Below are 60,948 nucleotides of genomic sequence, written 5' to 3' on the forward strand. Positions count from 1 at the left end.
TGTATTCTCTACCCTTTTCAATTGCTCTGCTGGAGTTTTGCTACTTTGCAGACTAATCATTCTGCCTATCTAACTAAATTTATTTTCTCTTTTGTCTATCTGTGAGTGTGTGTGTGTGAGAGAGAGAGAGAGAGAAACTTTCCTTATTTGCTCCTCTCTCTCTCTTTCATTATTTAACAACCCTGGACTATAAACTATGCTAGGCACTGTGCTACCTCTTGAGAATATTTTATTTACATATACAACCTTAGTTTTCTGGGAAATATGAATCTTTTTCATATGAAAATACGTCTTCAGAAGACAGAGTCAAGTAAAATGTGATTTTGTTAGAACACAATTAATGCCAAAATAAAAGTTGACACATCACACATTCAATTCCGACAGTCAGGAAAGTCTTTCCAGAGGAAAAAAGCTTCTGAACTGAGACCTGAAGAATGAGAATGAATTTGAAGAATGAAGAGGGAGTTGTGAAAGGCCATCCCCTGTAGAGAGAAGCAAGTCCCTGAGAGTGAGAGAGTTCCTGACAGGTCAAGTACTTCACTGCTGTTGGACTTGAGAATTGGCAAGAGATATTCTGATGAGGAGGAGGGGGGGAAGTAGAGTACATGTTATAGAGGTAATAAGACATTTTAGTGAAGGAATATGGGGACACTAGGTGGCTTTAGGCAACAGGCATGTCCAGATTTAGGCTGTGGAAGGGTCGCTCAGGATACAGTGCGGCAAATGGATTAGTGTAGACTAGACTGGCTGTAGGGAGGCCGGCTTTTTATCTGGCTGTATTAACGGATGGAATGTATTAATGTATTAATGGGTGGAAGAGTGTAGGCATAGAGTGGCAGTAAGCCAGTAGTGCACCCAATAAAGTTAAGCACTATCTGTTGATTATACTGGGCATAAACTTCTGTGCCAGGAGGATGAGAGATTATATCCAAAGAGGGTAGCAAGATCTGGTTTGGACAACAGGGTGGTTGGCGGTGAGGATAAACACACTAGGTAAGGGTAGGAACAGATTTGGGTGTTGTCTTGGTGATTGACTGAAACACTTGAGAGACAGTGCACACTACTCTTTGGGAGACACTGTGCCTGGGTCTGATCACAGAGTGTTGAGGCAGAGGGTGGTGTGTGATGCTGACAGGGAACTCACTGGTATGTTGAGTTTTAGCATTTGTGACTCTGAGACGCATAGGAGGCATTGACTTGTGATTTAGGAATTGTGAGTTGAAAATGCAGGTTTGTAGTTTAGAAAGAGGTGTGGGAATACATGTAGATCTGGTTGATGTAGTTGGTAAATGAAAACGTGTTGGCCAGAGCTGGCATGTGTCTTGGGTGTTGGACAGAGGGCAGATAGAGCCAAAGCTCTTCAAGGTCAAGGGGATGGTTGTTTTCCTTGTTGAGCTCAAGTTTACGATTCAGCCTCCACCTAGCTTGGCTTCTCAGCAAGAGGAGCATGACTGCACGTCTGCAGCTCCTATCTTTCAGAAAGTCATAATGATTCCTAAGTCCCAACATGTGGGGGAGCCCCCCCCTCCAGGTTCCTTTCTTCAGTGTAAATTCCCCCAGGAAAAATTGGGAAAGAAATCTCTCCGTATTTCAATTTCATCAGAAGACCAATATGTTAATATTTCACCCATGGATACTTTTCTAAAAATAAGTCCCCTCCTTATGTAAGCAAGGCACCAAAGCCTATGCTTCATATGCATCTCAGAGTCACAAATGCTAAAACTCAGCACAACACCGAGTCCAATTTAGGAGATTAGATTCTCCCATATAATCAAACATTGATTGCAAACTTGATATTAATTACTCTTTTAATGATTATGGTATGTCACATATCCATCCAAATACTTTGAACACCTTAAAAAGTAGACACATATTATTGTTATAGTGGTTACAAGACTGACTCATTATTCGTGTACAAAAAAACAGTTACAAAGAACTAACTCCGTTAATCAATGTGTTTCTTCATTATCTCTATTTTGATTCTGGCTCTTTACTAATTCCAGTCTAATTCTGCTTCTGTTTCTTATTTCTTCCCTGGATTAGAATTTTAGACCCAACAATTCTACTCCTGGGTATATATCTGAAAGAAACAAAAACACTAATTTGAAAAGATACATGCAACCCAATGTTCGTAGTAGCATTATTTACAATTGCCAAGGTATGGAAGCAAACTAATTGTTCATCAACAGATAATAAAGTAGAGATATATAATACTACTCAACAAACTAGTGAATATAACAATAAAGAAGCAGACTCACAGATATAAAGAACAAACTACTGGTTACCAGTGAGGGGGGAAGGGCAACGTAGGGGTGAGGGTGTGGAAGGTTCAAACCGTTGGGTGTAAGATAGGCTCAAGGATGTACTGCACAAGCCGGAGAATATAACCAATATATTGGAAAGTAACCTTTAAAATTGTATATTTAAAAGTCTCAAAAATAAATTAAAATTTTTTAATAAAAAAAGAATTTTACTTGCCTAACCTAGCAAGTTAGATCATTTTCTCAGATTCTCTAAGGTAAAAATTTGAGGTTGACAGTTGAAGGTTTAGGGTCATAAACAAGGGATCTGGATGAATCTCCGATTATTTTCTGCAGGGTTCTGTTCTATGGTTCAAAGAATTTGGATGGATATGTGACATATCATAATCATTAAAAGAGTAATTAATATTAAGTTTGCAATCAATGTTTGATTATATGGGGGAATCTAATCTCCTAAATTGGACTCCACGTTGTGCTGAGTTTTAGCATTTGTGACTCTGAGATGCATATGAGGCATAGGCTTTGGTGCTTTGTTTACATAAGGAGCGGACTTATTTTTAGAAAAGTATCAATGGGTGAAATGATCAGAGTTGTGATGTGAGCTGACAAAACTGATATTTTGATATTTTCATTTGAATTGATATTTTGATATTTTCATTTGACTGTCCCCACTTCATGCTGTTGCCTGATTGCGAGTCTCTTTCGCAAGCCTTTGCTTCGGGTGCCTGTCAGTCTGTGAGCTCTGTCTTCCAAAGACAAAGGGGTAAGCCTATTTTGGAACTTTTTTGTTTCCCTGCCACCGGTTCTTCGGTCATTCTGGAGATGCTTTCTGGAGAGCTGTCAGAGACGTGGACAGAGAGAAGCATTGGTAGTTCACTGGTAGACCATTCGCTTCCCACGCGGGAGAGCCAGGCTTGATTCCCGGCCAATGCACAGTGCTTTTCTCTTTTTTTCCCTCCCTGACTTTTCACGCTTCCTCCTTGTTTGCGTGGTGCATAGTCAAGTCCGAAACTTCCGTGGTTCTGGCCACCAGGCGTAGGAAAATGAGAACTAAAATCCTCACGGCAGTTCTGAGCAGAAGACTATAAGGAGTCGAGCTAAACTGGGCCTTTGCAGAGCCCTGTGGCCCCCAGGCGTTCGGGTACACAGAGTAGCCTTCGGCTCGCAGTGCAGCAGCCACCTTACTTGCAGTTTTTCTCCTGGAAGATCCTAGGAACCCAAAGAGCCATCAGGTCACTGATTCGCTCTCTGGACCTTGGGCTGACGGCTGGGCCACGTCTCACCAGGGAGCGAGGATCAAGAGAGGAAGGTCCCAGAAGGAGAGCATCTGTGGGGCCGGGCAAACACCTCAGTGTCCAGGGAGGCGCTAGCAGCCCAAGGAAGAGGAAGGTGTGTGGGGAGGAATCCGCGTGGACAGGAGGGGAGATGAGAAAAGAAGGCCTTACACAGAGGTGGGGAGAGGCCTCTCAAGTCTGTGCACCGGACACTGTGCTAAATTTAACATCGTCAGCCACCTCGGCCTCTGCGTGTCCCAGGGGCCCGTCGGTGTTGCAGGAAGGATCCCGTGTACCTGGCAATGTGTGTCAACAGGTGTTAGCCTGAAAATTTATATATATATATATATATATATTATTTTTTTAAAGGGAAAATGAGCTACAGAATCTGGGATATGTTTATCCGGTTTTATTTTATAACTCTTGGAGGTTCCTCCTAAAGGATTCCGACTTGAGGGTACTAGGGGTGTGGCAACCTTAAGAGAGACTAGGAGTGATTAATTTTCCCCAAAATCTGTGGAGGATTCCCCTACCTAACAGTAGTTTAAAATCAAAGATCACTGACATTTTGGGTAAAATCAAAGATCAGTGACATTTTGGGAGTTACCCCCCCTTTCTGTTTTAAAGAAAAACATGATTTATTCATTTTCAAGAGTTTCCATATTCTGCAATGGTCTTTCCACATTTTTAGTATAAAACGATGGCAATTCCTCAATTCCTCCCACACTTTAACAGGTAATAACCTTCTACCTCATCCCCACTCCTATTTTCTTTTCCTTCTTCCTCTTCTTCTTCTCCTCCTCCTCTGCCCCTCCTCCACCCCCTTTCCTCTTCTTCCGTATTCACCTCCTCCTCTGCCTCCCCCTCTCCCATCCCTACCCCTCTCCTTTTCCTCCTTCTCCTCCTTCTTCTCTTCCTCCTCCTCCATCTTCTTCTTCACCAATCTGAATGTTATCTTATTTGGGTTCCCTTTTAATGTCCCTTATTGGTAATGAATTTGAGCACCAATACATGTTTGTTAGCTACTTGGATTTTCTCGTATAAGGGGTTCCCCCCCCAAGACCTTGTTGATTTCCCTGTAGGTCTGTCTGTCTGTTTCTTCTTGTTTTGTAAGAATTCATTAAATATCTTCAGTACCAGTTAATTATGCTGACTGCAGATATATTTGCCCAAGTTGTGACCTGTCTTTTTACTCTTTATTCTGTGTTTTGATGAACAGAGATGCTTGATGTATTCAAATTGATCAGTCTCTTCATTAAGAATTAGTCTTTTTGTCTTATTTTAAAAATCCTTGCTTACCTTTGAGATCATGGAAATACCTTGCTACATAATACCAACTAAAATCATTTTAAGTTTCATTTCATTTTAGGTACTTAATCCACACTGAAATGATTTTGGTTACGGTAGGTAACCTCTAACCTTTGGTTAGAGGTAGGTATCATATTTCATTCCCTCGTCCCCTCCCCAGTGCATGTGATTGAACTGTATGCTACAATTGTTGAATATTTATAACGTTTTTAATACCTTTGTTTCTTAAACCCTTAATTTAGCTCAGTTCCTCTGATTTTCAAATTTTATATATACCAGATAAACTCAATTCTCTTAATAATTCCAGTAATTTATCTTTCATATATGTAAATAGTTATAGTATTCATTTTCCATCTTTACTTTTTTTTTCAAGTGTATACATGTCGATCCCAAACTCCCAGTCTATCCCTCCCCCACCCCACCCTTCCCCCTGGTAACCATAAGTTCATTCTCTAAGTCTATGAGTCTGTTTCTGTTTTGTAAATAAATTCATTTGTATCTTTTTTTTAAGATTCCGCATATAAGCAATATCATATGATATTTGTCTGACTTACTTCATTTAGTATGATTATCTCCAGGTCCATCCATGTTGCTGCAAATGGCATTATTTCATTCCATTATTTCCATTGTACATATGTACCACATCTTTATCCATTCATCCGTTGATGGACACTTAGGTTGTTTCCATATTTTGGCAATTGTAAACAATGCTGCAATGAATATTGGGGTGCATGTATCCTTTCAAACCATGTTTTTCTCCAGATGTATGCCCAGGAGTGGGATTGCTAGATGATATGGTAGCTCTATTTTTAATTTTTTAAGGAACCTCCATACTGTTCTCCATAGTGGCTGTATCAATTTACATTCCCACCAACAGTGCAACAGGGTTCCCTTTTCTCCACACCCTCTCCAGCACTTATTGTTTGTAGATTTTTTGATGATGGTCATTCTGGCTGGTGTGAGGTGATATCTCATTGCAGTTTTGATTTGCATTTCTCTAATAATTAGCAATGTTGAGCATCTTTTCATGTGCCTCTTGGCCATCTGTATGTCTTCTTTGGAGTAATGTTTATTTAGGTCTTCTGCCCATATTTTGATTGGGTTATTTGTTTTTTGGTCATCTTCACATCTTATACCGTTTCTTTCTTTTTCTTGCCTTTCCTCACTAGCTAAGATTTCCATCGCATTGGTGAAAAGATGTGGTCAGAGTGAGGCCTATTTGTCTGATTCCTGATGGTTCCTGATTGGTAAGGGTTGGGGGAGGGGGGAAAGCCGGTATTTTATCAACAGCTATAATGTTTGCTGAAGGTTTTTTGTGTGCTTCTTTGTTTTTGTTTTGGAAACTACCCGTTAGCAGATTAGGTCTGTTCTCTTCTATACTGTTATGCTTAAGTTTTAAAAAATGGTAAATCGATGGTGAATTTTTTCAAACACCTGTTCTGTATTTTAGTGATTATTATTTTCCTCCCTTACATTGTTAATGTAGTAAATTAGATAAATTTATTTTCTAACAAGAATCAACTATTTTCCAGGATAAAACCAATTTTGTCACGATATATACTTTTTTAATACATTGCTTGATTTTTTTTTTTAAAATTACAGCTATATTCAGCAATAAGACCTATAATTTCTGTTTCTTACATTGCCTTTTTTTGGTTCCAGTCTAAACTCATAAAATAAGTTGGAGAAAATATGCCATCTTTTAATACTTTTGGAATTTATTTGCTTGGGAATCATTTCTTCTAATGAACATTTTTGGTTCTGGAGCTCTCTTTGCAGGAAGATTTTTAAATTCTGATTTTAAAAAATGTAATGCTTGTAGGACTAGCTCATTTTTCCCCCTAAAATCCTTATTGGAATATGTTCAGTTCCTCTCAAATTTTTAATTTGTTGGCATATATGTGTTTATGAGATTCATTTATTGTTCCCATATGTCTACAGGTTCAGCAGCAATGACTTCCTTCTTCTCTCTTAACAGTTTTATCAGTTTTAGTAGTCTTTTCAAAGAGCCAACCATTTATACTTTTTCTTCTGTATATTTATTTCTAATTTGAAAATTCCTGGTTTTATATATAATTTCTGCTCCTATCTGCTTTTGTTGTTGTCATTATTCTTTTTGTAACTTTATGAGATGGAGATTTAGCTCTTCAGAAATCAGCCTTAAATTTCATATACATTTAAATCTGTGTATTGTCCTCTAAAGACTGGCTTAGCTGCACCTTCTGCATATACGTAGTATTTTCAGTTTTGTTTGATACAGAATATTTTCTAATTTTCACATCTGCTTTGATACAAGGATTGGTAGAAGTGTTTCTAAAATTCCAAATACATGAGATTTTCTTCTTATATTTTATAACTGAATTCTAGATACTAGTTGATTCTCTTGAAATGTTATTTGTAGACACCTCTACAGCCCTAGAATGAATATATTTTCCTCTGAATATGTTCTCCTCTAATAGGCTCTTGGGGTTCGTCACCAGCTGGGAAACAACACACCAAGTTGCTGTCTTATGGTTTCTCAGACTACCCAGGCTGTGGGTACTCAAGGCTAAATCTGCTAGAGGTCAAGTCTGTGGCCACGATTTCTCATGAACTTTTAAAACTTTCTTATTCTTTATACTGTTTGTGGCACCAAGGCTGCCTTGTCCAAAGAGCCCTGGGATTTGAAAGGACAGGACTAGATCGGATGACCCTTACCCCTGAGGGCTTAAGACTTTGGGGTCCCAGCTTAATGCAGTGAGGACCTCCTATATGACTTCTCAAGTTAGTCTGGGACTAAAACTTGACTTCCATATTTCTTGTACTCAAGGCCCCCTGGAACAGAATATGAAATAAGCTATCTTGGCACTCCAACCTCAGAGTGTAAGCAGCTTTGATGCCTCTGTTTTTATTTTTTGCACTGGCACCTGCAAATGTTAGTGACAAGCTTGGCATCTACCTTGGGTCTATCTTTTTTAAAGCTACTGATCAAGTTTTTAAAAAAAAACTCAGTTGAAACTGAAATAGATTGTATTCTCTTACTCTGAAAACTATACATTTATAACCACCCGAATGTATAGGATTTTAGAATTCCTATACTTTTTGGAGTGACACACCAGAAAAAGGAAGCATGGTGAGAACATCCATCACCACTTGCCTACTGGCCTGCTGGAACCAGATTGTGTTCTGCAACTCCAACACATCCATGCTACATCCACTAGCTCTCCCTAAAAAGTGGTCTCTTGATGTCACATTGCCCACAAGCCCTAGGTTTGAGTGCAAACAAACAAAGGTACATTTTGCCCTCAGTTTGACAATGCGAGGAAGAAAGATCCACAGTCTCTATACATGAGCTAAAAGACACTTGGGCAAGGGACTCTGGGATTCGTTACACATTTGACAGCCCTATGGGGGAGGGAGGACATGGGCACCATGTGGGAATGTCCTTTTGGCTCCACATGATCCTTGCCTAATGGAAGAAGGCACAGCCAGAGGAGTGCCAGAGTGGGGCCCATGGCAGAGCTCTTCTTCCTTGGCTCCAAGCACAAATTGGGTAGACAAGCATATGAACAATGAAAGCACTAACATTCCCCAAGATACAGTGATATACTTGTGTTGTTGTTGCCAACCATTTTATTAGGATGTTATTACCTAAGAACTGAAGAAAGGAGACAAAACAGAAGAGAGTGAGAAAAAATTCTCCATTTGAGCTAATCCAGGGTATTGTGCCAATTACCTAGAGTCCTTGAACTGAGAAAGTAACAAGCTAAGGCAATTGGCCCCAAGCGTTTGATTGTTGGAAAATTTTTGTTAAAGGTATTTAACACTGACAAGTTGGCTACAGGGTGGAATAAAGGACAGTGGCTTTCCCACCACCCCCGCCATGTGACCTTTCTCTTGCTGATGCCTGCCGGCAAGCCTGCAGACGGGAGGCCTGAAGCAAGTGGCAGGGCCCCTCCATACACTTTGGTCCCGGAATAGGAAAGCCAGGAAGATGTGGGCTGGAGCCCTGGGTGTGGGGCGCCTCTCGCCCTGGGCCTGAGCCAGCGGAGTGCCGTGAGGCACCACAGAAGAGAACTCCCCTGCCATACACAGAGGGATAGCGTAGAGCGCAAATACATACCCCTACTAGCACAAATTCCGAGGTCAATTTTCCCACATTTGGGGAAATCCCTAAAGTCAGCACTTCCTGAGTGCAATGGACAAGCGTCGCGCTGGGAAAGCCACCATCGTGATCATGGCATCTTTCCTGCCAGGTAACTAGGGGCACATACCCCGCAGGCACAGTGAAGCCTTCCACCCCTCCAAGGTTCACTCAGGGTCGCCACCCTCCCTTCCACCCGCCCCACGCTGTTTTTCTAAACCTCTTTCCTCAAAGGAATTCAAGCGAAGACCTCCCCTCCCACATCTCCTCCCCAATCTCCCCCCAACACACACACACACACAGAGGAGAACTCACTGCACAGCCCACAACACCGACCACCTTTCAGCAGCAGCTCCAAACAGACCAACCTGCAGCCATTGCGCTGTCTCAACTGACAGTTCTCTGCCCTTGCTTAACTGAGGAGTGCGTGGAGATGGCAAAGGCCTGGGAGGCCGGAAGGGGGCGCTGATGCCGTGCCAGTCATTGATCTGCACAAGTCGCCGCTCCAAACACCCCGAGTCTGGGTCTCTGTCTCGGAGAGACACCTCGGGAGGATCCACCTGCACGGCGACTGACCACCCGACCCTGTTTCCTTTTCCTGGGAAGGCTAAGCCAAGGTCGTCCTGGATCACAAAGGAAGATATCTTAATGACCAAAAGTTACAAGAAAATATTCTTCACATTTTTATTCATTAGGGAAATGCACGTTAATACTATATGGAGATATCATTACACACCCTCCAGCATGGCTATATTTAAAAGAATTAGTGCACCAAATGCTGGCAAGAAGGCAGAGAAATTCCAACCATAGTTACTGGTTTGAAACCATTTCAGAGTACTATTTGTCAGTTTCTGATAAAGTTAATCTTGTTCCTACTCCATGACCCAGCAGTCGCAGTACTTCTATGAATGCACAAGTATACGAAAGGATTGGTAAAGAATATTCATCAAAACACCAAGAATATTCTACAAATAACAACAGATAACACCGAAATTACTTCAATAATACCAAAATTAAGAAGTGATATACACGATAATGTAGTTATGTTTAATGAACATATTGTTGTATTTAAAAAGCCAGATACAAAAAAATACATTCATTCATTTGAATTTCAATAGCAGGCAATAGTTATTTCAGCAATAGACCTCAAAATAGTAATCAACTAAGAGAGAGAAAGTAGGAATTGCCTGGAAAGAGGCTCAGGGGACATTTCTGGGATGATGGCAATATTCTATAACTTGATCTGGGTAATAGTTACATTTGCTAAAATTCAAAAAACTGTGTTATAAAGATTTGTGCTTTTAACTCTATGTGAACTGTAGCTCAATGATTTACTGTTCCCATAAAAATTAGTAGATGATGGATGGAGACAATCTGGTGTAGATGATGACAACTAGTTTGCATTTTATTGTAAACTCATTAAAACCTCGTTTTCGTTTAGAAAAAACCCAACACTGATACTTGAACTATCTTTACCAGAAAAATGGTAATGACGGCACTATTTAATTAGCGGAACGTACAGACAAGCCTCCTTGAGAGGCTGTATTTCACCCTTAGAAACATTATCTGGTCAGTAGTGAGACAAGGCCACCCGCAGGTTTGTGCACCGTAAGATTTACTCCTCTTCTGATCGCATCGCGCTGTGTGGCCGGCGGTATACTCCGATCTCTGACCGCTTCTTAAGGGGCGTAGCTGGTGCTGGCATTAAAAGCAAACCGAGCAGAAACTAACACACCATTGTAAAGCAATTATACTACAATAAAGATGTTAAAAAAAAAAAAAAGCAAACCGAGAGACCAGTCACAGACACCACCCTGCTATAGCTCGGATTTGAGCCGAGATTACTGCGGCCACCACATAGTATTAACCGCCATACGGTCATGATGCGCCACAGGCCGGCTGGCAGTCACTGCACTTCCCGTCATTTTTTGAAGGTAAATATATTCACACTGCTTTTGCTGTTTTATTCTTGGACACCTACAGATGTTCGTGCTTTTCTCTTTCATGCTCTTCTCCGATTCTCCCTCCCCATTCTGCTACTTAATAAAAGCAATTTTTATCTCTCCGGATCTGGCCCGAGCCTCCTCACAGGCTTCCTGGGAGGTGTCCTTGTCTCATCCATGCCTCTGCTTGCTTTCGCTCCTTTTCACGTTTCCTCTTTTGACCTGATCTTTTTCCCGACGCAGCCATACCGAGCACACCTACTAAACCTGCGGGGCAGATGGTCGGGTGAAGGCGGAGCAAACGGGGAGCCGTCACGGAGCCCACCCGGCATTCAGCTTCCCTTGGGCCCCACTCGGCTCAGGCTTGGGGGCTCGTGGCCCCGGTCGTCTCCGAGGCGCTGGCATCTGCGGCGGGTGTGGAGCAAGGCGCGGCGGGGACGCTCGGCTGCCCTTCTGCCTTCGGAATCGCCCGACGCACGGCTTTCCCACGGGCTTCTCCGGTTTTCCCGGGCTCTTTTGAGCAGGTACGACTGCACTGCTAAAGGCGAGTGCCTCGGCATAGAGTGGAAGGCGTGCTTGCTCTCGCTGGGGATGAGATGAGGGAGGAGAGAGAAAGACCAACTCATAGCTGTCTCTGTGGCGCAGCCGGTTAGTGCGTTCGGCTTTTAACCGACGGGGTGGTGGTTCAAACCCACTCAAAGACGCATCTTTCTGCCACCTGTAATACAGAGTTTTCGGGGTCCTCATTTTTTCTACACACCCTCTCCCTCAAAGGCCGAGACAGCCTCCTCCACTACTATGTTCCTGTACTCTGCATTTTGTGCACAACAGGAGGATCTAACTAAGGCCAGATCATCATCGATCCTCCGAGAGGAGCTCAGGAGGAAAACAGGTCACTGGGAATTGAGGAATCCTCAAGAGTAGACTCATCACTACCCTGTGAATTCCCATAATCAATGAAGTTTCTTCCATTGTCTGTATAGTATTTTTTTACCCCTTTGCATATACTTTGAAATTAATTTGGTTCTATGCATTTATTATTACAAGTAATGCTGCAGTCATCATTCTTGTACACATGTCCATAGGGTAGAAAGCCAGAAGAGCAATTTCTCATAGATTATACATAGTTTTGTATATGATTCCATTTTCTTGCCTTTGTTGACTTACTAGCTATAACTCTTGTTATTTCAGCAATTGCTTTAGGCTCTAGAGCAGACATCTGTAACTTACCACAGGCTGCCTTCAAGTAAAGTCATACCAGTTCACATTTCTCCCCTGCCTGCCTTTATGCTTTTGTTGCCATGCATTTTACTTTGCATATGTTATAAACCCAAGGTTTATAACCATCCAAATAATAACAATCCAAGGTTATTACTTTTCTTTAAACTGTCCCATGTGTTCACCAGCCCTGGGACTGGCTAGACCCTGGCCCCGCCCACTAGCAGCCCAACACAAGTATCAGGACACCCAGAACCCCCACAGTCAGCTGTGTCGGGAACCAGCCCCACCCACCAGCACTCTGACACCAGCTCTGGGACTCTTGGGCCTTGCAGCCAAACCCCAGGACCCCGCTCTGCCCACCAGTGGGCCAGCACTAGCACTAGCCCTAGCACCTGGCTTCACCCACCAGTGAGGCAGCACTAGCCCCCACCCCCAACCCCCATGGGGGTTCCACAGCCAGTTGCCTCTTGACCCGGCAGTGCCAACTAGCGGCTGCAGATTCCAAACGAGGCAGGGCCTGACAACCAAAGAGACGGGGACCAACTAATCCTACCAGACCATGCACTGCAGTCAGCCAGGCACAACAGAAGGACCCATGCAGCCCACATACAGGGCACCCCTAGAGCATATAGATCTGGTGATGAGAGGGTAGTGGGCTGCTGGTACCCACAGGAAGTCCCCTACAAATGGCTACTTCTCAAAGGTCAGGAAAAGTAACCAACGTACCACACACATGGAAATTTAAAACGTACATTAGGCAAAATGAGGTGACAGAAGAATATGTTCCAAATGAAGAAACAAGATAAAACCACAGAATAACTAAGTAAAGTGGAGATAGGCAGTCTACCCCAGTAAAAGTTAGATTTTAGAGATGCAGAGAGCAGAAAAAAGGCGATTCCCAGAGCCCAGGTCTGAACGCAGCTCATCACCCTTCACCACTCCCCGCCTGGGCGACGCTTTGGGCTCTGAGGCCAAGCTACAAGGTATCAGGCTGGGTTCCATCCTACTCTAGCTTTAGCGCTGTGTGCAGCAGAGCCAAAGTCATGCTCTCTTTCTGAACCTCACTTTCCTTATGACTCAGGGGCAGACTTGGTTCTCAGCAGGTGATGATGAGTGGATCCGTCTACTTCCTAATCTCTGACCTGGCTCCGGGGGCTCTCCTGATAACTGCATGTTACCGGCTCCTTTTCCTCCCGACCAGCTCAATTCGTGGAGCCTGAAATTCTTCATCTTCGTGTCTGGCTCGAGCCCCTGGTGCAGAGTTGAATTCATCCTCTTTTTTTCTGTCACGCAAATCAAATTGTTTCACAAGTGTGCTGGGGTGAGGGAAAGCCAGGGTTGCTTCACAGGGATGCATTTCTTGGATTTCAGAGACAATACGTGTCAGCGTGTAGAGGAGATTTAGGCGCCAGATGAGAAGGTGAAGGGATTTCCAGATTTAAAGATAACCTGAAGTCGGCCTTCTCCTGTGCCTTCCTTGGAATGTCTGTGGCCTGGTCTCCAAAGTGCCTCAGAGCAGAGAAAGGAGGGCTGGTTCCTAGTGCTGAGGAGGCTTCAGGTGGTAACGGAACTCCTCCTGGGTTTGGGGAGACAGAAACGCAGCTACACATTCTGCCACAACCCATCCCACTCGCCCCCTTTCTGGTTTTTAAACGTGAATGTAAGTTTCAGGGGAAAAAAACAAAGAGAAGTAACTCTTGTTTGTTTCCGCCCGGTTTCGAACCGAGGACCTCTCGCGTGTTAGGCGAATGTGATAACCACTACACTAGGGAAACCACGAGAGAAGGGCAGTCTAAAGAAACTTCCAAGAAATGTATTATGTCTTGCCACGACTGGCTCACCAAAAAATTTTAAAGGGAAAGGATCCTGAGAGCACCTGCGATCTCTCAGGCAAGTACACTGCAGCTCCCGAGAGGTGTTAGCTTAGGGTTCCTCACCTCCCGCGAAGCAAGGTCCCTGGGGCCCCCACAGTCTAGCTTCGGGCTCCCACATCCAACGCAGGGTCTCCAGTTCCTCAGCCTAGCGCCGGAGTTCAGGGATCCCCCCGGTGACTCCCCAGCTCCCTGAAGCCGCAGGAGCAGGGGGTTAGGTGCGTCTAGGCCTCAGGCGACCCGCCTCACAGCAGCGTGGACACCGCCCCTCTTGGCTGTAGACCCGAGCCTTGGTGGCCCTTTTCACGGAGCTGGCGGTCAGTGCGCTCGGCTCTCGGAAATGAGCGGTGATTCGAATCCACCCAGGACCCATAGGAGTCGCCCTCCCCTCCCCCTTCCTCCCTCACGCTGCCCCCTCCCTCCCCTTCCTCCCCACCTCCCCTCCCTCCCCTCTGCTCTGGTGCGCCTGACCCGCGCGCTCCTTCTTCGCAAGCCCTTTCGCAGCAGCGCTTCTCCAGCGTTGTCCCCGGGCAAAGGGGCTTCCTCAGGTTCCTGCCTGCCGCTGTGGCTTATTCTAGTCGTCTAGTTGAAGTCCAGTACTTTAATCACACTTTCACGTTTAGCAGGAACCGTAGCAAAGGCTGACGTCTCAGGTCATTTGGCTGTCAGAAAAACATCGAACATCAACTCAGGGGAGAGCCAAATAAAACACCACCTGAAGCTGCTCTACAGCCTGAAGAGAACAGATTCCAGGTTTCTGAAGTGGCAAGAGGGGCCTTCTCACGAAGACAAAGCTTCCTCCTGTCCTTGGAGGACAGGTCCCGCAGAAGCTGGTTTTGAAGGAGATGCCAAAGGAAAGGAGCAACAGTGGCCCAACCAGTGATCTTGAGTTGAGATGTCTGTAAGTTACTCTCAAATGGTGTAGCAAATCATGCATATGGAGAGAGAGTGAGAAAGCAAGCGTGGGAAAATGTTAACTGTGAGATTAGGTACAGAGTAGACAATGTTAGTGTTTCAAAATTTTTGTATATTTAAAAGGTTTTATGTTTTTGTTTTCTTAATGAGTTTTTCGAAGTTAAGTCCCAGGTGCTCTTTGGATGAAAACTCCATATGTGAGACACTAGGTTTCTGAAATAAAGGAAGAAAAGAGTGGAGGGCAGAAGCCCTGGTGGTTCATCACATTTCCCCTCCCCCACATGAAGGGTGCCTGGCAATAGGAACCCTGAGGAGGGTCTTGCATCGCCCTTCTGGCAAACTCCCTCTGTTCGGGAAGAGGAAGATTTAGCACAACTTAGAGCTTTCCTGACCTGGAATCGAATCCGGGCTGCAGCAGTAAAACGCCAAATTGTAGCTACCAGGCAACCAGACATAACAAACCTCCATAATTTGGCTTCTCCAGTTGAAAACTGTAAGAGTAAGGTTAGATTTTTGAGAATGGCAGAGCAGAAAAGGAGGCGATTCCCAGCGGCCCAGGGCTGAAGGCAGCTGTGCCAGGCTCCCAGCCCTTGCCCCGCTGCTCATCACCTTTGACCTCTCCTGTCCTGGGCGACGCTTTGGGCTCTGAGGCCAGGCCGAAGGGTAACAGGCTAGGTTCCATCCTGGTCTAGCTTTAGCGCTGTGTGCGGCAGAGCCAAGGTCACGCTCTCTTTCTGAACCTCGGTTTCCTTATGAGTCAGGTGCTGACTTGGCTCTCAGCGGCTGATGAGCAATTCCGTCTACTTCCTGATCTCTGACCTCACTACAGGGGCTCTCCTGATAATGGCACGTGTAAGGACTCCTTTACGTGCCCCTACCAGCTGCAGTTCTGGAGCCTGAAAGTCGTCTACGTGTCTTTGGGTCGAGCACCCGGTGCGGAGTTGGCTTTGTCTCTTTTGTTCCGTCACGCAAATCAACGTGTTCCGCAAGTGTGCTGAGGTGGGGTAAGCAAGTGAGCTTCACAGGGATAAACTTCTTGTTTTCAGAGACAAAATACGTGTCAGCGTGTAGAGGAGATTTAGGCGCCACATGAGAAGGTGAGGGGATTTCCGAACGTAAAGATAACCTTAAGTTGGCTTTGTCCTGTGCCCTTCTTGGTCTGTCTGTGGCCTTGTCTTAAAGTGACACAGAGCAGACAAAGGAGGGATGGTTCCTAGTGCTGAGTAGGCTCTCAGGCAATAAGGGAACTCCTCCTGTATTTCGGGGGGATAAAAATACAGCTGCACGCGCTACCTCCATCCATCCCACTCGCCCCGTTTTTTGGTTTTTAAACGTGAATGTTAGTTTCAGAAAATAACCCACTTGTTTCCGCCTGGTTTCGAACCAGGGACCTTTCGCGTGTTAGGCGAACGTGATAACCACTACACTATGGAAACAGCTCCCTTCCACTTTTTTAAAGACACATCCAAGAACTGTATCTCTTGCCACGACTGGGCACAAATATTTTCGAAAGGAAAGGACCCTGGGAGCACAGGCAAGCCCTCAGGTAAGGAGGCTGCAGCTCCCGAGAGACCCTGGCTTAGGGTTCCTCGCCTCCCCCGAAGCGAGCTCCCTGGGGCCCCCGGGGCCCCCCCCAGCTTGACTTCCCGATCCCGCATCCAACACACAGCTATGCACCGAGTGCAGGGGTCGCCCCCGCTGAATCTCCAGCTCCTGGAAGCCGCAGGAGCCGGGGGTTAGGTGAGCCTGAGCCCCCATGCGACCTCGCATCTCAGCAGCGTGGACACCGCCCCTCCAAGGCTGCGGACCCGCGCCTCGGTGGCCCTTTTCACGGCGCAGGCGGTTAGTGCTCTGGGCTCTCGGAAATGATCGATGCTTCGAATTCACCCAGGAACCATAGGACCCGCCCTTCCCTCCCTCCACCCCTCCCTCCCTCCCCTCTCTCCCCTTCCTCCCCTTCCTCCCCTCCTTCCCCTTCCTCCCCTCCTTCCCCTCTGCTCTGTTGCGCCTGGCCTGCGCGCTCCTTCCTTGCAAGCCCTTTCGTAGCAGCCCTTCTCCGGCGTCTCCCGGCAAAGGGGCTTCCTCAGGTTCCTGCCGCTGTGGCTTATTCTAGTCGCCTAGTTGAAGTCCAGTACTTTAATCACACTTTCACGTTTAGCAGGAACCGTAGCAAAGGCTGACGTCTCGGGTCATTTGGCTGTTGGAAAAACATCGAATATCAAGGCAGGCCGAGCCGCGCTTCCCGGCCTGTATTGACTTCGTTTGAAGACCAGGCCCAGCAGAAAGCCGCAGGCGCGGTCCACGCCGATCTCACGGTTGTGCATTCCTCGCTCATCGTACTTGACATTCTTCTTGAGGAACAGTTTTGTTTTACCTTTTACAATGTCTGAAACGTCTTTTATTTGCCTTTTATAATTTTCCACTTCAACAGGTCATGGAGAGCGAATTTTAACCTAGGAAGTCAAAGAGGTTTTCCCAGAAAGCCGGTGTCTGGAGGGGGTTTCGTGTTCACCTCACAGCACACGGCCAGTAGGCAGATGACTTTCTTTTTGCTGAAAGACTTTAATGCAACGTTGTCTGTCTGTGTGTCTGTGTCTCCCTGTCTGGTTTCCTTTAAAAGTAAAGCTTTACAAGTTTGGGGAAGCATGTGCCATTTTCTCCAGCGGTTGCTTTTCTTCTTTCTTAGTGTGGCGGTCACCGCGTTTCCTTCACACTTGTGGTTCAAGTGCTCCGACCCCGAGGAAGGCGCGGGCAGCGTGCGCACTGACCCCCAAGCCGCGGGGCTCTGCCTTGTTCCGCGTCGATTCCAAGTGCCGTCGAGGGTGCGACCGGACTGCAGCATCCTCGCCAGCGCTGGAGGGCTGAGTCCCCAAAGAGGCGGACTTGAAAATAGCTTTAGATCAGGACATTTCATGAGATTTCCCCCCTTTTCCCTCCCCTCCAGGTTCCAGTTTTCACCTCCCACGCGCAGCCAGAGGAACGGATTCGCCGTCTTTCGGTCGCGTCCGGCGCGCTGCTGTCCCACGTGGACAGGACGAGAGGGCGGTCGTCCTTTCCCCGACAGGGGCGGAGGGACAGCGGGCCCCCGAGGGACCACAAACACACACCCGCGCAGCTGGGGCCCGCAAACCCGATCAGGCGGCCCCTGGAGCCTCGCTGCAGCCGCAAGGGAAGGCGCGGGGCTCCAGAGCCGGGAGAGGAGCGCGCTGAGGGCACCCGGCCCCGCCCCTGGCCTCGAAGACGGGCCCGGAAGAGGGACGCAGCCCAGGAAAAAGCGCAAGAGTCGCCCAACGCCCCCATCCGAGGTTCAGGGTGAGGGAGCCGAGCGTTACACTGATTTCCCCGCCTTTATCAGGAGAGTCGTTTGCCCAAGTCCAGAGTCGCGAAAGGGAGGGACTGTGTAGGCCGAAGTCCACCTGACCGAGAAGCAAACACGAAGTCCTAACTAATTGCATGTGGGGTCTGAGGAAAACGCTGCGTCACAGACAACTCTTGGTCGGAGCCTTAGGACCTGGAGTTGGCGTCATCTAAGGCGGAAGAACGGCAGGCGCCGCAGGTAGTGAGGGGAAGACCCGGAATCCAGGTCCGGGCGCGCAGCCTTGCTTGAAAGCGTTTTCCGTCCAGCCGTCCCCGATCTTGCATCCGCCGGGTGTCTTTTATGGTGTTGGGAATCCCGGGGTCTCACCCCGCGCGCCTCCCCTCCTGTCTCTACAGCCCCTGCCCCGGCGGCTGCTCTCCACACGCGGTCGCCTGGCAAAGGCGCGGCTCCAGGGCAGTTCTGAGGTGCGGCCCAGATGGGGCAACTCGCTCGGGACTTGCGGCCCCGGCGGGCCTCGCGGGCGCGTCCACTGTCCCGCAGAGTGCTCGGCCTTTCGTGTGGGGCTCCTCTTTTGGAGAAAGCAGGGAGGGAACGTTCTTCGGGTACAGTTCCTTGGAGGGAGGTGCGGCACTCGGAACGGGAGGGCGGGAGATAGCAGACACTCATTTTAGGCTTCCTATCATCACTTACAAGGCGTTTGTACTCAGGTCCCTGGTGGTCTAGTGGCTAGGATTTGGCGCTTTCACCTTCGTGGTCCCGGTTCGATTCCCGCTTAGAGAAGCTCGTTTTTGAGGCGTCACACGTAGCCGCCTTTACTTCTTCCGCAGAAGTGTGCTGTGCCCCAATGTCCAGATGCAGTAAAGTCTCTGTACAGAATCCTTAGGCCATTGAGGTCGGTCCCCATGGTCCAAGGCATCTCCCACGCTGGGAGAGGGGAGATGTGATGAGCAGCCTGGGCACTCCCTCGCCTCCACTCCTCCGGTCATCTCAGATACCTACAGCCTCACTTTCAGTGTCCATCTAAAGAGAACTTAGGACTTGAGTACCAATTACTCCTTTAAAAAACAAACAAAAAAAACCTACTTTGAAACCTCCTAAAATTTGCAAGAATAGTAACAGCATATGTTCTTCCCCTAAATGCACCATTTAACATTCCCTCATATTTGCATTCTAACTCTCTCTCCATGTACATGATTTGTTACACCATTTGAGAGTAACTTGCAGACATCTCAACTCAAGATCACTGTTTGGGCCACTGTTGCTCCCTTCCTCCGTCTCCCTCAAAACCAGCTTCTGTGGTACCTGTCCACCAAGGCCAAGGGAAGATTTTGTCCTGGCAAGGAGGCCCCTCTTGACCCGTTCTCTGCAGGCCATAAGAAGCTTCAGGTGGAAATTTATTTGGCTCTCCCTGACAGTGCAGGCCAGAATGGCGTTGAGCTTTTAGGAACACAACTAGGCTGTAATCCGCCCCCAGAACCCGCTGCCCTGCAGACTCTGCTTGGTTGCCTTGGTGGGCAGTGGGGTCTTGGGTCAGCCTGAGCGCTAGAACCGCCTACCTTGGGAGAGACCCTTCAGGGAAGTGCAGCTGCCCCCTTGGCTCTTGCCTGGCTTTCTGTGCCCTGCCAGGATATCATTTTACTCATTTTTTTGTTTATAACATTTTTTATGCATACAGTATTATATTTCAACTTCTGTATACACTACAGTGTGCTCACCATCAAAGATTTACTTTCCATCTCTTGCCGCACAGTTGACTCCCTTTATTCACTTCTCCCTCCCCCCTCCACTCTTCCCCTCTGGTAACCATTGCCCTGTTTTTGTACCTATGTGTTTGTTTTTGTATGGTTCAGCTTGATCATTTATTTTAAAATTAAAAAAAATATTCCACATGTGGTGAAATCACATGGTATTTGTCTTTCTTCGAATGACTTATTTCACTTAGCATAATACCCTCAAGTCTATACATGTTGTAGCAAATGGCAAGATTTCACCTTTTTTTTTAAGGCTGAGAAATTACATGGCTGCCAAACCTCTAAGCATTCCTGTGATTTATCAGTATGAAATACCTTCATTTCTTTCTGATTTAATGGTTTTTCTGCTCTCTGAATGTCCTATGCTCATGGGTATGTGCCAGATGACTATAAGCTAATAAAGGTGATCAACACAGCACCTTCTATGTTTATGGGCTTAATAAATAAACTACTAATTATAACAGTGCACAGACTCCCCTGTGGCTGTGAGGCAGGGTGAGGAAAGGGAAGCAATATCAAGACAGTTATGTCTGGAACAAAGCAGAGTTCAAAGTGCCCACAGCACATAGCCATAGAAGGGGCTGGCAGGATGACAGCTATGTTATTCCAGATTCTCCAAAAAGCAAATGCTGAGCAGGATTAAATATACAAGGACTATATTAGGGAAAATACCTATGTGAAAGGAAATAGGAAGGTACTTAGGAAGGATGGGAGACACCTTAGAACATGAAGCAAATCTGACTCTGAATAAGGAAGACAGGGAGAGAAAGTATCCAAGACTGCCTGCCATGAAGTCTAAATTCATCAAAGTTATTGTGGAGTCACTGAGCCAAAGTCAGCCAACAGAGAGTCCTATGTCTCCCAGGAATGGGTCTGCCTTTGCATCCTCACTGCACTCAGCTACTGGCAGGGAGCAGCCCTTGGGAGATGTGGCCTCAGAGATAGATTTTAAAGCATAGCTGGGTCCTTCAGTCAATTAAGATCTGTGTATTATGAAGGTCTATAAGGCAAATTATCATGGCCATCATAGCAGCCAAACCCAGAATAGATGTAAGACTACACAAAAGTACTAGTGATTGGCAAGTATGGGGAACAGAAATAAGTACAGTGGTAGAACTGTCACCTCTCCTTCCACTTCTGTGAAAGCTACTGTCACTCACCTTTTGTTTTACCTTCAGTTTGAGCTATAAGTGGCAATAAGGAATAAGTGGACCCAAGAACCACAGATGTGATTACTTCTGTGTCCTGGGCTGATTTCATGAGACAAGTCATCCTGTTGACAGCATCTTGATTAAAATTATTCTTTTTCTAGTAAGTACGGCATTGTTTCTTGCTCAAGCCAGCATGGAATGTAAGCATGTACAACAGTGACTGAGACAGAGGGCTGGCTCTTATTGTGGAAGGCAAGGAGAGCAGGAAGAATGGATACAGGGAAGACATAACTAAACACTACTATATATATATATATATATATATATATTTGGCTGTGTTGTGTCTTCGTTGCTGTGCGCGGGCTTTCTCTAGTTGCAGTGAGTGGGGGCTACTCTTCGTTGCGGTGCACGGGCTTCTCGTTGTAGCTTCTCTTGCTGCGGAGCATGGGCTCTAGGTGCGCAGGCTTCAGTAGTTATGGCTCACGGGCTCAGTAGTTGTGGCTCGCGGGCTCTAGAGCTCAGGCTCAGTAGTTGTGGCGCATGGGCTTAGTTGCTCTGCAGCATGTGGGATCTTCCCGGGCCAGGGCCACTGCGCCACCAGGGAAGCCCACTATATTTTTTTTAAAAAGAAACTTGGGAATTCCCTGGTGGTCCAGTGGTTAGGACTCTGTGCTTTCACTGCTGAAGGCCTGGGTTCAACCCCTGGTTGGGGAACAAAGATCCCACAAGCTGCGTGGCACAGGTCCCCCCCCATCCCCACCCCTATCCCCCCAAAAAACTAAATATGTAAGGAGATTGGGTTGCTGAGGGCAGTATCCACATTTCTTTTGAAGACAGGGGAGATTAGATTGAGAAAGAATACTGAAAGAATAAGAGAAGGGCTAAGAATGCCCTCCTGAGAAAGCAAAGAAGATTGAGCCCAGAGGGATGTGATAGTGCAAAAAAATGGACTCACACCACATGGAATAAAAATTCATGTGAAAGCACTTTGTACATTTCAATGTACCCCAAAACAGGACAGATCTTATATATAATGAATATGCATTGCCATTAATTCAGTGATTCTTATGTTGCTTGGCATTGTCTCACTATCTCACTCACTTAATTCTTCCAGCAACCACATGAGGTAGATTTTGTTATTATGGTGTTAGAAATGAGGAATTTGGGACTGGCTTAAATACCTGAGAGCCTACATTGTTTGCCTAAAGCAAAAACCAAAAAAGTAGTGGCAAACCAGAACCTCCTGCAGATAGTGGGGACAAGCAGCTGTAATTAATACAGTAGAGGCTCATGACACCTTATTTGAATCTTTGGGGCCAGATGTTTTTAAGATGTCGGAATTTGTTATTCTTTTAGGAAAATAATATAAAGCACAGCCTTTATATTGCACAACCCCTCCAGTGAGTACTGGGATTGTATCCCACAATCAAATACATGTATTGGATTCTAAAATTGTAGGCATCACTTGTCTTGCCCTAGTCACTTCCAGCTCATCAAATGAGGGCCACTTCATTTGGAGTCTTCATCTGGAAGGACATTCATCCTGGAAATACAAGTTCTCCTGTTGCTTCTCCTTCCAGTTCTATGAAAGCTACTATCACTCCACCTTCTTTTGCTCTACCTTCCATTTGAGCCCTTGAAGCTGGGACAGAGAGGATAGCAGAGCCTCCTCAGGAATTCCATCTCCTTGGAGTGTTCTGGTGAGCCCAGGTTGGGAAGGGGTAAAGGAGGGGGAATTCGGGTTCTCATCACTGCAAAGCAGTCAGCTGGAAGGTGAGCGCAGTCACACCCACACTGATATTGAGATCTAAAACAAAGGTGGAGGGAAGCAACACTATTGGTATCTGAGGTGAGCTAGGGCCATATAATGGCCCCTGGGGTGACCTGCACTTATCTGGGTTCAGTGAAATAAGAGTGGCATCTAAATTCAGGGAAACTGAGCTTAGTACTGAGGCATCAGCGGATGTGCCAGGTTTATTTGTGGGAGGTTGACGGGGGTTGAAGAGAGCTGTTGAGATGGTGTGAGTGCCTTTGTGATAACCTACCGAGAAAGGTAGCATTCAGTAAAGACAAGCACATAAAAACTATGCAATAGAACTATTTAAAAGACCAAGCCATGAATATCGATTAAAGAATCATAGAACCCTACAGTTGGATTGTGCCTTAGGCATCTAGCAAGCTCTCCTTTCAAGGATTCACTCTCAGACATTCTTCATGAGGAAACATCTACTCTGGTTTTGAATACTTCCAAGGACAGAGAGCTCTCTCCACTATGAGGCATGCTACTTCTGTCATTGGACAGTTCTAGTTGGTAGAAATGGCTCTCATCATCAAGTCCACCTTGGCCTTCACGTCACTTTCACCTACTGGTGTTCATTCTGCCCTCTAACTCCATAGTCTAATTTCATTTCCACATGGCAGCTGTTCCAATATTTGATGATATACTGTATTCAGAATCTTTTCTTCTCATGTACCTTTTTTCATGAAATACTCTTGTCATCCTCTGAAAACCAGCAAAACTATGTCTCTTAGTTGGCAACTAGAAGTTCTCTTAAAACCGAGTTATGCCATGACCAATATAGAGCACATGGGCCTAAATTTTATCCTTGACTCAGCTCTCTGGGCATTCTTCTGACCTGGTAAGTTATTAATATGGCTTAACTTGCTCTTGGTGAACCCATTCTTCTTATCAGTGCCCATCTTTTCTATGTGCTTACATGTCATCTAATTAATACCAATCCATTTTTAGTTTGAAAAAGATCAAAATACAATTTACTCTTCTATATATATTGAAATATATTATTTCTACCATTCTGAAAATTGGACAACTGCTATTTTCCAGGCTTGAGGCAACTCTGATCTTCATGACTTTGAGAAGCAGCTTCTGTCATTCTGTTGAATGGAGTGCACCCGGGTCTGGTAAATGGTCTTCATTATAAACGTTCAGATTTTATCCTACTATATTTTCACATGATAGTTTCTCTGTTCTTTCCAAGCATGTAATGAGGGGTCAAGGAGTCCCACAGCCCCACTCTTAATAGCTCCAACCTTTTCCCAGCATTGGCCTTTCTGGTCTAGTTCTCTGAAATAGAGATAGCTAATAGAGAAAATGTATTTTTTCCTTTAACCTTTGCTATGAATTTCAGGCCATTCTGGGTTTTATTCTTTCCTGCCCAAATTTTACTTTTTATAGACACTCAATAAATATGTGTAAACAATTTTTAAATAATAATTTATTAACTTGATCCATTCATTTAAAGGTAATGTCTGATGCCTCCAAGTTTACACCCACGAATGCTGTTGGATAGGGCTGGAAAATCTGGAGAACATATCTCTAGACCCTCCTGTTGTCATGTCACAAGATGTCCTTACCAGAGCCAGAATAGTGACTCTCAGTGTATGAATGAGGGGTTGCGAGGGAGACATCTGGAGCTGGCTGTGCAGTGCCTGGGGAGGGAGAGACAGAGCTGCAATGAAGTCTGGAGGGACTTAGGGAACTCTCTTCACTGACTGCTCCAAACAGAAACTGACATTCTTTTCCCTCCTTATTCACACTCAGCTGGAAATGGGAAAGGGAGAGAAAGAGACACCAAGCTGGTGTTCAGTTCACAGCCAGCGACCCTCTGGTTATCTGCAAAGATGGGAGAAGGGACTTATACATGAAATGTGAATTTCTCAGTGCTATTCACACCTAGAGCTTGTGAGTCTAGGGACTTGTAGGTGGGATCTCACAAGAAGTAGCCTTATCTAGATTGGGCTGTGTGGGTCTGGGCAATTTTTGTACTCTCCACCCTCTTCTCTTTGATTCTGCAGCAGAGTATTGCTGTGGAAAGGAGGAATATGGAAGTGCCCTGAAAACTCCAGCTGGCTTCCCTGAAGGCCCTTTTCTTGTTGTAGAGCTGAGGCATGGACTCTGGGTTCTAACCATGGAAGCCAAAGGTGGATACTGTCTCAGGGAATAAAAACAACCCAGTCAAGTCACACATTTGGGTAACAGATTCTTTCAAGGATATAGTTCCTTGCATTCACCAAAGTTTCAGCCCTAGCCAAACAGAAGACCTGGGAGCCTCATGCACTGGGACAATAGTATGATGTGGCTGAGTCCATGACGGGCCACACACTCATGTCAATGGCTGCAGTTGTAGAACAGGGTCTTTCCCCCTAATTGGCTGCTGCTGTGATGTTGTAGGGGCTCTGGTCACCATTTTTCTGATCATGACAAGGTAGAAGGAATGTGGAAGTACTGGTCTTCCAGCGAGAACATCTGGGTGGAAAGTGTGGAAATATGGGCCACTTGCATGGGGCGGGGGAGTGGCAGGTGCTATCCAGGGCATGTGGTAGTAACATGAAGGTGGGATGTGGTCCTCCCTCTGCTGAAGTGGGCACCATGGAAGCCTTGGCTCTACCATTTGACAGTCAGGCCACAAGCCCAGGGGCAGCACCAGGTAGTATAGGGAGTCACAAGAAGGGGCATCACATCAGACAGCCCTGAGGATGAAAACTAGCCCTGCCTGGGGCAAGTCACTTGGGGTCAGTATTTATAAAGTAGGGACAATAATGCCTGTCCTGCTTCCCTCTCTGGGCTGACTGTGAGGAAGAGTGGAGTACTGCACACCAATGTGTTTTATAACTGCAAACCTATATGCTCTCTTGAAACTCCCTAGATGTGGACAGAACCAGGAGGTTTTGGTGCCTTTCTTACTTTTTCCTTGGTGAGCATTGCTGAGCACATATTCCAGCCTCTCCTGCAGGCGGTCATTGATGAATATGGATTCCTCCAGGCGCTGGCGCAGGTTCCGGATCTCAACAAGATTCTTTTCCAGCAGGTCGGCCCCTGTTGCATACCACCAAGACATGGGAAAGGTAGGAAATGGGGAAGGCTGTCACACATGGGCAGGTGGGGGGTTCTGCCCAGGGTCTCCCTGCAAGATCCCTGCCCATATCTATACTTCCGTCAACTTCCTCCTCACACCTGGGCACCCAGGAAACACCAGGCAACTTCGTTTAAAGAGCTCCTGGGCTCTCAATCACAAGATAGCCCTCTGTTAGAACTCCACAAGGCCTCCTCCCAGATAGAAGCTGAGTACACCTGAGGGAGATGGACACTGGGCTGGCGAACAACGGTGAGAAGCCGCTAAAGTCCTCTAGGTAGGACTGGCCTGACGATGAGAAAGTGTGTCTACTTCCTTAGGCAGCAATCCAGAGGGCCTCCCACTCTACCTCAGACCTCTCTTACCCTATGATCCATGACTGAACAACCTTTAACATCCACTCACTGATAGAAAGACTAAGGTAAGTGGAGATGAAATTAGATCAGGCTGTGAATAATGAGTGACACTGAGTGTTTTCCTTTGGTGAGAAGTGACAAGGAAGAGCCTGGGGAGGTATCAGGGCCTGAAGGAGGAGTGAGAGAAAGGAACACCTTCAAGGAGAGAAAAAGATGTACAAAGGAAAGGGTAGAAAGACCAAAATTAGCTTCATCCACCAGGACATCTTGCTTAGGGCCAGGTTTTTCTCTGAGAATTTCAAATGTTGTATTGTTACACTGTCTGCATCCCAGAAACTGAGCTGCTTCAAGGCATTCCTCTACACAGCTGCACCCCTAGCCACTGGGTGCCAGGATGCCTGGCTCCAAACCCAATGGCAAAGTTTGAGAGGCAGGACTGGCTTATAGTTGTATACAAAGTGTGTGTGTGTGTGTGTGTGTGTGTGTGTGTGTGTGTGTGTGTATAGAAATAGTCTCCCATCCTGCAATAGCCCTTGACCTAAGGAAGACCTACCTTCCCCATGGAAGGGAACACACAAACGTGAGGCAACTCATCCTCCCTACAGAGTGCCTTCCTTTATTGTCCTGCCCAGAGTGAGTCCCTAGGTAGGGGAAATGGGAGAGGCATGTAGAAAGGACCAACACTGAGCTGGGACTTCATTCTCTGGCTGACCCACGGGATGTTGCCTTTCATCTTCTCACCCATTTCTGTGAGCCAGGGTCTAACAGAGGAACAAAAAAACATATGGCCAGGAAAGGAATGTGTCATTCCTGTCAATGGGCTCTATTTTACCAACTGCTCCTTTGTATTTTACCAGAGGGCTTGGAGTTGGGCTGGTATAAAGAGGAGAAGGAGGATAGGTTCCCAGATGCATTCATCTTCTGAGGCCTCATCTCGTCCCATGGGCCACTGCTGCCATGAAGCCCAGGGTCTGGTGTCCCACTCAGCTGTGTGGTGCCACTCAAAGGATAGAAGGGCTGAGCAGACATGGTTTCTGAATGGTTGCTGGGCAATGAACCTGAATCAGCAGGAGTGGCTGGGCTGACATCTGTCCAGAAAGGAATATGAGTGAGAAACAAACTGAGAAGTCAGAATTGAAGTGTTTTAAAAATAATTATACTGGGTTGAATAGTATCCTCCAAAAATTCATGTCTACCTGGAACCTCAGACTGTGACCTTTATGGATATAATTAGTTAAGATGAGATGATACTGGATTAGGGTGGACCCTGAATCCAACATGACTGATACACAGGGGAGAAGACCACATGACAGTGGAGGCAGAAATGGGAGTGATGCATCTTCAAGGCAAAGGATGCTTCCTGCAACCACCAGAAGTCAGGGAGAGGCAAGGAAAAGGGAGCATGGCCTGTTGACGCCTTGATTTCAGACTCCTAGCCTCCAGAACTGTGAGAGAACAAACTGCTGTTGTTTTCAACATCCAGCTTGTGATATTTTGTTACAGCAGCCTTAGAAAACTAATGCAGTAATTCGTGGAATGAAGACTAAGGTGGATATCAGTGACCTCCAGCCTAGTGCTGAATATCAGCTGAAAACTCATTTCTCAAGGACCATAAATTTCACCCCAAGGTTACTGGCATTCCTGGCCTATGATATCAAGAAGTAGTTGTTAGATGTAGTGTCTGAGGGTCACAGTGCACACACAGGAAAAGTACAGGGGCCCCTCTCCTAGCTCCCTCTATGATCCCCAAAATGCTGGAATGTTCCCGGGGAGGTACTTCAGAAATGTCTCCTCCAATAGCAGGACTCATTGCCAATCGTATAAGTCATGAGACTAAGGAGATGAAGCAATTTGCTGGTCTGTGAACAGGTGATCCACTCACCCAACAGTCTATGCTCTTGCCAGCAACAGAGCAGCTAGTCCTTCCTGAGGTTGTTCTGTACTGGGGTTGTTGGAAGAGGATGAAGAAGGGAAAATGGTCTCTACTTCTGGCGGATGCGCAGAAAACCTAGACAGGGTGGCTCACTCCTGGTGGCTCCCGCTCCTCCTGCCTCAGCTTACTCTGGACGCCTTCTGAGGCTGAGGGAGTGTCTGAGGAAAGCAAGTGGTGAGTTGCATCCCACCCAGAATGGCTCATGAGACTGTAAAAATAATTCTTAAATATAGCTGATTGTCTGGCTCCTGTCCAAAGAATGACTGGGGTACTTCTGCATGGGGGATTGTAGAACCAAACAATATATGGTATCTTACGGCTCAACGATGCTATGAGAACATCATCCTGTCCTTTGCTGGCTCCCGTTAGAAAAAAACCTGGCTAGGTGGCAGGGCCATAATTCAGAGAAAAGTTCAAGAGTCGCGGCTTTCAAGGATTATTATCAAGGTCCACAGAGTAGTCGGGTTTCTCCTCTAAGCAGGGAGGAGTGAGGTCCTATTTCCCTCAACCAAGCCAAGTTCCTCTAGCGAACTGCCTACTTAAGTCAGTATCCTTCCCCAGTTTACATAATACCAGATGTAATTAACATCACAGTGAAATAAAGAGTAAAGCCTTCAGTTCAAAGCCTCACTTAAAGTAGGAACTCAATCAAAATGTGATTCCCAACCCCTTTCAAAGCCCCTTTATCCCCTCCCCAGAAAATCAGCTTACTCTCAGCTAAGAGCGTAGGAGGGTTCAAGTCTGTCAGTTAACAGTGATCAGCGTTTTCTTGTCCCATTCTCCCCTGGCCACACAACACAGGGAACGTGCCCTACACGGCATGTGGAAAGCAGCAGAGAAGAGCGTCCTGTGAGAGGAATTCAGCCTCACGGTGAAGCTGTCACATCTGCCACACACCATTTGTTAACTACCCTAGAAATTTTGACCCCAAAAGCAAAGAAGGAGTAGTGATAAGCCATTGCCCCTCTGAGAAAATAATGACTTCAGATGGGAAAAAGAAGGGTTTCAGTCTCCCTCAGAAAATATAGGAATAACAGAAAATAAGGCTGATACTTTCTGAGAGTGCCACTCCAGTGGCCACATTTTAATGTGGCCATTCTTACAAGTAGTGGCAGGAATTGCAGGTAAGGAGAAGGTGTACTTGCCTTTCTCCTGCTGTCCCTCAGGGCAGTGCTGAGGTGGAACCAAGTGCCTATGGGCAACTGAGTCCAAGGATGCACTCAAAACTCCCATTGGCCCTTGGATGATGTCACTTACATATCAAGGGCAGCCCGTTCATTTATAAATTCATGGGTGGAAGTGCAATGTGTCTAGGGTCTTGTCTCCTTTGCAGAGGCTAGGCCTTAGTGTGGGGCATAGGGGCAGAAAGAGTGGAATGGGGAAAACCCTCGCTCCAGAAGCCTAGAGAAAAGAGGTGTGCAAAGGAGTGACTCCCTCCCTGCTTGGTCCCTGAATGCTCAGGCTGCAGCTCAGTGGACAGTCTAAGCTTTAGGGTCAGGCAGGCTCACAGTGAACGTTACCCCAAGCTGGGCTGTCTTCAGTAAGTTCCCTTACTTCACCAAGCCTCAGTGTCCTTAGCTGTGCTGTAAAATCAGAACACCAGCACCAACTTAAGAGGATTGCTGTCTTGATTAAATGAAGCAACATATGTGTAGTGGTCAATAATACAAGCATAATAGGTGCCCAATAAAGGTGTACTTCCTGTCTTCCCTTGGCTACTATACTCGTGAGGAAACATTATGCTGCTTTGCTTCTCAGGGTAAAATGAGAAACAGGAATAGTACCAGGTCAAAACCCATTATGGCTTATTCATGCCTAAAATAGTCAGTTCAGATAAAAACAAAAAAACAAAAAAAAAAAGCAAAAAAACCCCAGATATAGCCAGGGACTAAGGATGGTTTCCTGGTCCCTGGTTGTTCACACCAGAATCTGACTCAGACAGTTGCCTAAAAATTCAAATGCTTTTCTCAGGAGGGAAAATAAAGAGAAGGCTTAGCAGGAGAAAATGAAGGTTTGATTTTAAACTTACTCTCCTCCTCCTATCCCTAGCAAGGCTACCTAAGAGCCCTCCTTGGGGAATTCTGGAGAGGGGCATGCTGGTGATGGATTCAGCCAGTCCCAGTTACTGATGGCTTAGAGGATATTACAGCTGAATTATTAGAATGATGAGTGGGATCTGTAAATCCACAAATGATAGAGAATATTTAGTGGTGAATAGAAAATAGGAACTGTGGCTGTTTACCCAAAAGACTCCAAGATCCGAGGCCCAATGTTAATGATATTTGCATCCGTAGTCTGAAACATGACGCGACTGTGTTGCAGTGATGAGGAGAATTTGTCCCCTCCCGTTCCCAATTCATGACCCCTCCCCTCAAGTCCAACACCATGTATGTGCCTGATGGGGTCTGGGGGCTGACGACGTGTGGGACTAGGAATGGAGAAAAGCTATCTGACACCCTTGGGGCCTGTGCTCAACCAGGTACAACACAGTGGATCTGCAGGGTCTGGCTGCCAAGATGCCTCCTCTTGGTCTAGACAAATAAGTGAGCACCCAGAAACTGGAGGCTCTCTGGATACTTACGATACTTACTGGCCACATCCACTGCAGGGCGCACTTCCTGCTCATCAGACAGTGGGGAGGTGCTGCTAGAGGAGCGATGGGCAGCGGACTGGGCATGGCTGCTGGAGCGGGTCTGGGGCCTAGTCTGGGGCCGGGCATCCTGCTTGGTCTCTAGGACTTCCGTCATTTTACCCTTCTTCTGCAACTCCCTTAAGATACTAGGGGGTAAGAAAGACAGAAGGAAAAGTGAAAGTCACCCGAACACCACAGCTGTATTGACCTGGGGGCTCACAGGAGAGGCCCCAGGAGTCAAGGAGACTGTTCCTTTAGGGAAGAAGCCAAACAATCCATTTCCATTTGGGGGTAGAGAGTTGGGAGGCAGGAGAGAACAACAGTGTCCAGTGCCTTGGCCACAAACATCCTGAGAAAGAGAGAAGACCCATCAGGCTCTTTAACACTTACGGTTCCTTCACAAGACACCCAGAGGCACGTAAGATTTCAACGTACTCTGTGACATAATCCATTGAATAGTATTTAAAACTGCTTCCTGAGGCAATGTTGCCTTCTGGGTGTCTTGTAGTTTCTAGACCTCCTTCCCTAAGTATAGTTATACACAGTATAAATCTATCTATGTCATATTTATAGCATAAAACTTTTTTCTTTCAAAGAAAATTTGTAGCCATTTAACATCTGCCAGCACTAGTTGGGTCACACTTGAAGATATCAGATATAATCTCACTCCAGTTTTTAAAGATCTAGGGGAAATCAGAGGTGATCCCTGGGAGTACAGGAGACTCCTAAGACTGGAGAGTTAGGCTAGAGCAGCTCTATATTACTAAATTAGTGAATTAATACGAGACTTGGAACCAAAAGAAAAATAAATTAAAAAAATAGGAAATGAGACCACTTTGTCACTAAGGATACATAATGGTGTAATGGTATAATCAGCTGTTTGTTTTTTTACAGAGGGTGAGAGCTCCTGCTCCTTTGATCTTCTGGCCTTTGCTCTGGATCCTTTACCAGATTATATCTTTCATAGCCCCTGAAAATTTGGAGTTACCTGAGGTTCCGCAGCACCTGTTGTCTTTGATTCTTCTTACTTATACAGCCATCTGAAAAGCAAATTAAAAAAAGGACCAGTCATAATTTAAACAGCTCTCATTTACCAAATACAAACACACACTGGGTTCTCTCTCTGGGATCAGAGACACATAGCTGCTTGACACTCAAGTCCAGGATACTCTGAATTTTCTCAGGAGACACTGGGTTGAGTCTTTAGAGAACTTGTCTGGCAGACTTTCCTGAACCCACCATGAAGATCATCATCTCTACTCGCTCTGCCCTGAGTCAGAGTAAAAAGCTGAAAGTGTCTCTTTTCCCACAGATCATGGGATACTTGTCCAGCTGGCCTCTGGACCACCCCAGCCAGAGCCTCCAAGTCCTGCCACAAGGCTGGTTCCCAGTCCCGTGTCTGTGTGTCCCATCACAGCTTTCACGCAGAACCTACTCCTGCCTCTGTAGAGGTGACAGACAACCCTGTCCCACCTCTGCATGTGCCACCAAGAGCCTGCACAGTGGCCTCAAGCCTGCTCTTACTATGTGCCCTCAGGTCTCCGGGCAATATTCTATGTAAAAGGCTCCTGAAATAAATATTCCACAAAAGGTACTAATACATAGAGCGCCTAAACCATTCCCAAATCAGCATGATTCTTTTATCAGTCTTTTGAAGTACTCTGATTCATATTGTTTATTTGATCCTAAGAACAATCATGCAAACTTTAGGGGCTGGTATTATTTGACCTAATTTTTTAGGTGAGGAAACAGATATCAAAAGGAATATGAATATGCCCAGAACTAGTAATGATCACATACAGGCTAGAGCAAGAGTCTTTAGATTCCTAGTTTAGGGCTCTTTTCACGACAACCAGCTGCCCCTACTACACCTCTCTTTCTGCCAATTAGTTTCAGATAAATGCTGTCCCCCCACTGATACCTCCTGCCATAGCAACCATATCCCATGAGAGATGGAGGAGCTGGGAATCATCATGGCCTCCTCAACCCTGTGTGCCTCTCTGCTGCTCCTAAACAGCCAGTCCTGACTCTGGCCCCAAGATGGTGATTACAAAGCAGGACCCCAGATTGAAAAGTCACTTGTGGATGAGTGTGGGCCTGTGTGAGCGTAGGTCCTTGAGAGGCACGAAAGGCCCTCCTGAGCCCTGGGGCCCGATTACCTGTGTTGAACTTGCTGGCCAGGCTCTCCGCCAGCTGGCTGCCCTTGGCCAGCTGCTCACGGAAAGGCTGCTCCATGTAGTAGTCGATCTTATTACCGCTGAGGAGCTCTTCAAAGGTCTTCACTGTGTTCTTGACATGTTGGATGAGAAGGGAAGAGACAGCCCTCCCAATCCTCATCTTTTCCCGCAGGTGGGTCAACTCTCGAGCCTGATCCTGGATCAAGGAATATTTCCTAAGGTGGGAAAGAAACAGTAAGGGTGGAGAGGGGTGACTGATAGATTATGGCACTTCAGCAGAAGGTGCTTTGAGAATTTCACCGGAAGAGCCTCCACGCTGAACTCTAGCACGTGTTTAGTGACCGGAATGTGGTAAAGAGAATGATGGAAGGAAAACAAAAGAGTTTCTCTGTGTAAAAGACCCCTTCTCAGATCATCTTTCTCCCTGCCCTATACTTCTGAAAATGGCTTTCTTCTCTAATTCTACTGCAAAATCTGCTCCCAGTTGCTCTCTTCAGCTTATAATCCATTTCAATACAGTAAACAAAGCTAGGTGTTAATTGAAAAATTGAAAGGAAAATCATTATGTGAGAGAAGAGACCACTTGTCTAGGCAGCGGGATTCTTCTTTCACCGGAATGGACCTATCTGTGTCTTTTCCATAGACAGCCAAGGCTTGATTGGCAAGACATCCTCAAGCCCTTAATTTAATCACCATATACTCTTGCTTCTGTATTCTCCAGTGTAACTGCTACAGTTCTGCCCATAGGGTTCAAAAGAATGATCTGAAGAATATGATCTCCAAAAAATGTTCTGAACTAATTCAGAATCCCATGATATCTTGGCCAATATAACTACTATTTGTTATACAGAAGAGTAGAAGAGAAGGTTTTAGTTTATCTTGTTCCTGAGGGAGGCAGAGTGGTTAGATGTATGAGCAGCAATCAGCAAGCCCAATGCACTCTGTCCTCCCACTGCAAACTTGAGAAGTCACTTTACTACTTTGTGCCTCAGTTTCTTTATCTGCAAAGTGAGAGTCATTTAACTTCTTTGCCTTTTTTAGAAATACGGTCAGAATTGAAATTTATTTTAAATGTTGGGATGAGTAGAGCAAAGCCTATAAAGCATTTAACTTATCAAAATGAAGACAGATTATCATTCATTACTTTGGTAATGGTGAACTTATAAGACCAACTTGACATCCTCTGTGTTTCTACAGACGTGGCAGAGCAGAACCAATGGCTTCTGATTTCACCATTTTCTCTTGGAGACCTAGGCAGTGTTGTTTGTATCCTACCAGCAGGAAGCACAGGTGCTATTTGTTTTCTGAGAAGCGGAAATCTGCCTGAGGCCCAGAGTCGCTGGTCTGGAACAGGCAACCCAGGTGTTGGAAGGAGCCTGAATGGGGATCAGGGCAGGTCAGGTAGCATAAAACCCCCTTTGAACCTTTTAACCCACCCTATACTTTATTCACATTTCTGTCCAACAATTCTCATGTCATTAAGCAGCTATTCTGGTTACTAGGCTAAGAATTCTTTCAGTGCTGGGAGTTTTTTATTCATCTTATGCACACAGGCAAACACAGAGGGGGCTCTCAGTAAACAGTTCTTCAATAATGGAAGAAAGAAGTGCTTGCAAACCTCCACTCATCTCTCCCTGTGTTCCTGTCCTAAGTGTCCTCTCAGGGAGCCTATGGATTCTCCATTGACGCAGAAAACCCTTCCTTTAAGAAGGATCCTGCACTCACTTGTGCGGAGGTCTGTGAAATGGGATTGCCCTCAGAAATTCATCTCAATGGGTGACAGCTTCTTAGGAAGAGATGGTCTTGTCCTACACTCTTTTCATCTGGGCTTCCAAAACACCCAGACGTTAGAACAGTTAGAGAGTACTGTTGAAGCTATCTATTTGTATACTTTTCTTCCCCACCGGTTTGAGTTTCTCCATGGAAGAGACCAGATCTTATTAATTCCAGGTGCCTAACATGGTATCTAGAAAATGATACATTCAGTAAACATTTATGAGCTATCATATATAAAAGCTTTTCTCAAATGTAATATAAGTACAGAAAAATACTATTATTACTGCTGCTTCAGATGCATTAAGGATTTAAGCAGACTGCAAAATCTCAGAAATTCTACTTTGATTCAATATGCAGATGACTTACTTCTGTGTTCCTCATCTAGAGAGAACTCAGAAGTTAATTCAAAGTATTTGTTACGACTGGCTTATAAAGGCCATAAGGCCTCGTGAGATACACTTCAGTTTTCACAAGGAAAGGTACATTACCTAGGTCATGATTTATCTGTAAAAGGACACTTTCTGTCTCCAGAAAGAATAAGTACCACCCCAAGTAACCCAACCTATGACTAAGAACTTAGAGGTTTCCTCAGACCTGCAGGATATTGACAAGCCAGGGTCCCTAACTTTTCCTTGTCAGCTACTCCACTCTATGTAGGAATTGACTAAAAATAACACTCAAGAACCTCTTCCTTGGGAAACAAAATATGAGAAAGGCTTTACTGAAACTAACGGGCTTTACAAAATCCTCCTGCATTGGGACCCCCCCCCCACTCCCCCCACCTCCACCCCCCACCAACTACACTACCCTTTCACACTGTTTGTTTAGGAATGTAATAATCAGGCTTTGGAAGTTCTTATGCAAAAACCTGGAGGAAAAAAATAGACCCATAGCCTACAATTGGGTCCAGTGGTCTGGGCATACCCAAATTGTTTAAAGGCAGTAGCTGCAGCCTTTAAATTCTTTTGTGGAATCCTCCTTGAAACTTGTTCAGGGAAGTCAATTAGATTTACAGGTTCCTCATGTTGTAGAAAGTTTGCTAAACATTGAGCATACACACCATTTCTTAGCTAGTAGATTAACATGAGATTCTACTTCTGTCTCCTAATCTGAGCATTCTTTGCTGCCGCTCTTTAAACCCTGTTACCTTCCTACACTTACCTGACAGAGAGAGACTCAACTGTGCTGAATTTGGCTCCCCAAATCTAACTCCTAGACGAGTTTTACAGAAAACCCTATTAGCCAACCCAGATTTAGTACTCTGTGTTGGTGGCTCCTATGCCACAAATTCTGAAGGGGAACATCAAGCTGCATATACTGTAACTACTCAACACGAACTGTTAGAAAGAGGAGTCCCTTCCTCAGTTTAATTCAGCTCAACCTACAGAACTGTTTACCCTAATTTGAGCCTGTGAATTGGCAAAAGAAAAAACTGCAAATATCTACACTGATAGCAGGTATGCCTTCAGAGTAGTCCATGGCTTTGGTATGCTCTGGGAACAGAGAAGACTTTTAAGTCCAGTGATACACCTATAAAAATGGACCTCAGGTTGCTGACCTCCTCTCTGCACTATTATTGCCCTCACAAGTTGCTATCATAAAAATTGAGGCTCATACCCACTGATCAGACCCTGAATACCAGGGAAATGTGATGGCTCACTTTCATGCTAAGGCTACTACTCAAGAAATTACTAAGTTACCAAAACTTTGTAATTTAAATGAACTCCATAAAATGGCACATAGCCATTTTTCCTGAATTTCCACAACCTACCGTCCACGATAGAGCCAAATCAGATTACTTAAGACAATTTGTGTAATAGGCAAAAAATTGTATCTGATGCTGAAAGATACAAAAGTGTCATGAAGAAGGATGAATATTTAACATAAAACAGAGGACTTTCGGACGGCCCAAATGGCTGTCTGGTGCTTCCCGAATCTCTCTAACTACCACTCTTGCAAGCACTTTACGAGACTACCCACAATGGAATTGACAAAATGACTCAAATTATGAAAAAATATTAGTGATATGGTTGTTCTACATTAGTAAGACACGTTTATAATAAATGTTTAAACTGTCAATCATATAACATGGGTAAAACCATTAATGTAACTCCAGGGGCTGCTCCCCCACTGTCTGGACCATTTGAATATTTACGATTAAACTTTTTCAATTGTCTCCTTTAGGGGCTATCAATATGTACTTGTAATGGTGTGTCTAGAGGAATAGAAGCTTTCCCATGTTGGAAAGCTGATGCCAACATTGTAGCCAAGAAATTATTAGAAAATGTTTTTCCAATGTGGGGAATCCCAAATGAAATTTCAAATGTTAGAGGGACTCACTTTACTAGACAGGTTTTAAAACAACTAACCAAGGTTATTCAAACATTATTGCATTATCATTGTCCCAATCAGCCTCAGTCTTTAGGGAAGTTGAATGTACCAATGACATTCTAATATTTAAATTGGCAACACTGACTGAAAACACAGGAATACCTTGGCCTAAAGTGCTACCCTCAGCCCTCATGACAACGAGGTCAACACCTTTTGGGAAACATAAACTAACACCCTTGTGAAATCACCACTGGACAACCCATGCCTTTGATAAGAGAACCCCATGCACATCCTGCCCTTGTAAATTCTAATATGACCCAATACTGTAGGGCACTAATACAATACTCAAAAGCTTACAGTCAACAGGTCAAGGAGACTTTCAGAGATCCTTGGTCTGATGAGGACTTTGTATCCCTTACACTGGAACCTGGAGACTAGGTATTCTGGAAGAGACATCAATGAAAAACACCACTTGATTGAACCTTGATGGAAAGGGGCCTACCAGGTTTTTAAAATTTCTCACACAGCAGTTAAATTACAGGATATTGAAACTAGGATCCATGTCTCTCAACTGAAGAGAAGCCTCCCTGTACCACCACCAGACTCTTGAACTTGTCAACCTTCAGCTGACTTAAAATGAAAGATTTCCAGGAAAAAAAAAAATCTTCCTTCAAAGCAGATGACAACACAAGGTAGACAGCTTACATCCAAGATCACAGAACATGATTCTGCTAGATTCCCCATTCTCATCCAGGACTTATTTTTATAACAATTATTGTGATATTGCTATTTTACAAACACAAAACATTCAAACTCATTTTCCTTTTTCTGTTAGGGATTTTCTCCACCCACTAAGGTTCACCATTCAATGCATACCCTCCTTTACTAATCAAAATGATTGTTATGTTATTATTATTTAAGCGTAGCCACTTAAATGCTCAGGGAGACTCTCAGTTAATATTAGAACCAGGTTTTACACATACTTGGATGACAGGAAAAATGGCCTTACAGAAAGCTTTAGTATCCATCCTTTGGCCATTCAGCTAATACTGATGGCCAATTAATCTGCCATTGAGAGGAAGCTTCAGAAGCCAAAGGATGGCCTGTAATCACTGTAAACTTCATTGCTGGCAATCTGTCCCTATGCATAGAAAACCTTAATGGTACTGGACTTGATTTAGGACATGTTCTGGACTCACTCTTTAATCGCACCCTTTGGTTTGACTCAGATGATGGAGACTGAACTCCTATATATAATGACACAGATTTTAAAACAGATAATGACAGTGAAATCTTTGATTATGCTATTAAGAAAATTACTGAAGCTAACCTCAACCTAATCTGCAAAACAAGAAAAAATTACATTGGGCTGCATCTTGTAAGTGCCTTTGAAAATCACAAACAAAACTTAAGCTGTTCCCCCAAATTGGCATGAGGTGCCCAGTTTTAACCAAACATCTATCATTAGGAAAACTCTAATGCTATAACAAATCACTGTAAATAATAAACAGCCTCTGCATTCTTACTATATAAGTTATCTTATAACAATATACCTCTGAGCCTCATTCTAACTGTCTGTTTAAGAGTTCCCAGTTCATGAACTGTTTTTATGTGCACAACAAACTCTTACTAATTACTATTTTTAGTGATCCAATAGTTTCAATGTTGTCATTTCTGGATTTTTAACACTCAGTTCCCTCTAACTTTCTCATTCACACCAACTTTGGCTACCCGTTCCCACCCCACTGCCATCATCTCCATCCTTCTTCTTGTTATTCTCTTTTTCCAGCTAAGAAGGTGCTTCTTCTCCTATCTGCTCTTTCAGCTCTATCTCAGGATATAATGTTAGCATAGTGTTCCTTGTAAGAAACACACACACGACACACAGATATACATCAGGGGCCAAGGCCCAGTCCTGGCTGCATTTACTAAGATAAGAGACCCTTTAACATCCTAGTCCATCAAGAGGTATAAAATACTAGTTCAGGAAGGGACTTCATCTTATTTTACAGATGAAGACATTGAGGGTCACAAAGAATAAGAAAGATACTTGACATATGTCAATAATATCTCAATAAAGCTGAGGGGGGATATATCTGAACCCCCATAATTGGTTGGTGGAAGAGCCATCATTAAAAATTTTGGCTTCAAACTCCCAACCTAGTATCTTTATCAGTACCATGCATCCTCTTCTTCTGACTTTCAGGGGTCACTGAGATATAAATAAAGCTAATTCTACTTTTAAAACAAGGCTCTTTTCTGAAACACATTTATTATTCTGGATTCTATAGGTCTATTATTTACTCTCAGCCAGTTCCCAAATAATAAATAGCACTTATCACAATAACAATTAAAATGTATCTAGGTAATTTTTATGCATAAAAGCTGTTTTTTTGAAAACATCAATAAAATCAATAAGCCTCTGGCCAGGCTAACTAAGAAAGAGAGAAGACACAAATTACTAATAACAGAAATGAAAGAGAGGACATCATTATAGATCCCATGGACATTAAAAGGATAATAAAGGAACACTATGAATAACTCTAATCCCACAAATTTGATAACCTAGATGAAATGGGCCAATTTCTTGAAAAACACAATCTGCCAAAACTCACACAAGAAGAAATAGACAATCTGAATAGAACTATATCTATTGAAGACATTGATTCAATAATTAATAACCTTCCAAAACAGAAAGCACCAGGCCCAGATGGGTTCACTAGTGAATTCTACCAAATATTTAGGGAAAAAATTATAACAATTCTCCACAGTCTCTTCCAGAAGATAGAAGCAGAGGAGATACTTTCTAACTCATTCTATGAGGCTAACATTACCCTAATATCAAAACCAGACAAAGGCATTATAAGGGAAAAACTACAAACCAATATCTTTCATGAACACATGTGCAAAAATTCTCAGCAAAATATTAGCAAATTGAAGTCAACAATGTATAAAAAGAATTATACAACACACCAAGTGAGATTTATTCCAGGCATGCAAAGCTGGCTCCAACATTTGAAAATCACCTGATGTAATTCATCACATCAATAGGCTAATGAAGAAAAATCACATGATCTTATCAATAGATGTAAAAAAAAAGCATCTGACAAAATCCAACACCTATTCATGATTAAAACAAAACAAAACAAAACAAAAAACTCCCAGCAAAATAGGAATAAAAAGAAACTTTCTCAACTTGATAAAGAATATCTACAAAAAACATACAACTAACATTACACTTAGTAGTAAGAAACCAGAAGCTTTTCCACTCAGATCAGAAACAAGGTAAGGTTATCCCCTCTCACCACTCCTTTTCAACATCATATTGGAATTCCTAGCTAATGCAATAAGATAGGGAAAAGAAATAAAAGGTTTACAGAATGGAAAGGAAGAAATACAACTGTCTTTGTTTGCAATGACATTATTGTCTATGTAGAAAATCTGAAAGGATCAACCAAAAAACTCTTGGAACTAATAAGTGATTACAGTAAGGTTGCAGAATACAAGGTTAATATACAAAAGTCAGCTTCTTTCCTATATACCAGCAACGTATAAGTGGAATTTGAAATTGAAACAATACAATTTGCATTAGCACCCCCCAAAATGACATATTTAGGTATAAATCTAACAAAATGTGTATAAGACCCATGTGAGGAAAACTACAAAACTCTGAGGAAGGAAATCAAAGAAGAACTAAATAACTGGAGAGATATTTCATATTCATGGATAGGAAAATGCAATATTGTCAAGATGTCAGTTCTTCCCAACTTCATTTAAAGATCCAAGGCAATCAAAGTCAAAATCCCAAGCAAGTTATTTTGTGGATATTGGCAAATTGATTCTAAGGTTTACATGGAGAGGCAAAAGAACCAGAAGAGTCAACATAATATTGAAGGAGAAGAACAAAGTCAGAGGACAGACACTACCAACGTTAAGACCTACTATATACCTACAGTAATCAAGAAAGTGTGGTAGTGGTGAAAGAATAGACAAATCAATAGAACAAAATGGAGAGCCCAGAAACAGACCCACAAAAATATAGTTGACTGATCTTTGACAAAGGAGTAAAGGCAATATAATTGAGAAAAGACAGTCTTTTCAACAAATGGTGCTGAACAATTGGACATCCACATGCAAAGAAAATGAACCTAGATACAGACCTTATACCCTTCACAAAAATTAACTCAAAATAGATCATAGACCTAGATGTAAAACACAAAACTATGAAACTCCTAGAAGATAATGCAACAGAAAATCTAGATGATCTTGAGTTTGGTAATGACTCCTTTTTTTAACTTTTTATTTATTTATTAATTTATATTAACATCTTTATTGGGGTATAATTGCTTTACAATGGTGTGTTAGTTTCTGCTGTTGGTGATGACTCTTTAGATACAATACCAAGTTTTAAAATTTAAAACTTCTGCTTTGCAAAAGACATGGTCAAGAGAGTAAGAAGACGAAGACAAATCACAGACATGGAGAAAATATTTGAAAAAGACATATATGATAAAGGACTGTTATCCAAAATACACAAAGAACTCTCAAAACTCAACAATAAGAAAACAAACAATTCAATTAAATAATGGGCAAAAGACCTGAACAGACACCAAAGAAGATATACAGAGAGCACATAAGCATATAAAAATGCTCAATATCAATGTCACCATGGAACTGCCAGTTAAAACAACAATAAGATACTACTATACATCGTTAGAATGGTGACCATCTAGAATACTCACAACACTAAATGCTGGTGAGGATGTGGAGCAACAGATACTCTCATTCATTGCTGGTGGGAATGCAAAATGCTATAGCTACTTTTGAAGACAGTTTGACAGTTTCTTACAAAATTAAACATATTCCTACCATATGATCCAGCAACCACACCCCTCACTATTTACCCAAATGAGTTGAAAACTTATGTCCACATAAAAATCTGCACACAATATTTATAGCAGCTTTATTCATAATTGCCAAAACTTGGAAGCAACCAAGATGTTCTTCAGTAGACAAACAGATAAATAAACTGTGGTACATCCAGAAAATGAAATATTTTTCAGTTCTTAAAAGAAATGCACAATCAATCTATTAAAAGACATGGAGGAATCTTAAATGCATATTACTAAGTAAAAGAAGCCAGTTTGAAAAAGCTAGATAGTGTATGATTGCAACTATATGACATTCTAGAAAAGGCAAAGCTATGGTGACAGTAAAAAGATCAGTGGTTGCCAGGGATTAAAAGGGAGGGAAGGATGAATAGGTGGAGCAGAGTATTCTTAGGGCAGTGAATAGTCATTCTATATGATACTGTAATGGTGGATGCATGTCATCATACTTTTGTCAAAACCTATAGAATGTACAATACCAAGAACGAACCCTAATGTAAACTACTGACTTTGGGTGATAATGATGTTCATCAATTGCAACAAATACCAACAAATATACGACACTGGTGCAGGATGTTGATATTGGGGGAAGAGGCTACGCATGTGCGGGGTCAGGGATAGGTATATGGGAACTCTTTGTACTTTCCACGAATTTTGCTCTGAACTTAAAACTGATCTAAAAATAAAGTCTATTTTTTAAAAAGAATGATCACAAGAATATAAATTTTTAAAATGCCTTTGACAAAGTGAGTGTAGGCTTTGTGAATTGAGAGCCTAGGATTCTGACATTATTTCTGCCGAAGGCTACTGTGCAACTGTGATCAAGCAACTGTATCTTTGGGCCTGAGTGTTCTCAGTTCTAAAATAACTCTCAGGTTATTTTAGCTCTAACATTATTCTCTGGGTCAGTGAAATTTAAGTGGTACATATTGACAGTGACCCAATGGAGCATGAAGCAAAATCTAACCACCTCCAAAGCTGCACTTCAACCACTAAGCAAGTCAGTGATGATCTAGTATTTCAGTAACTGGTGCTCACAGGTAACTGTATAATAGATTATCCCCATATTAATTGAATGCCTTCCAAAAGTTACAGGAAAACAGCCATTAAAGACAGACTGACAAATCTAGCCAACAGACCATTATTTGGCAATTTTGTAAGCTTATTTTTAAAATTGAGCTGATCACACTGTAGTGTATACAGAAGTAGAAATATAAGATTGTACACATGAAAGTTATATAATGTTATAAACCGATGTCACCTCAATAAAAAATAAATTTAAAATATTGAGTTTATCCAAATTGCCACTCTAGAAACCAGGTACATGAGCTTCCAAGAGAATGGGGTGGAGATGGAGGAGCCTCTGTGTAAGTCTACCTCCTCAGGCACTGATGTGGGTCAGCTTTCACCACCAAAACATCTCAGGTAACAGGAGATTCGTATGTGCTCCCATCAATGCAGAAAAGAGACACTACTCACGTGACTGGAAGAGTTCCATGAAATCTCAAGCACCCATGAGACCATATATTTGGTGAATACATGCATTGTTAGTTAGGATAAAACCAAATTACTCTGAATAATATAAAGTAATTAATAATAAGAATACAGGGACTTCCCTGGTGGTCCAGTGGTTAAGACTTTGCTTTCCAATGCAGGGGGTACAGGTCTGATCCCTGGTCAGGGAGCTAAGATCCCCCATGCCTCACGGCCAAAAAATCAAAACATAAAACAGAAGCAATATTGTAACAAATTCAATAAAGACTTTTTTAAAAAATGGTCCACATCAAAAAATCTTAAAAATAAATAAATAAAAATCAAACACAACTTGGTTCTGCATTGTGGACCTTTTTGAAAAAATAAAATAAAATAAAAATACTATAGACTTTTCTTTAAAGAATTTCCAGGAAGGTCTTAAGAGAAAGCACTACAGTTAAGGTACAAAGCCTGAATACAGACCCTGAAAGCTGCTACGATAGCAATGACTTAATTCTGACAGAAGAAGTCTCTGAACAAAGAGTCTCTTACCCACTGTGGGACACAGAGGAGAATCCTGCTTTCTCAGGCTGAGTCTTCTGCTCATTCACTCCCCTCTCAGCAGGTCTCTTCTTCTCTAAGGGCTGATGCATCACAGTCTTCAGTTGGAGCATTTTCTCACAAAGAACGCTCTTACTGCCTCCTTTAAAAGGAAAGATAGAAAAGAAATGCATCTGCGTCTCCACAATGGCTAGACTTTCCTCCAAAGCTACCTAGAGGAATCTAAACAAAACAATGGTTTAAAGAGGCTGGATTACTATGAAGGGTCCCCTAGGAGCATAAAAATCACAAGAGCAGAACCTACAAGAAAGTAAACAATGAAGCCTACAATGTGCCCCCTGGAACAGTTCTTTATCAGCCATGAAGACCCTGGTGATCCACTGGGTTGAAGGAAAGATGCAGCAAGTAGGGGGAGACGCTGCTTGCTATGAAGAGGAAGAGGAGGGTCCAGAGAAGCTTTAGAACTAAAAACAAGCAAGTAAACAAATGAAAATAAATGGGCTTTAAACTGGGCTAAAGGATGAGTATTTTTGATTCTTACAGTTGAGATAAAGCTCCCTGGGAGTGTCCCTTCAGAAATCAGAAAGCGTTTTTATCATCCCTAAGTTTTTGTGTTTTTTTTTTTAAACATCTTTATTGGAGTATAATTGCTTTACATATCCCTAAGTTTTGACAGTCATGTAGGCAGAAACAAAGTTTGAAATGTCAGAATTCAAATCTCAGTAACTGGGACTCAACAATAGCACCATGGGAAGGACTCAGAGTGTCTGGTCTCAAGTTGTAATCCTAGAATTGGAATGTGGAGGTAGCTACAGAACCTGAGGAAGCCCTGCTTTCTGATGGCCCGCCATACCCAACACAAGGCTATCTGTTTCTCCCTGGATGTCCCTATCGATAAAGACCACCTCTCTTACCAGCCAGTTTTAGTATCTGTGTATTCTTTTGCTCATACTACCAACCAATCAATTTCTAAAGAAAAATCTAAGCATATTTTCCTTGTTCAATCTTGCTGTTGCATAGAAAACATCAAACAAATAATATTTTCTCAACACCTTTTATTTTCTTGAAGATAGTTTCAATAAAAACAATTCTTGTGGCTTTTCCTAAATGAATTTTTTAAGGCTTCTAGTGATTCTCACCATTTCTCTTTGGGAACTCTCCAGATTTTGCTCCTTATATTCTTTTAAGAGCATAGTGATCAAAAACTGGAGTATATGTTCTAAGTATGACTAATAAATTTAGCATAATGATTTTTCATTAATCATAATCTTTTCATTCCATAATAATTAATATATCCCAATGCAATGTTGGATTTCTTTCCCTTGAAGTAGGGAAACATGTAGGGGTTTCATTTAACAAGAAGTCAATTTTAACTTTCTGAACTCCCACCCTCACCCAACTTTGCTACTTAACAGATGATTGTTTTTGCATTGCTTTTTAAAAAAATCTGTATAAACATTATACTCTACTAGTGTCTGTTTTGAATTGAATTCTGAATCTACAATTTACTTTCCACTTTGTCAAAGCCCTTAAAATATTTTATCTCCTTTAATATGATTAATGGATACTTAATGTTGGTGCTGATTTTAAAAATCTAACAGATTTATTTATTCTTTCACTTGGGTCTTGATAGAGTTGCCTGGGCTGCCAAAAAGCCATTGGAAATGGCCCTTGACAGAGCCCAGTAAGACCTAGGCCATGGAATGGAGGGAATGGATGACAAATGCAAGCAATAGTTTTTAGTGACACAGCAGCTGAGACTATAAAGAGAGTCAGAGGCAGAACAGGAGTGAGAGGGATTACCTTGTTTCGCACTTCCTAAGCCTCCATTTCAATGGCGTGCTGATAGGTGTTTAACAACAAGCACTCCTGAGGATAAAGTCCTGATTTGTAACATTTGCCTATCTCTGTGGAGTAAATACTCTCACTGTGGCCAATTTTAAGCTACCAATGAGACATCACTGAATACAGAGGTGGGAAGGAATGCTAAGTAGCACACCGTGATATATATAGATATTATATCCACCACATAAATACTATAGACATACCACCTCACATCCATTAGGATGGCCACTATTAAAAAACAAAACAAAACAAGCAAATGTCAAGGATGTGGAGAAATTGGAACTCTTATGCACTGCTGATGGGAATGTAAAACAGTACAGCTGCTATGGAAAATTGTATAACAGTTCCTCAAAAATTTTTTAAAAATAGGATTACCATATGATCCAGCAATTCTACTTCTGGGTACATAACCAGAAGAATTGAAAGCAGGGATTCAGAGATCTTTGTACAACCATATTCATAGCAGCATTATTCACTATAGCTAAAAGGTGGAAGCAACCCAATCGTCCATTCAGCAGAGGAATGGATAAACAAAATGTGGTATATAATACATATAATGGAATACCATTCACCCTTAAAAAAAGGAAATTCTAATGCATGTTACAATATGGATGAACCTTGAAGCCATTATGCTAAGTGAAATAGGCCAGTCACAAAAGGGCAAAAGATTCTACTTATATGTGGTGAAATTCACTTTTTTTTTTTAAGTGGGTACGATTCCACTTACATGTGGTACCTAGAATAGTCAAACTAATAGAGTCAGAAATAAGAATGGTGGTTACCAAGGGCTGGGGGGAGGGAGATATGGAGAGTTATTGTTTAATAGGTAGAGAATTTCAGTTTTGCAAGATGAAGAGTTCTGTGGATGGATGGTGAGTTGTGATAGTAACATAATAACATGAACGTATTTAATGCCACTGAACTGTACACTTAAAAATGGTTAAGATGGTAAACCTCAAGAGCATAGATAATAGCAAAATGCAAAATAATTAGGAAGAAATGAGTTTTAATATTCACAATTTAATATTCACAATAACATGAATAAATCCCTCCAACACACTATGTTCAGCAAAGGATGCCTCTGGACAGAATGTTTTTGAATATCCAAAACATAGCTATTTTAATATTCCTCTGTGTTACTCATGTATGATTCCAGTTAGTTCCAGACCGGCAGAAGAGGCAAAGCTAAGTTGTAGGCATAGAAATCAGAAGAGTAGTTGTTTCTTTGAGGTATTTTCACTGGAAACTTACATGAGGGAAACTTCCTGAGTTGATGTTCTATAGAACCTGGTCTGGCCAGTGGTTACAAGGGTATGTACATTTGTCAAGATTCATCAAGCTGGGGCTTCCCTGGTGGTGCAGTGGTTGAGAATCTGCCTGCCAATACAGAGGACACGGATTCGAGCCCTGGTCTGGGAAGATCCCACATGCCGAAGAGCAACTAGGCCCGTGAGCCACAGCTACTGAGCCTGCGCGTCTGGAGCCTGTGCTCTGCAACAAGAGAGGCCGCGATAGTGAGAGGCCCGCGCACCGCGATGCAGAGTGGTCCCCGCTTGCCACAACTAGAGAAAGCCCTCGCACAGACATGAAGATCCAACACAGCCATAAATTAATTAATTAATTAATTAATTAAAAAAAAAAAGATTCATCAAGTTGTGCACTTTATATACATGCATTGTACTATTTGTAAGTTATATCACAATAACTATTGTTAGCAGTTCTAGAATTTCCATTTGATTTTTTAATAGATTACTAATCTCTGATGTAAGTTTCCATCTTGTCACCTATGTCCTTGAACACCTGAAACATACATATTTTAGTGTTCCTATCTGGTAACTCCAATAGCTTAATCATATTACGAGTCAGTTTCTATTGTTTGCTTTTTTCCTCTTGGTCTTATTTCTTTCTATGCCTGGCAAATGTGATTGGAGGGCTTCCCTGGTGGCGCAGTGGTTGAGAGTCTGCCTGCCAGTGCAGGGGACACGGGTTCGATCCCTGGTCTGGGAGGATCCCACATGCCGCGGAGCAGCTAGGCCCGTGGGCCGCGGCCGCTGAGCCTGCGCGTCTGGAGCCTGTGCTCCGCAACGGGAGAGGCCACGACAGTGAGAGGCCCGCGCACCGCGATGAAGGGTGGCCCCTGCTCGCCACGGCTGGAGGGAGCCCTCGCACTGAAACGAAGACCCAACACAGCCAAAAATAAATAAATAAATTAATTAATTAAAAAAAAAAAAAAAAGAAAAGAAAATGTGATTGGATAATGGCCCGGATGTGTGAAAAACAATGGAGACTTTGAATAAAGTTATTGGTGAGGGGATATTATAGAGGGGCAGACTGTCTCAATCTATTCCATGACTAAACTGATTTACAGTTTGTTTGCCCTCATGGGAAGTCTTAATATATATCTGGTTTTCCCAACACACCTAGGCTGCTGCTTTAGGGCTCCCATCTGAGAAGCACCATCTCTTTGGAGGGTCCTGAACTTCAATTTATATCTATCTCCTTTGTACCATGGTACCACTGAAAACTGCTCTTCTTTCAGCTGTACTCTGCTTTCTTTCATAGTTTCTTGCCGGCATAGAGCTGCATTTGCAAATGCTTTGAGGGGAAAGCCTTTACCAAGTGTCCAGCTCACTTCCCAATGCACTCCAGGATCCTGGCTCCTCAAGTCTGAATTCTTGGACAGCTCCACAAGCCTTCCCTGCCCCCTCTCCAACCCCCTACTCCTCAATTCCCAATCCCTGATCCCATGAGATTACTTAAAGTGCTACTATTTTTTTCTGACTCTTAGCAGCTGCCCTCTACCCAGCTTCTCAGCCTCTTGTTCCTTGCCAAGAACTGGCAAATGCCCTGAGGGGAAAAAGCAGAGAATTGGTTTCATTCCAATGAGCTTCACTCTAGAACTGGCTCTGTGTGTCCTAACTGCATTGGTAGCTTTCCAAAGACTTCAAACAGAATTCCTTTAAATCAGATTTTATCTACTTGTTTTCAGGGTGTGTGCTGGTTTGCTACAGATACTCCATCACAACTGAAAGAGGAAATCTACAAATTCCAGGTAAACTAAAATTTCCTACTTTGATTTCTTAAAGACAACAAAAAAGAAGGGGTCACTGATACATACCTGTATTTTTCTTATAATATTTGGGTAAGTCTGGTTGGATATTAAAAGCACTTCCTAGAATCACGTGCAAAAGACTTTCTACCATGAGCTGAAAAATCGTCGTGCCTGCATAAGGTCCAAGGATTTGATGAAGTTTGATCCAGTTCCCTGCTGAACTGTCTGCACTTCAGTTAGATCAGTATCAAACCTTGCCAGTAACCAGTTTTCCAGATATTGGTCACTAATATGCGGGAGAAGAGGCCAACCAAGCCACTAAACATCCCTAATTTATTCTAGGGAATGTCGAAAGTCAGCAGTGGTACAGTCTGAAGTGGAAATAAATGGCTTAATAATAATAACAATAATAACAGCTTTCTTGGAGCTTTACTGTGTGGCCAGCACTGTTCCTCAGTGCTTTACTATGTAATAACTTATTAAGTTCACATAACAATCCTAAAAGATAGTGTAGGATATTACCACCCCTTTGCTGCAGATGAGAACGCTGAGACACTAAAAGACTGAGCTAATTTTAAGGGTCCCATCCCTGTGACAGTGAGAACCAGCACTCAGACCCAGGCAGTTTGCCTGCAGAGCCCTTCCCCTTGGCCACCATGCTCAGTGGTAACTGAGAAGACTTCACTAAGATTTGCATCCCCTCCTTCTTGTTCAACCTCCAAGATTTCAAAGAGAAAAAGAAGATTGAAAGGAAGGCCTACAAAACACTCAGAACCAATTAATGAAAGAAGGAAGAAGAGGAGAGAGAGAATAAAAAAACCCATTTAATCCTCCCCAGAAACAGACTCCATGATTCCAGAGATGATTCAATCACATCTCCCAACCAGAAGTGTTTATGGTGTTTCTTCTGGTCTGAACTCGGGAGTTCCCTTAGAGGGGCTCCTAAGGGTAACAGTGCATTTTGTGTTCATAGGACAGAGGGGACAGCTGAGCACCCCCATCTTCTTGACTTAGGGACGAGGGAGTGCTCCTGGAGGGACAGTGAGGAGGGAGGACATCTCATAAAAAATGAGACAAAATCATGCTTTTCTAAGTTCATTAATGAATGTAACACTTTCATATTTAGCCATGTTCATGTACCTTTATCATTGAAAACAGTGTTTTCTTTACATTGATTCACATTTTTTTTTACTCACATGGGTTGCCTACTTTTTTGTTTGCTAGGTCATTTAACATATTTCTTATGTTTATTTTCAAGCCCTTGTATAATGGTCCAGCATCTAGGCCACCCGGGGGTTGTCTCTACTGACTGATGTTTTCTTTTGATTATATGTCACTTTTTTTGCTTCACTGTGCCTCTTGTAACTTTTTAATATGTGCCAGACAGTGTGTTTGACAGTGTAGAGACAGAAGTAAATATTTACTCCCAGGTATGGACATACCCATTTTTCTATCAGGCCTCTAGTGTGAAGGGCTGAGTCAGTCTAATGTGTCTGTCTTGAGTTGGGTTTGGTTTTGTTTGATTTATTAAATTTGGTTTTTCACTGGATTCAAATGTTTTTGAGTAGGATCAGAATTTTTTTTCCAGCTGGGTTTGGGATCTGAGTACCAGAGAGACTCCGGACATTTTTAAAAATGCATTTCAGCCCAGCAACCAGCTTTTCTGAACCATGAGAGATATATTTCTCCTTTACAGCCTGGCTTTTCACTTTCTGGCTCATAGCAGAGATCTTTTTGCTCTTCAGTTCTGCTGTCAGCTTTCTGCAATCTGCTGCTTCTTCCTGCTAGTCTTTAGAGGATCCAAGGTATATGAATGTAAACTCACATTTTCATTTAAAAAGTAAACCATGAGTATTATAAATGTGTGTATATGTATTTGCATGTTATGTGTCCATATTAATAGTGTTAAAAATAACTCAGAGACAATTATGAGTACATAATTCACTCTCATATATGAAGGAGAACTGTTGATCTTCAAATAAAGCCCCCTCCCACCCCGGCCCACCAAATATATTCTGATATTCTGGAATCTCTAAAAGGACAGTCTGAGCAGTCTGCCTTAGGAACAATTTCACTGGTCCATGGGAGAAACCAATATCAGTGATTTTGGGGTTTTCTGGATAGCATTGAAAATTTAGCTAAAAATTGTGCATGACAAGTTATATCTGCCAGTGCCCGTCTGTTGGAACCTCTGTATTAGTTAGACCAGGTTTGTGCCATTTTCTTCTTCAGAATTTTTAACCTGCCAGCGTTTGGTCAAAATTCTGCTTCTAATGGAGCCAATTTGACTATGGCAGTCTCAGTCTCTTTTTGATACATAATAATCAGTAGGATGTTACCACAGGATAATGGTTCTGTACCAACATTTATACACATGAATATTAGTGGAAGAAGTATGAGTAAAATCACAAATATCATAAGTAATTTGGAATCAACTTCATACCCAATTTTCCAGTTCGCATAGGCCTAACTAGGAGAATAGGGCTCAAGAATCAGTTTGGTCAACCTTAGCTAACAAGGTAAACTTTTTAATTGACTGATTGATTAATTTTTTAAGTCCTTAGTTCAAAAAGGTAAAATAGCATTTGTGTAGCTGGCCAGTAAATAGTAAAGGGTAATTTCACAATTATGGACTCTTCTAGGTAACACATTTATGCTAATTTGTAGAGTATCTAAAGCTTGAGCTGTTTTATTTATTTGAACCAAAGTCAGTGATAAGTTATGGGTCACGTGTTCTAGTTTAAGAACAATGAGCCAGAGTAGAAATCCTCATACGTCACAAACTGGTGAAATCTATAGAGTCTCAGATCATATCTTTAGCATGTTAGGTTCTTAATTTTATATAAATAACTGCTTTTTTTTCTGTTGTTAGAATGGCCAGACAACAATGGTCCAGGTGGCATTTTTGATTTGGTGAGCATGGGAAAGTCATCTCATTACTCAAAATAATTAATAATAATAATAATAGTAATAATAACTTCAGGGATACACATAGAAAAGGCACAAAATAATTATCTATGAAAATTGAAAGGAGCCAAATACTCTCTGAACTTATAAACAGTAACATTTACCTTTTAAAAAAATACTTAATTTCTCTTATTTTCAATTTATATAAGTGATTGTTAGTATACATAAACCAACCTAGGCAGTACATCTTTTGAATTTTTAGAGACCTAGTTTGTCTATATGCTCCAGAAGAGAATAAATTATACCAATTTGTTTCCTAATAGTTGCACAAGTGACAAAAGATATGTGTACAAAAATGATGACTACAGCATTATTTGTAATCATAAAGCCATGAAACCAACCCACTTTAAAAAACAATGTGTAAAGGGTACAAACAAAGGTACAAACAAAGGAAGAAATGCCTTCATCAAAAATAAGGCAGAGGATAATAACAATGATTGAGCAATTACTAAATCCAGGCACATCTGGCTGGTAAGGTACTATTTATACAGTTAAAAAAAAATGAAGTACATAAAATTTGTTACTAGCTCAAAGAGGAAAAAGATGATTTCATCCAGAACCAATGCTCTTAAACACAGATTACATCAGGCCTCTCTTGTTCCTGTTTCTAGAAAGTTCGTGTCTCCCAATTGTATATTTCTTCCCAACAGATCTTCTGGGAGGATATGCGAGGACAAGAAGTGGCCATTAGATGACAGAAAGGTAAGTGAGCAATTCGTTGATACCAGTTTGGATATTGTAAAAGATTTACACCTTCCCCTGGTATGATGGAATGACCAAACTTTGGGTAATGGCAAAATGCACTTATGCCACAGAGACACAGTAAACTTCCTATTTTCATTGTAATAGAGAGTGATCTCTCATTTAACACAAATGGATTCCACCCACTTTCTGCAATATGACTAGGCAGGCTCCAAAGCCTCATAAAACTAGGGAGATTAGATCCACAAATTAAGTTGTTTGTCACATTTGAAGCCGTTGTGTAGGGTGATTCTGAAACTAGGGCACCTGAATGGTCTCACCCTGCCTTGACCCTCACCAGCTTCAGAAATCAGTACCCCCCCTCCCCAGATGCCCAGGGAGGGCACTCTCCTCACCCAACCACCAGCCGAGTGGGGCCCAAGGCAAGCTTAACACCCAAGGAGCTCATTTAGGACTTGTGGAACCAATGCATTTTGAGAGTCTGAACATACAAATAGACAATGGCTAGATGGTAGAGAAATATAGAACTCTGATCCACAACCTGCAGCCACCCGCCCAAGAAACCAACACTTTCTATCTAACAATAAACCCTCAGGAAGCTAACCTGCTATAAGTCAGATTTGTAGGAAGTCAGACTGTTATCTCCAGTAACAATCCAGGAAGCTAAACAATAAGTTCTGGAATAATTGGCTCAAAATGGCCAGGACTTCATTAATAAATGATAGTTTCCCTAATTTTTGTTCCCATTGCAACTTAGAACCAACTAGAGAAAGCCAAATATGCACCCCCAACCAGTCATACAGGATGCCTGGCTTCCAGTTAGTCCACCTACAGCTTCTCCATGCTGACAGCCTCCAATCAGGGCACACCTGAAGCCTTCCCTTTTTTTCATTATAAAGCTTTCCTACTCCTCCACCCTTGAGCCTCTGCTAAAATGCAAGTGACCCTGGCTGACTCCCTTGTAATAATAGCAAGCTCTGAATAAATTGCCTCTGCTTTTCTCATTTGGTTGGTATTTGTTTATTTCCATACATTGTAGCCTTTAAGCTTTTAGTCCTTTGAAGAACTCTGAGAGCAGAAATAGAAGAAAGGTTTTTCAAAACGGAGAGTCTTATTTCAAAGGGCTCTATTTTGGTCAACTGATTTTGAAGTGTGCAATGTCCCACAGGTGGGACAATGGAGGGGCCTACAGGGCACCATCTGTGCTGCTTGAGCTCCATGCACTCAACTCAATTGCATTCAGTCTCAGTGGGTGGTGGGTCAGTGGGTGGGCATGGGGAAAGGTTCAGGGCCAAAAGGGAAACTTCAGGAGGAGGAAAAGAAGAAGGGGAGGCATGGTCAAGGACAACAAGACCTCCCAGGAGGCTTGTGCAGAGACCCAGGCCAGATCCTGAGAGTAGAGAACTGCTTTTATTCTGTATCAGAATGGGGAGGGAGAAATGGAGAGAGAGGACCTGAAAGAGTGAAATGTGCAAGAACCTGTAGTTGTTTAAGAACAAAGTTGGAAAACATTGTGGATGTTTTCACATCAAAAATATTAAAGGACAGGGAGTGGTCAAGATGCTCAAGGAACTCGGGAGAAGAACTGATGAACACAGTGAGAAGTTTAACAAAGAGTTAGAAAATATAAAGAAGAACCAAACAGAGCTGAAGAATAACTGAAATAAAAATACACTAGAAGGAATCAACAGCAGATTAGATGATACAGGGGAATAGAACAGAAAACTGAAAGACAGAGCAGCGGAAACCACTCAAGCTGAAGAGAAAAAGGAAAAACAAATTTTAAAAAATGAGGACTGTTTAAGAGACTTCTGAGACAATATCAAGCATACTAACATTTGCATTATACGGGTCCCAGAAGGAGAAGACAGAGAGAAAGGGACAGAGAACATACGTGAAGACATAATAGCTGAAGACTTCCCTAACCTGGGAGAGGAAACAGACATTCAGGTCCAGGAAGAACAGAGCGTCCCAAACAGGATCAACCCAAAGAGGATCACACTAAGACACGTTATTAAAATGGCAAAAATTAAAGATAAAGAGAGAATATTAAAAACAGCAAGGGAAAAACAAGAAGTTACATATAAGGGAACTCCCATAAGGCTATCAGCTGACTTTTCAGCAGAAACTCTGCATGCCAGAAGGGAGTGGCATGATATATTTAAAGTGATGAATGGGAAAAATGTAAATACTCTACCCCACAAGGCTCTCATTCAGATTTGAAGGAGAGATCAAAAGTTTTACAGACAAGCAAAAGTTAAAAGTGTTCAGCACTATGAAACCAGTTTTACAAGAAATGTTAAAGGAACTTCTTTAAGCAGAAAAGAAAAGGCCACGACTAGAAATATAAAAATTATGAAAGGAAAAATCTCATTGGTAAAGGCAAATATACAAAAAAGGTAGGTAGTAGATCAACTACTTATAAAGCCTAGTAGGAAGGTTAAAAGACAAAAGTAGTAAAATCATCTGTAGCCACAACAAGTAGTTAATGGAAACACAGAAAGATGTAAAATATGATGTCAAAAACAGTAATCATAGGAGGAGGGGAGTAAAAATGCAGGGTTGTTAAAATGCGTCTGAACTTAAGAGATCAGCAACTTAAAATAATCATACATAAATACAGATATAAAGATTACTATATATAAACCTCTGGTAATCACAAACCAAAAATCTATAATAGATACACACACACTGTTATTTTTAAATGGGTATTTGATACATGTAAAAGAAATAAACTCAGTTAGAATCTATTTTAGCACTGTAAACTGAATTGGTTTAAAAGCAACATCACCCAAAGCTCAATGAGTATCCACAGTGTCCAGGTTTTGGTCTTTAATACCATTGCCCACAAAATGAAGCAGACTTCTTAAAGAAATGACTACTTCCAGGAATGGTGCAGGGGAATTACAAGGTGAGCATGGGAAAGCTTGGACCAGAAAGCAATGCTCATTAACAAACTATTAGGATCTTTTCAAAAACACATAGCCAGCTTTAAGGAATTCCCAGTGGCATAAGTTGTGATAATTTGAGCATGAAAAGGAATTGTGATTTTTGTACAGGGGTCAGTAAACTATGGCCTACTGGCCAAATCTGGCACACAGCCTGTTTTTGTAAATGGTTTTTTTTTTTTTTGGAACAGAGCCAGGCCTATTCATATATGTATTATGTATGGCTGCTTTTGTGTTACAATGGCAGAGTTGAGCAGTTGTAACAGAGACCATATGGCCTGCAAAGCCTAAAATATTTACTATCTGGTACTTTTCAGAAAAGAGTTTGCTAACCGCAGTCTAGTGGATTAAAAAACAGAATATTGGAGTCCATAAATGATAATCAAAGAGATGAAGTCATTTGCATGTTGAAGTACTTAGGTTCAATGATCATGATGTCTGTAAATTCCTCAAAATGGTTCAACAAGAACATATAGTTAAGTAAATGTAAACCATCTGATTTCTATCTTCATAGATTAGTGTTGACTGTTTTGAAATTCACATAAATAAATATACTTTTTGTGTGTGTCTGGCTCTTTCTTTTTTTTTTTTTAATTTTTATTTATTTATTTGTTTATTTATGGCTGTGTTGGGTCTTCGTTTCTGTGTGAGGGCTTTCTCTAGTTGTGGCAAGTGGGGGCCACTCTTCATTGCGGTGCGCGGGCCTCTCACTATCGCGGCCTCTCTTGTTGCGGAGCACAGGCTCCAGACGCGCAGGCTCAGTAGTTGTGGCTCACGGGCCTAGTTGCTCCGCGGCATGTGGGATCTTCGTGGACCAGGGCTTGAACCCGTGTCCCCTGCATTGGCAGGCAGATTCTCAACCACTGCGCCACCAGGGAAGCCCTGGCTATTTCTTTTCATGCAACATAATGTTTTTGATGCATCTGTGTTTTTGAGTGTATTATTTTGGTGTTATTCATGAAGGTTATTCCTGTGTGTGTCCGTATCACTGTTGATGGATAATTGAGCTATTTCTAGTTTTGGCTATTGTGAACAAAGCTGCTATGAATATGCTTGTACAATTCCTTTCTGTAGACACGTGCATTCATTTTTCTTCAGTATATACTTTGTAGTAGAATTGCTCAGTCACAGGGTAGGTGTACTTTATTAGAAACTGCCAAAACAGTTTTCCAGAATGACTGTGCGATTTTACCTTCTCAACAGCAGCAAGATATAAGTTATTCCACGTTCTTGTCAGCATTTGCCATTCTCTGTCTTTAAAGTTTTACTTATTCTTATGGGTGCATAAAGGTATCTCATTGTAGTTTTAATTTGTGTTTCCCTAATAAGTAATGATATTGCACATCTCTTAGGTCTTTTGCCCATTTAGAAATTCTCTTTTGTGAAGAAAGTCTATTCCAGTATTTTGCTCATTTTTACATGGCTTGGCTTTTGTTATTATTTCTATGAGTTCTCTATACATTCAATACTAGAGTCATTTTCAGTTAAGAATATTGCAAATATCTTCTCCTAGTCTGTGGCTTGCCTTTTTACTTTATGGTGATTTTGGCTGAGCAAAAGTTTTTAATTTTGATGAAATCTAATTTCTTTATTTTTTCTTTTATTGTTAAGGCATCTTACCCTAAGACATCTCTCCTAACCCCAGGTTGTGAATATATTTTCCTACATTTTCTTCTAGAAGCTTTAATGTTTTAGCTTTCAGCTTTTACATATATGATTCATCTCCTGACCTCAGCACAATACTTAATCACTATAGAATCCATAGCTTGCTTGCAGACCACCAACCCAGACTCCCCAAAATTTTTACAACCTTTGATGTAAAAACATTCACAATAGTTTCCTGCTCTGCTCTTTGATAACTACAGATCCTTGTACTTCCATCTCTCACTCTTTCTTTGGCCCTCTCTTTCCTTCTCTCTCTTCCTCTTATCCCTACAGCTGAGAAAACCAGAAAAACCTAAAACTGAGAAGAAAGACCTGGTCAATCGGTGCTCAGGAGCACAGGTTCCAGTTTGTAAAACTGATTCAGCCCTTGTGTGGCCTTGGACAAGTAACTTAAACTTTATGTGCTTCAATTCTTTCTTCTGTAAAATGGGCCTAATAGGAGTAGTCTACTTCATTCCACCATTGTTAGCTGTGCCTGAATTTAGTAGCTACTCGATCAATAATGTTATACTTAGTAGAATCATCATTTTCATTGTCATTATCCTCTGCATTATTTTTGAAAAACACTGTGCTGATATTTTGCACCTTAGTTTTACGTCTTCGAGAAGTTATTGTAAATGGAATAATGGAATATGAACGCTGTTGTGTTCTGCATAATGGCTCTGCGTTTTATTCATATTGTTGAGTATATCAAAAGTTTATTACTTTTTATTGCTGAGTAGTATTCCATTGCATGGATATACCACAATTTGTTTACCAGTGTCCTGATAATGGACATTTGGGTTGTTTCAAGTTTTGGCTATTGTGAATAAAAATGCTATGAACATTCTTGCTACAATTTTTTTTGTATGGACATGTGTTTTCATTTCTCTTGGAAGAATATCTAGGTGAAGTGTTTCTGGGAACAAAAGGATATTTATGTAAATTTATGTTTAAATGTATAAGAAATTGTCAAACCAAAGTGGTTATAACATTTTACAGTCCCACTAAAAATGTATAAGAATTCCGGTTTTTCCACATCTTCACCAAGATTTGATGTTTTCAGACATTATAATTTTAGCCATGCTACTGAGTGGAGTGGTATCTCAATGTAGTTTTAATATCTATTTCCCTGACAGCTAATGATATTGAACATTTTTATGTGCTTACTAGACATTAATATATCTTCCTCTTTGAAGTGTGTTCAAGCTTTTGCCTGTTTTAAAAACTGGGTGTTTCCATTTTTAATACTGAACTGTAGTAGTTCATTATATATTCTGGAGACATAGTCTTTGTCAGATATCTTTTGTAACTATTTTCTTCCAATCTGTGACTTGACTTTTCACTTACTTAATGGTATATTTTCATGAGAAGACTTTTTAATGTTGTTAAAGCCTAATGTATCATTGTATTTTTTACTTCTTTCTGTGTCATATTTAGAAAACCTTTGCTTACTACCAGGTCATAATGATATTCTCATGTATTTTCTTATAAAACATTATAGCTTTAGTTTGTATGGTTTGATCTATGATCCAACTCAAATTAGCTTTTGTGTATATTGTGAGGTAGGGATTGCAGGTTTTTTCACGACATGGATATCCAGTTGTTCCAGCACTATTTATTGAAATGATATTCCTTTACCCATTGAATAGCTCTAGTGTCTTTTTAAAAAAATAATTTGACCATATAAGGTGGGTCTGTTTTAGGTGTCTCAATTCAGTTCCATTTATCTATACATGTATCCTTTTGCCACTGCCATACTATCTTGTTTGTAGTAATAAACAGCTTGATAGTAAATCTTAAAGTTTCCCAGATTTGACTTTTTCACACAGCTCAACAAATTTTGAAATGTGTATATACTAAAGTAGCCACCATGCACATCAAGATATGCTGTCACTTAATCCCTCTCATTTAATTGTAGGATACATGCCTTCACATATTATGGCTGACCTGTTAGCCAAAGATCCTCTATTGCAGCCTCCAGAGAAAAATCTCCAGTTACCTTCAGAGCTGATTGAGAGACAAAATATCTGCAACATTCAACAATGAATCTAGATTTTTTTTGAAAAAAAAGTTCATTTTCCTTACACTCATGAATACAATGTTTGATTTGCAATTTTCTATTCTTTGTAGGGACAGTCCCCTGGAGGGCCTACCCTAATTTACTAGGCTGATTGTTGAGTGTGGGGTTGCAAATTAAAGGCTGAAGTAGAATTTACTTCTATTGTATAGAAAAGATGATGGGGAGATGCTGAGGAAAGGCTTAGGGAAGAGTAAGCTGGAACTAGAAAGTTGATATTAGGATCTTGCAGTGATTGTCAGATTTCGTAGAAAGAGGAGTTAGATGCTACCTATCCAAAGGCGGAAAAAATGTTGGTGGAAAAAAACAATATTTAAAGGCATTTTATTAGGCCTTGTCATTTATATATCATCTTTCCTTTTCGTTTTTGTAAAATTGGCATAAAGCTGGCCTCCTGTGTTTGTTATATGACTTCTGGAATGTGTATTTCCACTGAAAACTATTAAAATTAAAATATTCATTGTGAACGTCCTAGATTTATCTTAAGTTCCACCAACAGTGCACTTAAAACAAAGTGGTCCCAACCTAAGGGACAAACCTACCTGGCTGAAGTGCCGTTCCTGGGTCTGTGCCATTAACAGTAGTTGCTTTCCCTAGTGTATTGGTTTTCGTATTTCCCCCACACCTGAAAGTCGTCGTTCAAAACCAGCCATAAACCGTTTCCTTTGCTAAAAGATTTTAAAGTACTCTTACCCCAAGTAAGTGCATTTAAAAAATTGACGTATCTGTTGCATCCTTGGAATCCATCAAAAGCCAAGGGAGAGACGTTCAAGTGCTACCAGTTCAAGTGCTGCCCATCTGGGGAGGCAGAGGGGCTGCTTACTCGCTGGCCGCCTGGCCAAGGTTGTCGGCTTTGGCTCCAACTGCTCACGGGAACTCGACTCACCTTCACCAGCGCCGGGAGGACCGGGTCCCTGCGGACGCCGACTTCATCTTCAGGGTGCGTTTAGATGAGGAATTCGCATAGGATTTCTTCTTTTCCCTTAATCTGTTTTCACCTCTCCCTCTGTCTCTTCAAGACCGTTTTTGGATCCTGAGTGGACAGGACTTAAAGGAGAGGCTGCCCTTCTCCTACAGGTCTCTTCCTGCCCGGACGTTACTGCCCGCGAGGGAGAACGAGAGGAGCCGGGAGGGCAGCGTGTGCCCGAGAACCACAAAGTCGCCGCGTGCGCCCGCGCGCACCGCGCCTCTGCGTCTCGCGGGCCGCGGGCGAATTGAATCAACACCGCCGGAAGCTTCTCCGCCGGCGCCACGCAAGGTGTGGGGCTCCCGACCGGCGAGAAGGGACCCCGCTGAGGCGGCCCGGCCCTGCCCCCTGCCCTCGAGGACAGGCCCGGAAGAGGGTGATTTGGACCGGCGGAGCCAAGAAAAGTCTCAAGCGCGGTCCGGCTCCACGCTCCCGAGGTTAAAGGTCTCAAACCCTGAAGTCTTAGAGGACCGAGCGTCGCGAGTTGAATCGATTTCCACGCCTTTATCAGGAGAGTCGAGGGCCAAAATCAGACCAAGAATAAGATTGTGTGGATCAAAGTGCGCAGTTAATCAGAAAGGAAAAACGATTTCTTAACTGATTAGGT

The 60,948-nt window shown here is 42.7% G+C and overlaps 1 protein-coding gene and 3 non-coding genes across 4 annotated transcripts; all 4 read right to left on the minus strand.

The window, feature by feature from the left end:
- Positions 1-8,916: 8,916 nt before the first annotated feature.
- LOC137763234 (U1 spliceosomal RNA) lies at positions 8,917-9,086 on the minus strand. The gene has a single exon (XR_011073785.1). It is a non-coding gene; the product is annotated as a U1 spliceosomal RNA (small nuclear RNA).
- Positions 9,087-13,832: 4,746 nt separating this feature from the next.
- TRNAV-AAC (transfer RNA valine (anticodon AAC)) lies at positions 13,833-13,905 on the minus strand. The gene has a single exon. It is a non-coding gene; the product is annotated as a tRNA-Val (tRNA).
- A 2,374-nt stretch (positions 13,906-16,279) lies between these two features.
- TRNAV-AAC (transfer RNA valine (anticodon AAC)) lies at positions 16,280-16,352 on the minus strand. Its single transcript has one exon. It is a non-coding gene; the product is annotated as a tRNA-Val (tRNA).
- Positions 16,353-24,492: 8,140 nt separating this feature from the next.
- Positions 24,493-60,167, minus strand: NBPF10 (NBPF member 10). Its single transcript, XM_068538170.1, has 8 exons — positions 60,068-60,167; positions 44,128-44,278; positions 33,089-33,321; positions 31,918-31,969; positions 30,888-31,075; positions 27,219-27,452; positions 25,840-25,971; positions 24,493-24,584 (listed from the first exon to the last, which is right to left on the minus strand). The coding sequence occupies exons 2-8, from the start codon at positions 44,247-44,249 to the stop codon at positions 24,493-24,495; spliced, it is 1,053 nt and encodes a 350-aa protein (XP_068394271.1). The 5' UTR covers positions 44,250-44,278; positions 60,068-60,167.
- Between the last annotated feature and the right edge of the window lie 781 nt (positions 60,168-60,948).

Source organism: Eschrichtius robustus, chromosome 3 (genome assembly GCF_028021215.1).
Source record: "Eschrichtius robustus isolate mEscRob2 chromosome 3, mEscRob2.pri, whole genome shotgun sequence".
NCBI classification, from domain to species: domain Eukaryota; kingdom Metazoa; phylum Chordata; class Mammalia; order Artiodactyla; family Eschrichtiidae; genus Eschrichtius; species Eschrichtius robustus.

Bases quoted from the DNA above. Each gene is read 5' to 3' on its own strand.
- NBPF10 (XM_068538170.1), bottom strand. From the start codon at position 44,249: ATGCTCCAACTGAAGACTGTGATGCATCAGCCCTTAGAGAAGAAGAGA. The intron at 33,322-44,127 runs GTAAGAGACTCT...TTCCCACCTTAG, and splicing joins TCCTCTGTGTCCCACAGTGG to GAAATATTCCTTGATCCAGG. The intron at 27,453-30,887 runs GTAAGTATCGTA...CTTTCTGGACAG, and splicing joins CCCTGCAGTGGATGTGGCCA to ATGTCAGCCCAGCCACTCCT.